General features: G+C 42.3%; 2 protein-coding genes across 3 annotated transcripts; both read left to right on the top strand.

Moving 5' to 3' along the window:
- Nucleotides 1-1393: 1393 nt before the first annotated feature.
- Nucleotides 1394-5077, top strand: LOC120904900 (uncharacterized protein K02A2.6-like). Of its 2 annotated transcripts, XM_040315373.1 has the most exons (3): nucleotides 1394-1606; nucleotides 2436-4087; nucleotides 4226-5077. In XM_040315373.1, the coding sequence occupies exons 1-3, from the start codon at nucleotides 1594-1596 to the stop codon at nucleotides 4799-4801; spliced, it is 2241 nt and encodes a 746-aa protein (XP_040171307.1). In that variant the 5' UTR covers nucleotides 1394-1593; the 3' UTR covers nucleotides 4802-5077. The 2 variants fall into 2 exon arrangements, with proteins under 2 accessions (XP_040171307.1, XP_040171306.1); XM_040315372.1 differs by having other exon boundaries at nucleotides 1394-4087.
- Nucleotides 5078-49155: 44078 nt separating this feature from the next.
- LOC120901044 lies at nucleotides 49156-49824 on the top strand. Its single transcript, XM_040308750.1, has one exon. The coding sequence runs from the start codon at nucleotides 49156-49158 to the stop codon at nucleotides 49822-49824; it is 669 nt and encodes a 222-aa protein (XP_040164684.1).
- Nucleotides 49825-72089: the final 22265 nt, after the last annotated feature.

Raw genomic sequence — 72089 nt, 5'->3', positions numbered from 1 at the left:
CCGATCGCGTTTAATTGGTGGCATGTAGAAATCATTTTGTTCGCATACTGTTCCATGGATCCACAGCTCTCCAAGTCGGTTCTAATTAGCTTGTAAAGCAGACCAACTTCTCGTGCTAAGCCCGTTTCTTCAAACGCGTCACACAGCTTCTTCCAAGCTTCTTGAGCCGTTCGTGTATCTTTCACATGATAATAATTATGCGGTTCTAACAGCAATATGATTCTACCTCGCGCTTTCTTATCCTTTACGGGATTCACGGCCTCTACTGTTCCGTCGGCTTTCACAATAGGCTCGACGGCGTCCCACAGGTCTTCGACTTCTAAAAACGTCTGCACAGCGAATTTCCATGTCGACCAGTTCTCTCGTCCTACCAGTCGTTCGATTCCGGTATTTTTCACGATTTCGGACATTTTTGTGGATCTGGGCCCATAACCTGTTAAATAGTTGTCGATTCAAAGAGGATTCTTACGCACGTGTTGTCTGGTTGAAGGTTTTAGCAAAAGAGAGCGAGGTTTATTCAACATCTGACGTTCTTGCTTATTCGACGTCCCGCTTATCCTTTGTCGTCGTTTACATATGTGCGGATCGACTTCTTGCGCGTTGCACTTATTCAACAATTACTTTTGCTTTCTGGCACCCCAGACAAGCCTTAACCCAGTTTGCTACGACACTGTTCATCGCTGGCCAAAAATATCTCTCCGACATAATATTTCGCGACACTCTTATCCCTGGATGGGCAATGTTGTGAATGCCGTCGAAAATTTCCTTTCGTAACGACATGGGAACGTAGAGCCGGTTTTTTCCTGTCGAAAACTCGAATACCAAATCTGCTCCTCCAAGTTTTATTTTTTCAAGCGTGTATTTTGAGTCATGACATTTCTCGTTGTTTAATAAGTTTTGCAATTGCTCATCAGAGCGTTTATGGTCGGAGAAAACTTGATAGTTTAGGTCTTCTATGGCATCTGCTTCTCCTAAACGCAAGAGAGCATCAGCGACACTGTCTCCTCTTATGTACCGTATGTCACTTGAGAATTGAGAAATAAAATCAAGGTGTCGATTTTGTCGCGGTGACTTCTCAGCTTTCGAAGTCAATGCTGTCGTGAGTGGTTTATGGTCGGTGTAGATGACAAATGACCTTCCCTCTAAAAAATGTCTAAAATTTTTTATACTGAGGACTATTGCTAACAGCTCTCTGTCGAACGTGGAGTATCTTTGTTCTGTCGGAGATATTAGTTTGGAAAAGAATGCCAACGGTTGACACTTCCCTTGGTAATGTTGTTGTAGTACGGCTCCTACAGCGTAATTGGACGCGTCTGTAGTTAATGAGTATTGTGCGTCGGTTTTTGGGTGTGACAGTATCGTAGCGTGAACTAGATCAGACTTGACCTGTGTAGTATAGCAACCTTATAGATACGTTGTATATATAAACCTTGTTATGCTGCTTGACAGATGAAAGATGGATTAACAATAAAGAGCAATCGCATGTGGAACTACGAGGAGTCAAGACGTGTTTTATCACGATACTACATTTGGCGACGAGTAAAAAGAAATAAAGAGAACTAGCAGTGGAACAAAATCAGACGGCAAGATACAATGAATACGATTGGTAAGCTTACTTCGTTTTGTTACTTCGGAAATGTGAAAGAAGGAAAATGTGATTGAAAGTACATTTGTATTGCAATTTGCTTAAATGCAGTGAACCCCGATTCAATTCGGACTTGCGTAAAAGCTGATGAAAAATGAAGCCAATTGGAAATTTGCTTAAATGCAGGACTATCCAAGTGAAAAGTGTGGTTAAAAAAAAAAATGAACATTGCTCCCTTGTTAATTTGCTTTAATGCAGAATACGGTAAACGTGTTGAAACAAGTTTCGCTTAAACGCCGAATCTATGTGTAACAAAGAATGAGTATTGTTCCTTTGTTTGCTTGAATGCAGAACTCGGAAAACATGTCGGAACAGGAAATCCATATGTGAGTGTTTGGCACAAAGTCGAGTATTAATACATGCAAGGATGGCTTATGTATGAGTGCGCATCTTTGTCAAAATGGAGGATGAAACGCAGAAAAACGGAAAGACATGTGAATTATAAAAAAAGCAAATCAATCAAATGTGCGTGATGGGATTTTTCCTGAAAATTTCTTAAACGCTGAATAATAAAAATAAAAAAAATAATAAAAATAATAATAATAATAAAAATAATAATAATAATAATAAGATGATTGAAAGATCAAGTGTTCTACAATAAGTATTATGTTATTGCACCAGTGTTAGTGTGATGCAGTGTTGTCAAACTCTTAATGCATAATGCAGAGCTGCATGTTTGGATGTGTGAATAAACACAATCCTAATGTATTTTGACTATTTACATGAATTTCACAGACGCACACGTCTGATTTCTTCTGAATGACTAAATTCTGTTGTATTATTTTTACAGATCTATTTCGTTTCCCAGGGCTGACGCCTCAACCGTTTAATTATGAGGGTCACCGAGAAAACCTTGGAAATGAGTGGAAAAAATGGATTAAATCTTTCGAAATCATGCTTCGAACATCTCGAATTGATGATGAGGAGTGGAAGAAAGACCTACTATTGCATTTTGTGGGACCAAAGGTCCAACAAATTTATGAAACTCTGCCAGAACTACCAAGCATTGAGAAACGAGGACCTCTTTCAAATATTGAACAATATACCCCCAATATGAACAGCTACGAAGAGGCCGTAGCAAAATTAAATAATTTCTTCTTGCCGAGACAAAACCCCACCTATGAACGACACCTATTGCGGCAAATTAAACAACAACCAGGAGAGAATTTTGACACTTTTATAGTGAAATTACGCATACAAGCAGAAAGATGCGGCTATGGCGACAAGACAGAAGAAAATATTAGAGATCAGATTATTGAAAACTGTCAGTCAGCTGCATTGCGTAGAGAGTTATTGAGACTAGGCGACGCTAATCTCGATAAAATATTGAGTGTAGCAAAAATTCTTGAAACAGTTGCTCATCAAGAAAAATCGTTCATAGGAAGTCAGCATCAAGTTGACGATGTTAATAAAATTGATGGGTATTCTGTTCATAAAAAGAGAATTTTTGCTGAAACAAATCAAATGCAATGCCATCGTTGTGGCTATATGGGACATCTTGCCAAAGACGAGAAATGCCCAGCCAAAGGAAAAACTTGTAGTAAATGCGGCGGCATGAATCATTTCGCTAAGAGGTGTCGCACTAAAAACCCAGAACAAAGGACTTTCAAGGGTACCAAGAAATATCGACGAGAGGCAACAGAAGCTGGAAATAGAGAGTACAAACATGACACAGTGAAACATATTGATAACAATACCACGGAATACGTCTTCCATCTCACGCCATATGATAACAGCAGCGAAATGTGTTGTAAAATAGGTGGTATCCCTATAAACGCTATGATCGATTCGGGATCAAAATACAACTTAATCAGCCAAATTGTCTGGGAGCAACTAAAGTCCCAACATGTTGTTGTATCAAATCAACACCGTGATGCCACAATTACACTCAAGGCATATGGCGGACAGGTACTGCCGCTCGTAGGTGTGTTTACTGCTACAGTTACTTTAGGCTCAGCAGAAACTACTGCCGATTTCTATGTTGTGAAGGGTGATGGCAAAACTTTAATTGGGCGTGATACGGCTACTCTCATGGGAGCGTTGAAAATTACCGTTCCTGTAAATACGGTTGACAACGAAAACCATAAACTGTCGACCTTGAAGAATGTTGTGGTAGATATACCAATAAAATCAGGTTCAGTAGCTGTCGCTCAGCCATACCGTCGAATACCGGTTGCCTTGGAAAAACTAGTCGATAAAAAACTGGATGAACTACTGATTCAGGGAGTTATCGAGCAAGTAAATGAGCCATCTAAGCGGGTATCACCTGTAGTAGTTGTCCCTAAAGGAAACAACGATGTTCGCATATGTGTAGATATGCGGCGCGCTAACGAGGCGGTTGAGAGAGAAAATCATCCACTACCTACTTTTGAGGACTTCTTACCACATATGGCTAAGGCAAAGGTATTTTCCCGTCTGGACATTAAAAATGCTTTCCACCAGGTTAGTGCAAACGAAGGTTGATTAAGGATTGATTGCGATTTAAATTCTTTTGTTAACCTAATCTATTTGAATTACGTTGCTTATAACTCAATCGAAATATATTATACCAGAAACTAATCCTAATGAGTTTCATTTTAGGTAGAAATTTCAAAACAATCTCGGGGGATTACTACGTTCATCACACGTAGAGGGTTGTTCCGTTACACCAGACTTATGTTTGGGATAAACTGTGCACCAGAGCTGTTCCAGAAAACTATGGAACAAATTCTTACAGGCTGTGAAGGATGCTTGAATTACATCGATGACATTATTGTATACGGATCGCATAGAGATGAACATGACAAAAGACTGACAAAGGTTCTCCAAAGGCTCAAAGAGTGGAACGTGGTGCTAAATGCAGATAAATGCGTTTACGGGGTATCAGAAACGAGAATTTTAGGGCATGTTATATCTGCAGAAGGAGTAAAACCAGACAAAGATAAACTAAATGCGATACGAAACTTCAGGGCACCAAAATCAGCAGAAGAAGTTCGAAGTTTTTTAGGTTTAGTAAATTATGTAGGAAAATTTATTCCTGATATGGCAACCATTACACATCCATTACGACAGCTAACAGTTGAAAAGGAAAAATTTGTATGGAAATCAGAGCATCATTCAGCGTTCGAGAAACTCAAATCGTTTATGATAAGCCCATCAACACTAGGTTTTTTTTGATATTGGAGATAGAACACAGTTAATTGCTGACGCAAGTCCTGTTGGGTTAGGAGCGGTATTAATACAGATAAATTCAGAAGGAAATCCGAGAGTAATTGCATACGCAAGCAAAAGTCTATCTAATACAGAAAAACGCTATGCACAAATTGAAAAAGAGGCCCTAGCGCTTGTTTGGGCAGTAGAACGCTTCCATTTTTATCTATATGGTCGTCAATTTGAACTTATAACAGATCATAAACCATTAGAAAAAATATTTAGTACAAAATCGAAACCATGTGCCAGGATCTAGAGATGGGTAATACGGCTGCAATCTTACAAAGCATCTGTTATTTATAGACCAGGGAAATCCAATATTGCTGATCCACTTTCACGCCTCGCGATCACAGAGACCGTAGAAGGTAAACCATTTGATGAGTTTTCTGAACAGTATGTGGCATGGATTATTTCCAATGCATCACCAGTAGCGCTAAAGCTTACAGAGATAGAAAAAGCTTCAAAAGCCGATGGAACTATTCAAGCGGTTCGTCAGGGAATCGAAAAGAATGAATGGACCGAAGATACTTCGACATTCAAAATGTTTTCTACTGAACTATGCTTTGCTAACAATATACTGTTGCGAGGAAACAGAATAGTTATGCCTGCTTCATTAAGAGAAAGGACCTTACATCTAGCCCATGAAGGTCACCCAGGTATGAGCATTATGAAACAGCGATTAAGGGCCAAAGTATGGTGGCCAAAACTTGACTTACAAGTAGAACAATACGTCAGGAATTGCCGGGGATGTATGCTGGTCTCTGCAGCGCCCGCTCCAGAACCAATGAAGAGAAGAGAATTGCCATCAGCACCATGGCAACACGTGGCCATTGATTTTCTAGGACCTCTCCCATCAGGCCATTCGTTGTTAGTAGTAGTCGATTATTTCAGTCGCTACATAGAAGTAGAAATTATGAAAAAGACGGATTCTATACAGACTATAGGACGGTTAAATTCAATTTTTGCACGATTCGGACTACCTCTATCTATTACTGCAGATAATGGGCCGCAGTTCTCAAGCGAAGAGTTCCTACAGTTTTGCACCACCAATAACATTATATTGATCAGTACCACCCCATACTGGTCGCAACAAAATGGTGAAGTCGAAAGACAAAATCGATCCCTTCTTAAAACGACTTGTCATCAGTCAATCAATGAATGCAAATTGGATCGAAGAGCTTAACAAATACCTATTAATGTATCGATCTTCTCCTCATTCAGTCACTAAGAAAACACCGTCGGAGATGCTTTTTAATTATAACATAAGAGATAAATTACCATCTATATTTAATCCAATAGTTGAACATGAAGAAGTGGCAGACAGAGATAAGGAAGCTAAACACAATGGTAAAATGTATTCAGATAAACGAAGAAACGCAAAAGTTAGCTCAATATGCCCGGGTGACGAAGTTCTGGTCAAACGAATGCGTAAAACCAACAAACTATCATCTAACTTTGGGACAAAAGTTTTTAAGGTGGTTGAAAGGAAAGGAGGAGATGTATTAATAGCATCAAAAGAATCCGGTTTGAAATACCGGAGGCACGTATCTCATTTGCTTAAAGTTTCTACAGAAGAAGGTAACCCCCTTGCACCAGAATCAGTAGACAACGGAATGGTAGATCCAAATAACAAAGAAAAGAATGTTACTTGCAAAGATACCACAAGCAAATTAACTGATAGAAGTCTTAGCTATAAGCCAAGTAATGAGACCACAAGATCTAAAAGAACTATTCAAAAACCAAATTACTTAAACGACTATATTAGCAGTTAGAAATCCATTAGTTAGTAAGCAATACATTATCTATAAAAAAAGGAAAGTGAATGTAGTATAGCAACCTTATAGATACGTTGTATATATAAACCTTGTTATGCTGCTTGACAGATGAAAGATGGATTAACAATAAAGAGCAATCGCATGTGGAACTACGAGGAGTCAAGACGTGTTTTATCACGATACTACAACCTGACGAACTGCTTTGTCACACTCCTCCGACCACTCGAAGTTTTTTTTTATTTTTCTTACTACCATGTTCAGCAACAAGTTTGTGCAAGGGTCTGAGCGCATCGGAAAGCCCTGGCAGAAAACGGTGATAATAGTTTATCATTCCAACAAATCGTTGCAATTGTTTTAACGAATGCGGTGTTGGAAATGATTGTATCGCCTCTACCTTCTTTGAGCATGGGGTAATTCCTTTAACTGAGATTGTATGCTCTAGAAAATCGATAGTAGAAAGTCCTAGTTGGTTGGTTGGTTAGTTGGTTAGTTGGTTTGATTTTTATGTCGTATTCTGCTAGCCGATTGAATACACTTTGTAAGTGTTCAAGGTGAAGTTCCTTTGTAGGACTAGCGATTGAAATGTCGTCAATGTAGACGAAAACGAAATCAAAACCGTTGAATAGACTATTCATAAACCTTTGAAATGTTTGACCTGCATTTCTAAGGCCAAAAGGCATTCTTAAGAATTCGAACATTCCGAAAGGTGTTGTGATAGCTGTCTTGTGTACATCTTCCTCTGCTATTGGAATCATGTGATACGCCCTTATCAGGTCTAATTTTGAAAAATACTTGCACCCGTGTAAATTCATAGAGAAATCCTGTATATGAGGAATGGGGTATCTATCTGGCGTTGTGATTGCATTTAGCCGACGGTAGTCGTCGCATGGTCGCTAATCTTGGTCTCCTTTTGGTACCATATGCAAGGGGGAGGATCCTGGTGAGGAAGATGGACGACGACATATTCCAAGGTTTATCATTTGTTGGAATTCTGCTAAGGCAATTTTATGTTTCTCTGGATCAAGGCGACGTGGTTTTGCAAATGGCAGTGGCCCTTTTGTCTCTATGTAATGCAAAACATTATGGTTTGCCGGTTTCTTATAGTCTGGGGGCTCTACCAACGAAGGAAATTGGTGCAAAACCTTTCCAAACTCCCCAGCTTCTACCAAAAAATGTTTCGGAGATGGTGTATCTAGTGTTGTGCCAATGTGCCTTTGGTCGTTAATTGAGTGACCGAATCGAGTAACCTACGTCTTCTAAGATCCACCATTATATTATTTTTGAACAAAAAGTCCGCACCTATGATAGGTCGATTAACGGACGCAATTATAAAAACATGGCTGAAAAGTCTTTTTAAACCGAGACTTAACTGAAACAGCTTCGTACCATACGTCGCGATAGTACTACCATTGGCTGCTTGCAGTACCATGTCTGTTGGTTTGTATGCTTTTCCGACCAAACTAACTGGTATGACGGATACATCAGCTCCCGTGTCTATTAGGAATGTGAATGAAGTTACTTCATCATTTATAAATAGACGTGGAGGGAAACTGTTGTTTGCCCTTGGGAGATCCGCCACCTCCCGTGAGCCACTTAGTTTTTTTGTTCCGCGCTTCATTAGCTGCTTGCGACGCTGTAAAATTACAGGGTTCCAAGCATCTGTTGGCGGCATTTCCGAAACGGAAATGATTCCAACAAAAAGGGTGCTTCCTTACGTTAGATGGGGTTCTTTGTCGGATGCTCTGTTTTGTCCTGGAAGCACTCCGCCCGTGGTTGCGAGGTCCCTGGTTGGAATTGAATTCTTCACCATATCTTTTAGCTCGTTAACTTCACGACGAAGTATATTGGCCAGAGAATCCTGTGGCACTGAAGCTCTAGGGTGCACTTCGGATATTCCCTCACCGTGTGTACACTCCCACAATCTATCGGCAATCCGCATGTGGAAGCGATAACAAGACCTTTGTATAGCGTGGATTTGAAATTATATTTATTTTAATTGGTTCAAAATTATTCACACTTTTTTACAATTTGGGTCTTCACACATTGATTAATAAATCGCTTCTGTTGCGCATGCCCTTATTTGGTCAATATTTCTCGCGCGCTCTGCCGATTCCCGATCCTCGACCGTTGACCTAGCACACGAACCCTGACCGCTTAGAACGATTGTTCTCTCTCTCTCTCTCTCTCGCCCGATCATCTATCCTGCTCGCGTTTTATAGCAGTGGTGATCGATTGCGCTCAGATCGATTAACGCACCTCTGTTTATCCCAACCTTTGTACTGTTTATATTTTGGCGTGTCAACATTCCCCCCCACGTGAATCCATGCGGTTTGGATTCACCAGTTGATAAAGACGCGACAATCAACCTACTGTGTTTTGCCGTTCCCACTATCAGCCTTTGCATCATCAATTTCTTCCTCTCTATCAACTTCTGCATCGATCCTCGCTAGTTTTACGACCGGGCGTTTTAACATTTTCCCGTGCGCTGTACTCACCATCGCCTGCCTGACTCTACCGTCACATCTAGGAAACACTTTTTCTACAACAGCTCGTGGCCATTCCTTTCGAGCTCCTTCCGTCACGAAGACCAACGCGCCCACTTTCAACTGTTCGCCTTCTTTTTGCCACTTGGCTCGCCCATGAAGAGTCGGGACGTATTCTTTGAGCCATCTGTCCCAAAAGTGGCTGGTGAGTTCTGTAGCTCGGCAATAGCTGTTCCTTAGAGCTTCCGCCGGGTGTGGTACAATGGTTACCATCTCCTTTCTTCCTACCGACGATCCTAAAAGGAAGTGGTTTGGTGTTAATGCTTCCGAGTCGGAGAGCGTTTGTGGCATGTATGTGAGGGGGCGCGAATTAATCAGGCTCTCTGAGTCTGCAAGAACTGTGAGTAGAATTTCGTCATTTAATTTTCCCCTATCGTCAAACGCATTCAATGCTTCTTTGACACTCCTCACCATTCGCTTCCATACTCCGCCCATGTGTGGTGCTGAAGGTGGATTGAATCGCCACGTAGTGTGTGCGTCGGTAAAGGTGTCGGCTAGGGAGTACTTATTGTCTGCTATTTGTTTTTGTAGCTCGTTGTTAGCGCCGACGAAATTCGTGCCGTTATCGGAAAATATTTCGGTAGGAGGACCCCTTCGACTCACAAACCGACGAATTGCCATGATGCACGCTACTGTAGACAAGCTATGTGCGACTTCTAAGTGCAATGCTCGTGTAACGAGGCAAGTAAACACAGCTACGTATCGTTTTTCTCGCCGTCTTGCATTGACCACCTCTATTGGCCCCAGGTAGTCGATGCCTACTGCAGTAAACGGACGAATGTGGGAGGTAAGTCTCGCTTCTAGGAGTGGTGCCATTCTAGGTATGCTCGGCTGACATTTTCTTATTTTGCAGCGTTGACAGTTTTTCATTGTCCTGGAGACACACGAACGCAGATGTTGTATGTAGTACCGCTGCCTAATCTCATTCACAACCGTTTCGCTATTGGCATGCCCGAACCTGCGGTGATAATCGTTAATGATCAGTTCCGTCACGGCGTGATTTTTCGGGAGTATGATCGGATAACGTGCGTTGAGATCTATCTGCTTTGCTTTGCATATTCGGCTATTCACGCGTAGAACTCCGTGTGCGTCTTTAAAAGGCGTGAGCGAGAACAGGGGGTTGTTTTTCTCCAGTTCGGTTACGGCATCCTGTTTTAGGTCTGGCTGGCTGATCTCTAGCTTTTGCATTTCCGCATGATATGCGTCTTCTTGAGTAAGCTTCCATATCACTATCTCAGCCTTCTCAAACTCTTCGGAGCTCAGGGGTAAGTTTTCGTACGAAAAAGATTTTAGAATATGAGCTTGCTGTTTTTTAGTGGCCTTTAACGTTAACACCGGAAGACCTACACGTTTTCGTCTACAATTTGATATAAACCGGTACAGAATCGCTACTGTCCGCACAAACACGCTCCATTTAGAAAATCGTTCAGGTTTTAGGCTAAAACTCTCTATTTCTGTGTGCATCATTACATGTCCGCGACGCTTTTCCGTTGTGTTATCGATAGGTTTCTGTGGTGGCCAAGCCTTTTCTGGTTTGTGCAAGAACGATGGTCCAAGTAACCACATTCCGTTTGGCTGAATGTCTGTTTCTTTGCACCATTTAGTTAAGCAGTCTGCCGGATTTTCTTTCGTGGGAACATGCCTCCAGTTGTGCAGTTCGGTTAGCGTCAGTATTTCGCCAACTCGGCAAGCTACAAATTGTTTAAACTCCCGCGTGGGAGAACGGATCCAGGACAAGACAACTTCAGAGTCAGTATGTATGAATTTGTGACGAATGTGTAACTCCAAATTTTCGCTCACTGCTTGCATTAGTCTTGCCCCTAGCAATGCTGCTTCGAGCTCCATGCGCGGTATAGACAAATGTTTTAATGGTGCTACGCGACTTCTCGCCATCACCAAACAGCAATTAATCTCGCTAGCCGTTGCCATGCGGAGGTAGGCTGCACATCCATACCCAAGTTCACTCGCATCGGTGAACACATGAAGTTGAATGCTATTGTAGTCAACCACCGATGTTTTCGAGAAGTACCATCGAGGAATTTCCAGCCTTTCGATACCCGGTAGTAGGTTAACCCATCGTTGCCATTTAAGATGTTCTGAGTCGCTCAACTCAGCATCCCAGTCCAGTCCGGACCGCCATAAGTCTTGCATTAGGATTCGGCCATGGATCAGTGCTGGGGCTAGAAGGCCTAGAGGATCGAATAAGCTCATCACAATGCGCAGTACAATTCGCTTTGTCGGCCTCTTTTCTCCTACCGCATAAGGTTTCAGAGCATCTTGCCAATTTGCAGCAAATCTTATTACGTCGGTTGACGTGTCCCAGGTGAGACCTAGAACTCTCGGAAATTGTTCTTTTTGTTCCAGTTCTATCGCCTTGTGTTGGATTCTTTTAGCTTTTTCCAAACCTACAAGGGCTGTTGACTCGTTACTCATCCAATTGCGCATATTAAAACCGGCTTTGCTATGTATAAAGTGGACTTGTCGTGCTCTCGCATTTGCTTCTTCTACGGTGTCGCAGCTATCAAAGTAATCATCCATGTAGGTTTTCTGCTTGATTGCAGCAGCAGCTTCTGGGTGCGTCTCTTTGTATTGGTCAGCATTCACGTGCATAACGTACTGAGCAGAACACGGTGAGCAAGTTGCGCCAAACGTAGCGATGTATGTTTTGGGACTTTCGCTCGGATCGAATCGGAAAAGAAATCGTTGAGAGTGTGTGTCGGGCTTTCTTATCCGTATTTGATGGAACATCTTTTCAATATCACCTCCAAAGGCGACACGTCTCTGTCTGAATTTGCACAGCACTCCAGGAAGCTGAATTAGTAAGTCTGGGCCTTTCAGCAGCTTTGAATTCAAACCCCGTTTACTTTAGCAGCTGCATCCCACACTAGTCTTTTCTTCTCCGGTTTGCGAGGGTGGCCAACGACGTTTATTGGTAAGTACCATGCACGACCAGGAGGGGCTTCAAGCACCTCCTCGTTAGATGCTTCATGCGCAAATCTCTCGGCTGAACTATCTTCCGCAACTGCTGCGATGTTCTGCGCGATGTTCACTTCAAGTAGCCCTTGTCGGTCCATGCTGTTCGGATGTTGCACAGTTTCATCTACACTCGATATTCTTTCGTGACGGTGGACCGGGAATGGCGTTGCTGCTGTCGATCCGTCGATGCTTTTTGGACCATAAATCGACCAGCCTAGTGACCAGCCCAATCAGCAGTTGAGGTACTGCGTTACGATACTGTATCGCCGGAAGTTCCTGTGAACCGTAAATTAGAACCACACTATCTAAACCACAAATAATTAGCACTTAAATTTACCGCACTCAAAACGAACCAAGAAAACCACTTATACAGCTAGAACAATTACACACTTTATTTCCTAACGCAGCTAGCCTTGTACCCTATTCAATCTAAACCGCACACGCTTTGTCCTACAGCTAATCTACGAATAATCGAAAGCATCTGTGCTTTGGATCTCTCGCACCTCGCACCCCGCACTCACTCTCTCATCTGTTCGCCTCTTCGTCGTTGCTCTTAATCCGCACTCACTCTCGCATCTTTTCGCCTCTTCGTCGTTGCTCTTATCCGCACGGCTACTCACTCTTCCTTATCTCCTCAATTTGCTATGGTAGCCGGCCGAGATCTCCGCAGTCGATCTCGTGGCATCTACTGTGGTACAGTCGAGGTCGCTACATGTCTTTTCCCTTTTTTTTTTTTTTTTTTTTTCGTTCGTTGCCCCTATCGGTTCACCTCTGCCTTATTGACGATATCGCTATCAACGCATGAGCTAATAACGCTTCCACGCAACTTCTGCGACATTACGTTACTTTGACGATACGATGGCCAATTCATGTCTTTCCGTGTACATGATTCAAGGTAACGCCTAACCTTCTTAACACATCTAAACAGGCCAACCCTTCGTCTAGCTGAATCGTGCACCAACATGTTAACAGCGCCCCTTTGCAATGCTCCTGTCTCCTCCCCATTCCTGACATTTCATTGTGGTGTAAATGTACGTATCTGTATGCGCCGTAATCTCATCGCGTTACGCATTCACATAAATTTCGCCAAGTTTTCGAGCCGCAGATAGAGATTTTTGCCTTCCAAGATTCACCGAATCACCGAATCACCGATTTCCGAGTTGTACCGGTCATGCCGCTTCTTTCTTTGCGCAGTCGCTCTACCGGCCTCATCCGCCATTGCGCAGCCTCTCTACCGGCCTCATCCGTCATTGTCACCTCGAGCCTAATTCTTTTTAGCAGCCGCTCACCAGTATGTCATGTGTTTCCGCGCTTTCAGTCCGTGCCGTGTTGTGCTTCTGCGATAGCGTGTGAAGTAAGATTGAAAAGGTTTATTAGAGTAGTGTGTAATTGTGTAATCGTTCTTTTTTTTTTTTTTTTTTTTTTTTTTTTTTTTTTTTTTGAAAACGTTATAATATATATGTAACCTACCCTAGAACTAATCCCTACGTTGCCCTACCTACCCTACCTAATTTCAAAATGGGTTGTAGCAGCCGAAGATTAATCTATACCTATCCTATCCTATCATAACATATACATTCCGAAGCATCAGTCACGCTCCGCTCTTACCGCTGCTCTTTCGTTTCACTCTTACTATTCGTTAAACTTCTTCAGTCGGTTGTTATGTACCTTCTCCAACCTTTTGCCATTTTTTAGTACGCATGTCTGGTCACTGGGAATGTCGACCACTTCGTACGGGCCCCTCCATAAGCTTTGTAGTTTTTGACCTACTCCTGTGGGGTTGTTTCTTACCAGGACTAATTCTCCCCACATTGGTTGCCACTGCCTAGCATCTTTATCATATCTCAGTTTCCGTTTTTCCTTCGAGTCTACCAGATTTTCCTTCGCTACCAAGTGCATTTCGCTGAATTTGTTTTTTAAATCTTCGCAAAAATCTTCGTAAAGTATTTTCCCGCTATTCGGGTTAAACACTGACGTAGGTAGCCTAGCTTTCCGTCCGAAGACTAATTCATAAGGAGAAAATCCTGTTGATGAATTCGTACTGGTATTATATTCGAATGAAAAGTATGGCAACAACTGATCCCAAGTTTCCTGATTTCCTTGCACAAATGACCTCAGATAAATCTTAAGTTCTCTGTTTGCGCGCTCCACCAAATTGGCCTGAGGGTGATAAGCCGATGTATTTATCTTTTTTATCTTTAATATTCTGCACGTGTCCTTCATAACCTTACTCATAAAATTGGTACCCTGATCTGTAACGAGTTGAACCGGTGACCCTACTACACACACAACACCTTCTACAAAGGTTCTGGCCACCGTTTCCGATTCCTGGTTCTTCATAGGCAGTGCCAATAAATAGCGCGAAAGATCGTCTTGGATTACTAAAGCATATTTGTGACCTTGACTAGATTCGGGGAGTACTACTATATCCATAAACATTTTCTCGAATGGCCTCGATGAGGTAGTGGATATTTGCATGGGTATCTTGTTATAGCGGCCTATTTTGTTAATTTGGCAAGACCGGCAATTTCTGACATAGCGCTCAATATCACTATTCATATTCTTCCAATAAAACAATTCTTTAATACGTTTTTTCATCCGTCGTACCCCCACGTGACCTCCTAGGGGATCATCGTGAAATTCGTTTAATACTGTATTGATCTCCTCGTTTTTGATTTCTATTCTCTCTGAATCCGACGAATAATTTTTAAATTTCGTTATATCTATGCTTTGAACTTGGTTTTTTCGTTTCTTGCGCAATTCTTCCTGTTCTGGAGATGTATACTCTATTCCCATATTGCATAAGTCCTTCCAATGATTTTCGACGTCCTCTTTACTCCTGTTTAAATCCACCGTCGCCATCTCCTCACTATTAGGAAAGTCTCCGACTTGTTCTAATAACGGAGTCTTTCGTTCTTTCCCAATGGCATTAGTTTGCTCTTTTACTTTCTGTTGTCGAGTAACGACTGCCAGTGTACCTACTTTTTATCCTCTTCTTTGACCTCGCTCGTTTTCACTTCGGGAAGGCGAGAAAGAAAATCTGCTACAACATTTTCTTTTCCCTTTTTAAATCTTATCTCGCAATTCATCCCTTGTAATCTTAGTCGTAACCTCGTCAAAACGGCAGAGTTTTCTTTAAGTCGCCAAATGGAAACCAAAGGCCTATGATCTGAATATATGATGAACCTCTGTCCATATATGTAATGTTTAAAATATTCTGTCGCCCAAACAATTGCTAATAACTCCTTTTCGATAGGATGGTAACGCCGCTCAGGCATGGACAAGGATCTACTAGCGTAGGCGATTGGCTTTCCTATGGTGCTTTCGTTTGATAAAACGGCACCAAGTGCGTAGTCACTGGCGTCCGTTGTTATAACGAAAACATCTTCAAAATTCGGGCGAACCAGTAGAGGCTCAGAAATAAGAGTTTGTTTTAGCGTTTCAAATGCTTCATCACAATTGCTATCCCAAATAAATGGTACATCCTTTTTTAAAAGGTCATGTAACGGTTTTCGAATATCTGATACGTTACGTATAAATTTACCATAAAAATTAATAGTGCCCAGGAACGAACGCAGTTGTTTTATCGTCTTAGGTTTTGGCATATTCACAATGGCTTCAATGTTAGCTGAAGTAGGTTTGATCCCTTTCTCATTGATCGTATGTCCAAGGTAGGTTATTTCGCTTTGTAATAATTTGCATTTTTTTGGTTCGATCTTTAAATTGTGTTGTTTCAAGGCATTGAATATTTTAAGCAGGTTTGCATTATGCTCTTCTTCCGTCTCCCCAAAAATAATAATATCGTCTAAGTAAACTAAGGCCTTTACTGGTTGAACGGTATAGAGCACAGCGTTCATCAACTTTTGGAAAGTAGACGGACTATTTTTCAGGCCCATAGGCATCCTTGTGAACTCATAATGCCCTCGTAAGGTAGAAAAAGCAGTCTTCTGTGCATCGTTAGGTTCTATGGGAATTTGAAAGAATCCCGATTTTAAATCAATAGTGGAAAATATTTTACTATTGCTAATACTACTCAATATATCCTCGATTCTAGGTATTGGGTACACGAACGGTTTTGTAATAACATTAAGTGCTCGGAAATCAACTACAATACGATACATTTTTTTGCCATTTTCCTCCTGTTTCTTCGGAACGCACAATACCGGGGCATTCCACGGGCTTTTGCTCGGTTTAATGATGCCTTGCTTAAGCATTTCTTCAATATTTTCCTCTATGATATTATTTAAGGATCCTGGGAATCTATATTGCCTCTTATATATTGGAATGTTTGAACTTGTTTCGATCTCGTGAGTCGCTGCTTCCGTAAAACTTAATGTATCCCCTGGTAAGAAGAAAATCTCATTAAACGATTCTAGAATGCTTTCCATTGTGTTTTTGCTTGTAGTATTTAGGTGCTCTAAATTAATTGCTGTCATTATTTCCCTTAGCCGCTCACTTCCAGTTATCATTTTGCTATTACGCAACTGTAGTAAATCGAAATCAACGTTTTTATCCTCAATACTTACTAGCAGCTCTTGACTTTCCTGTCTTACATTCATATTTTTTAATTCAAATGAAATGTCTTCGCTGTTGGTTTCGCCAACGCCCGGGTGTAAATTATCAACAAAATTTGTACAACTGTCTTGGCCAGAGCTGATGGCTTGTGGGTAGTTCTTTTTTAGGAAAATGGTTTTAAAGTTTTCTCCTACCGCTCCCAGATGCGTTCTTAAAAATTCAGCGCCAATTATTCCCGGAAAGTCTAGGGTTTCCAAAACATAAAACTTTACAATGTAGCATGAGTTCCCCACATGTAAATCAAGAGAAATGGAACCTATAGCTTTTGATAAAGTTCCATTGAACGCTGAAAATGTTTTTTGGTCCGCATAATCAATATTTTGTTCCCCATACTGCCTGGCTGATTCCCAACTTAAAGCGTTAGCGCATGCTCCAGAATCTATCATGTATTCTATATTTTGACACAATTTGTAAACTGAAGGTATTTCCACAGTAAATTTTCCTCCATCAGTGACCTTTAACTCAAGTGATTCGTATCTAGAGGCAACAGTATCACCATTAACGTTATCTAGATTATTTTGCTCGACTAAAGTTTGAAAGTTATAAAAATTGTTGTTATCTAATGAAGAGCTAGTGTTTCCATCGCTATCATCTAGTTCTTCAGCTATTCGTTTTTTGAAAAATTATTTGGTTGTCGCGGTTGTCTAGAAAAATTATTTTGATTGTACGATTGCGTTAAATTCCCTTGGCCATTATTGGAGCTATTAAAATTAGTTGTGCTGTTCTGCTGTGGTGAGCCACAACCATTGATGCTGGCATTTGACATATTAAACTGATTATTTCCTCTCAGTGCATATGTCCTTGAGGAATGCGGGCCATCGATTCTTGAGGCAGTTCTTTCCCAACTATTTCCTTGGTTTCCTGAATAGGTGTTATAACGTGTGTTTCCATCATTCATACTAGAAGCTTCAGTTTTCCTTAATCTTTCCTCTATCATGTGAATGTGCTCCAGCTGAATAACTTCTTCTTCAAGGTATTCTAAAAGGTGATCAAAATCTAAATGTTTGTTGGTTCGTGCTAAGGTTTGCAATTCCGGATTCTTCAATCCTGCTAAAAAATGAATTTTTAAATTTTTAATTGCATAGGAATCTTCCGAATTTTTTGTGTCATTACTCATAATATGTTCCTTTAACATCAAAACCCTTTCTTTATAGGAACTATATGGCTCATGAAACCCCTGTCGTAGAGTTTCTACTTCATGGAAAATGGCTTCCAAATGAAAACGCTCTCCAAAAACATTCACGAGGTTATTCCTAATCTCATCCCATGTATCAGCCACTATTCTTTTAAAATATCCTGCAGCGTTACCCCTCAATTTTAACATTACTATGCGAATTAATTCCTCTTCCGAATGTCCATCAGGAATCTGTTTAGCAAAATAATCGATCTGATAGAGGAATCCATCTAATTCCTTCGGCGCACCATTATAATCAGGGATAAACTTCATGGCGTTTTCAATGGGGAACTCGTAAGCCATATTGGCGTTGGTGCCGTTTAATAACCTGTCCAGCTCAAAACTTTGGTTAAGTAATTCCCGCTTCAACCTGCGGATTCGTTCTTTGTGATTGCAACTGGCCTCACTTATCGTTGTTGAATTTAGTTTGTTGGATTCGATATAATTTATATTATTTAAGCTACCAGTTGCTACCTGGATTGCTCTACTCCTAAGTGCCAAAACTCGTTCGGTCATGCCAAAGTCAATGACCCTGCCCAACTAATATGTCACTAATACTATGTCACTGAAAATCTATATCACTTATAATCTATATCTCTAATAATCTATATCTCTAATAATCTATCACTAATAATCTATATCACTATTTTACTTTACCTCTATCTCTACTACATACAATTAACCAATACAAAACTTAAGTAAACTATTAAACGACGATTCGAATGACCTAAAAAGTAGACAATAAATTAGTAAAATTCAACAATAATTGTTATCAATTAATAAAATGAATAAATACAAAAAATCAATTAAATAAATATAAAAATTGTGATAACATTTGGCAAACAACCACACTGACGATACACCACACCCTACTTTTAGTGACTCTCTCGATCATTCACTGCCGCCATTGCAACGATGATGCTAGCTCCTTTATCACTGCTACTTCTATGAAGAGAAGGAAAAAGTTACGTACTTATCTACTTCTATGTATTCGTTTTTGTGTAGTCTAAATAAAAAAATTAAAAGTAAACGTTACGCTATGTTTAACACTAATAGCTAGGTAATAGCACCGTTCACCAGTCAGAAAAGACGCACCACACAGGCTAAATAACGCACTGCTTTCCGCTGTCACCACATGAACCGTAAATTAGAACCACACTATCTAAACCACAAATAATTAGCACTTAAATTTACCGCACTCAAAACGAACCAAGAAAACCACTTATACAGCTAGAACAATTACACACTTTATTTCCTAACGCAGCTAGCCTTGTACCCTATTCAATCTAAACCGCACACGCTTTGTCCTACAGCTAATCTACGAATAATCGAAAGCATCTGTGCTTTGGATCTCTCGCACCTCGCACCCCGCACTCACTCTCTCATCTGTTCGCCTCTTCGTCGTTGCTCTTAATCCGCACTCACTCTCGCATCTTTTCGCCTCTTCGTCGTTGCTCTTATCCGCACGGCTACTCACTCTTCCTTATCTCCTCAATTTGCTATGGTAGCCGGCCGAGATCTCCGCAGTCGATCTCGTGGCATCTACTGTGGTACAGTCGAGGTCGCTACACCTGGAAGTAATTCAAAATCAATATCAGTGAAGTGTCAATTGACTGAGTCGGTAAACTTAGCTGATTTATGGTGTGAGCGGCCGCTATAGAGTAGCGCCGCTCACCGCCCCTGGCCGATATCTCCAGCTGCACACGTTGCGATGATTCCTCTCTCCTGCAGTAATTGCCAGTCCAGCACAGCTCTAGAGGATCACGAGCACCTTCAAGTCCTAACTGTTGGGCTAGCGACGTTTCCACCAGTGTCAGAGAAGATCCTTCATCCAAGAAAGCATACGTGTCGATACTGCGTTGGCCATGATAAACAGTCACCGGAACTATTCGAAATAGCGTCGTCGTCGATTTCTCTACGTGAGCATAACACTGCGCACTTGACGTGGAAGCGGATGGTTCTTGATGGAGCAGTGTATGATGCCGAATACCGCATCCCACCACTCTATAGACGAACGTAGATTTGCATGGTCTCGTTCCATGACTGCCCAGGCAAAGTTGCAACCTACTGACTGTAGCATGACGATCTGTAACCGTCATGGCTCTGAAGACTCCACATTGACGGACGCGATGCATTGGATCTTCACATACATAGCACTTCACACTCGTTCGCGATGGTGTACCTTGCGCATGATGAGAATTTTGGCCGTTCGTGTTTACTCTACTTGCGGATTCAACCGCATTGGACACGTGCAGGAAGGAATGACCTCGAATGTTTCTTGGTGGCGCACGAAGAGCTTCTACATTAGCAGGCACTGTTAATTCACAACAGTCTTCAGTCAGCTCTTCCATGAAAGCGCAGAATTCCCTTAGCGTTGGTTTAACGAAGTTCCGTTTGAATCGCACCCACTCCAAGGCTCTGTTGGCCGGCAGTTTTCTTACCAGTTCTTCCAGCAGTTCCGGATTAGAGAAATGATCTTCCATTTCGTTGGCCGTCAAATGATCGCATACTGCTGTTTATGGACTGCTATACCAAAAGATATCAATTGGTCCAAGCGCTCTGGTTTCGGGTTCTCGATTTGCCGTGCCAGCTCGAACAATTCTTTTACTAAAAGTCCTGGTCGTCCATACAACTGCTTCAGCAACTTCATGACCTGGGGAGCTGCATTTGGAGAGGTGAACTTGGATTCCACCACTTCTCTTGCTGGTCCGGTAAGCGCTTCTTCAAGCCGGATGATGTTTTCGACCGAAGTAAAACCACACGCCTCGGTTGACCGATTGTAGTAGCTATAGAACACAGGCCACTGTTTTATCGAACCGGAAAACGCTGGTAGCTTTCTACCCCACAATCGCCTCGCACTCTCACGTTCTTCCGCGGTACTTGTGCAGGGGTTAGGAAGTACTTTTCGCTCATGGTCACTGGTTAACCAATCAACGACTTGTGATGTTTCACTAACGCTGCGACCACTTCTCTTGCTAACACTGCCATCCTCTATCTGTTGCTTCATCGCTTCGTAATCCGAATTCAATTTCGCGATTCTTTTACTCATTTCAGTTTGAAGCGCTTCGACTTCCAACCTTCGCTCTTTAGCTAAACGTTCTAGCTTCAGTGTCGTTGCCACAGAGCTTTTACTTCTGCGAGAAACGTGCGATGCACTATCCTTTTGGTTGGGGTTTATTTTGCATCGAGAGCTAGAACCTTCGATCAGACTGGGCGCCATTCTGTTCTTTTCCACATGCTCCGTATTTGTCAGCGCAGTACCCGTTTCGCTCCTAACGCTTCGCTGAGCCATAACTATGTCCGGAGTTGCGACTAAGGACACTTTTGATAAGGCTAACTCTTGGTCCGCTGGTTTCTGCTGCAAAGGTACTTCTACGGGTTTCTCTAAACGGGTTTTGGATGTATCGCCATCCTGAGATTGGGCCTTCCCACGAGTAGCCCTACTAGGTTTGCCACTCATCTCGTGGCCTTTCACCTTGGCTGCCTCGTCCTTTTCGCCGCTTTCACACCGTTCACACACCCACTTCACGTACTTCACCTCCTTGGAAACACCAGCGCAATCGAAGTGCCACCACTTAGAGCACGCGTCACATAGCACCATATCCGATACCGCGTTTTCGCGTTCACAACCGACACAGTCGAACTTTGGCTTCGGCATTTTTCTGCGTTGAACACTTTCACGAACTTTTAATTTGGTTGATATTAAAAGAAAAACTTTTAAATTGTAAAAAAGCTTGTGGAAGCGATAACAAGACCTTTGTATAGCGTGGATTTGAAATTATATTTATTTTAATTGGTTCAAAATTATTCACACTTTTTTACAATTTGGGTCTTCACACTTTGATTAATAAATCGCTTCTGTTGTGCATGCCCTTATTTGGTCAATATTTCTCGCGCGCTCTGCCGATTCCCGATCCTCGACCGTTGACCTAGCACACGAACCCTGACCGCTTAGAACGATTGTTCTCTCTCTCTCTCGCCCGATCATCTATCCTGCTCGCGTTTTATAGCAGTGGTGATCGATTGCGCTCAGATCGATTAACGCACCTCTGTTTATCCCAACCTTTGTACTGTTTATATTTTGGCGTGTCAACACCGCATTTGTTCGATGTGGTCTTTGCTATCAACTGCATGCAACATCGATAGATTTGGGCAACCTCGACTTCCACAGCTTTTTTACAAGTGCCATGGATAGATCTGTCGAATTTCCCGCGAGTTGAATCATATGGCGATAGAACTCCGATGGAGTTCGATCCCCAATTTCAACATGGTATAGGAGCTTTGATAAACGAGTCTCCTCGCTGCTTGTCAACCTACTCAACAATTGCTCCTTTAAATTGGAATATGGTTTCATCGGATCTGGATTTTTTATTATATCGAGAACCTTCCCCAACACCTCTTTAGAGAGTGCCGCAATAAGGTATGAATATTGCGTACGCTCCCGAGTGTTTTTCGAAAGCTCAAATTCCGCTTCCGCTTGAGCGAACCAAACCTCTGGAACCTCCTCCTAAAATTGCGGTAGTTTTGTTGAAATGCGCTCCACCACCGGAGGAGAGTCTGGTGACGACCCCCGAAACACCAGCTTCAGCAAGATTTTTTCTCCAACTGGCAACATTACTACCTGCCTACTAAAATTCCTATTGAAAATATCTCTAATTTATACAATCTTTCACGTTACGTATTCTTAAACGCTACCAAATGTGTTCTTGTAAAAAGTAATTTGTAAAATATGAATAGATAAATATACGAAATGAAAAAAAAAGCAAAATGAAACAATACGTGTATATAAAGGTGTATAATGTGTATGTGATGGTAATAAATGCGTGTAATATTTCAAAAATGTTTTTGTGTGAATATAATGGTAATGTTCTGAATGAAAATATGTATAGAATATATGTGTTGATGTACAATATTATATCGCCTACTCCTTCGCCAGCTGAACGGTTGTATTTATAATTATACAAATTTAAAAAAAAATAATAATAAAAATGTTTTGGAACGAGCTCACCGCTGATGGTTGACGCCCCCTGGCGAAACGTTGCTCGGGATGCTGTGCGCACCGTGTACGGTGCGCAGTCTCTACTCGTTGTCCTCTTTCCGCGGAACGGTGCACTACGATGTCTTTCACTGCTGATGGTTTTCACGATTGGCACACTGCGATGATCCTCGTCTCTGGATGTTCGATTGCGTACCGATGCCCGTGAAAAACGTGTCACGGAAAGTGATCATGATGAAGGGAATGTTACTCCTCTGGGATGATGCACGTGCCGCGATGGCTTCGATGAGGCTGCGATGAAAATGTACCGCGATGGCGGTGACCAAACTTCGATGAGGTGTACCGCGATGGCGATGGTACACGTGGTTTCCTGCGATGGAGTGTACCGCGATGGCGGTGGTACACGTGGTTTCTTGCACTGATCCAGCGCTTGCACGCCGGCTGTCGTTTATCCGCGATACGACGGAATGCACACGCCTGGGTCCGAAATGGGATACGGGCGAATACGTCTTATATGCCGCTATCGATGATATTTGCCCTGTGCTGGAGCAACGAGTGCAAGAGTTGGCGTTTCTTCACTGTTGCTGCGTGCTGCTGAGGGGCCGTGCGGGCGTTGAACCACACTTCTCTTCTCTACTGCTGCGGCCGGAGTTCGTCGGATTGGTGGTTGACGAATAAAGCGACACGGTTACAACGCTGCTGTTGCGCGCTGCGCTGTAGTGATGTTTGGTCGACAAGGCAAGGCCTCCGACGCAGCACTATCATATGCACGGTCACAATTCAGCTGATTACGCTGTTGCGGAACACCGGACCAAATGCACTTCTCACGGTGATCGTGGTGTATAGTGCACTCGTGTGGATGCTGCTTGACGATGTGTGACGACGTCAGCAAGGTTTGCGGTGCCGCACTTTCCAGAACTTCTTCGTGCTGTTGCTTGACCGCGTGGTCAATTTAGCGATGGCGAACGGGTGTTCGTTACGAGTACGGTGCTGTGCGTTGCGTTAGGGGATGCCCATTTAGGTTAAAAAAAAACCTTCTGCGCTTCTGCAGTCACTATTTCGGGGCGATTTCCACTTATCACTGCACTTCGTACTTACACTTTTATCACGCGAGATCACGTCGGGGTCACCAATGTAATATTCCGGTGTCGATATATACGGAGGAAATTACTATTATTTTATTGTGATCCTCGCGTCCGTTCAGCCTGGCGGTCTAGCACAAAGAGAGCGATCCCTTTCTCCTGACTTTCTTAACTAGCCTAACTCGCTTGTCTAGGCTCTCATTCCTTGACACTCATATTACACCTACACATGTACTAACTTACGCCTGCGCTAATCTCTCGCTAACCTTACGGCTCTCATCCCCTAATTACATTCCCTCATTACACCTAACTTACACCTGCACTAACTTACGCCTGCGCTAACCTAAAGCTCTCAACCTAAAGCTAAACTCTAAAGCTCTGATGCATGGTGTTTCACATGTAGGTGGCGCTGATCACCACAAGTCAATATAGTTCAGAAATAGGAGGACTGTTGCGTACGACCTCATTATGAAGTAAAGCATATATGCGGACGTAGCGAAGTAAAACACCTCAAGTTAAAACACTTCAAGTTAAAACAAAGTTCAAGCAAAACACGGCTCAAGCAATAGCGCGCGCTTCAGAAACGCAACAAACATAAACAAGTAGTCAACCGTTCTCACGGTTTAAACGAGGAAGTAACTTAACGCAATTAATAAACCACAGGTACATGTCGCATTAAGTATAAATAAAACTTGTCATAGTTACAGTATCGGACATTAAGATAGAACCCTGGTGTATTCAACGCACCGTGCACTTGTTTTGCCACGTTACTTGTGTTTGTGTGTGTGTGTGTGTGTGTGTGTGTGTATGTGTGTGTGTGTGTGTGAGTATGACCATTCCCTCACAGGTGTTTCTTCAGTGCACGCCATTGAAAGGCCTGCGTGCATCTCTGCGTTGAACGTTGTGTGCGCATGGGAAACTTTGTGTGTGCATTGAGCAAGCGCGCAGGTGTTCTTTTCAATGGGTGTTTTGTTTCATGTAGATGCTCGCTCGCTTACTCATTGATTGTTTTTATCCATACGCTTTTTTTGCTGCTCGACAACGATGTGATTCATCGCGTATAAAAGCAGAATGCAGGCAGAGCACGGCATCAGTCGTGTCCAAGTTTTTAACCAGTGTGTTCTTGACGGTCTTAGCAAGCAATTTTTATTACAATGGGTCGAGGTAAACATTGTACCGATTATCAGCGCCATATCATTAAGCGAATGGCGGCTGCTGGCATTAAGCGCAGAACGATCGAGTTCGTGATGGAACGATCGCGCACTTTTGTGGCAAACGCGCTTCGGACAACCGAAACGCGCAAGTCACCCGGACGTCCTCGGAAGACCACGGCGGAGGAAGACCGTAAGATCGTAAACATATCGAAGAAACATCCGTTTAGCTCGGCACCAGAGATCCGAGGCAGACTGAAATTGGCGGTGACGCCAAGAACAGTTCAGCGAAGATTGGTCAGTGCCGGGCTACTCGCGCGAGTGCCACGCAAAGTGCCCAATTTAACACCTGCGCATAAAAACGCACGGGTGTTATTTGCAATTGAGCACATGTTCTTCGATGAGGAGGATTGGCGCAGGGTTTTGTGGTCAGACGAGTCGAAATTCAATCGACAGGGGTCGAACGGACGCAGGTTGGTTCGGCGCCCTGTTAATTGTGCTCTTGATCCGAAGTACTGCTTCAAAACTTTCAAGCATGGCGGTGGTAGTCTCATGGTGTGGGGATGCTTCTCCTACTATGGGATGGGTCCGTTGGTTCGAATCCACGGTAATTTAAATCGTTTTGGCTATCGAGACATTCTTGATACTCATTTGCTATCGCATGCTAGGAGAAACCTTCCTCGGTCTTGGATGTTTATGCAAGACAACGATTCTAAGCATACTTCTGGGACTGTCCAAACTTGGCTTGCTGACAACAATGTCAAAACAATGAAGTGGCCTGCCCTTAGCCCGGATCTCAATCCCATTGAGAACCTCTGGGCAATATTCAAGAAGAGGCTGGGTAAAGATCTGGATCACCTCTTCGATCACATGCAAAAGGTGTGGAGAAAAAGTCCACCAAAAACGATCCAGAAACTGGTGATGTCGATGCGTCAACGCATGATTAATGTCATTGTTGGCGACGGCAATAAGATCAAGAACTGAGCTTATTGCATTTTTGAATAGGGATCACTGCTCGCAAGGGCGGTGGTCCTGCAAATTACACCAAAAAGCTAACCCAAAGCACAAACAAGCCACTAACAAATCTATCCGAAACGACATACTTGTGAAACAAACACACACACCAATACACATGCAAACACACACACACACACACACACACACACACACACACACACACACACACACACACACACACACACACACACACACACACACACACACACACACACATACAAATCACACATAAACCTGGCCCAACGGGTGCATGGTGCGTTTAAAACACCAGGGTTCTATCTTTCTGTCCGATACTGTATGAGTTGCGTAAGTAGACATCAAACAATCTGAGCGTTCTCTCCGGCTTAAGCACCGAGCATATCGGCACACATTCATCGCTGCATTTCGGTGATCGTGCGTGCTAAGATGCTGATGCAGGAGCTATGGCTTCTGAAATCGGGCTGGGATGAACCTGTTCCTAATCACATCTGCAAAAAATGGAAGGCGATTCAGAGCGACTGGAAAACATTATCCGACTATAGTACTAACCGTTACGTTCTCTTACCAGATGCAACAGTAGAATTTCAAACGTTTACCGATGCTTCGGAGGCCGCCTACGGAGCATGTGTTTACGCACGTTGTGAAAACGCGGCTGGAGAAGTCCGCATCAGCCTATTAGCTTCTCGAGTCTCGAGTGGCACCACTGAAGCGCGTTATGTTGCCGAGACTTGAATTAAGCGCAGCTGTCCTGGGCGCTCATCTGCATCATCGCGTCAAAGAGGCAATGCAGATCGTGTGCGCCGAATCGTTTTTCTGGTCCGACTCAACAGTGACGCTAAAATGGATTGCGTCACCTCCCAGCTCCTGGAAGACGTTCGTGTCAAATCGAGTAGCTGAGGTGCAACATTACTCTCATCCAAGGCAATGGAGGCACGTTCCTGGCGCATCCAATCCTGCTGACTTGGTTTCCCGAGGTATGACGACAGCAGACTTCACGCAGAATCAGCAATTTCTTATAACGGCTTCGGTAATTATTAGCAGCAAAAATCCAAGAAAGAAAAGGAAACTTCATCCGAAAACTATTCGCGACGAAACACCCTCTTCACGTAAAACTCGTCACATGCTTGTGGACAAGCTACCAGATGCCAAAGAAGCACATGTAAATCAGCAACTTTGTTGGACCAGAATCTGGGCTAATATTAAAAGTTTTGCCTTACAGGGTTTCCCACTTTATCTCAAGACCACGGGACCCCTTCCCGAATCTGTCTTAGCCAATGCTAAGACTGCGGTATGATGCTTGAAAACGTTGATGATACCTGAATTCATCGGATGCAATGCTGAATCTGCGGCACATTTCTCGAAACACACTGGTCCGCGCCGAGGACATGCGGTCGAATAATTTTTTACACGGATAACCTTTGTGTACATCAGTGTACTGAAAACACCCCATTTTTTTTTGTTTTTTTACCAAAAAAGAGTATTTAAACAGTTAAAACTACTTTATTAACACTTTTAAAATATTTTAATTAAACAAATACGCATTCACTCATTTTATTAAATTGTCTTTTTTGGTAAAAACACGAAAAGGATAATTGGGTGTTTCTAATACACTGATGTACACAAAAGTTATACGTGTTTAGGGGGTCGATTAGTTCGGATTTATCTTTTCCCTAATTTTATGTCGCGAACGCGTTGGGTTTCGTGAGTATGTAAAAATGAATTTTTATTCTACACTATATTCGGAAAGGTTGCTCACGTTCGTTTGAGAGGGGTTCGCGTTGAGGATTTTTACGATCGAGGAGCGAAGGAAGAGGTCTGTTCGTCTTCGAGGTCGGTTTGCAAGAGAGAGGATGTGCTCGCTGACAGCAGGAAGTGTAGCGCTGGACACACGGCGCACGTCACTTTGACACATTCGTGTGCCTGGTGAGTGCGCTCCACGGAGATCCGTGTTTTTGTCCCTGGATGTCACGATCGCTCACGATTTGAACGCCAGGTGGCGGTCTGGTCGCTACACGTGCAAAAAAATATTCGACCGCATGACCTCGGCTCGGAACAATGTGTTCGAGAAATGTGCCGCAGATTCAGCATTGCATCCGATGAATTTAGGTATCATCAACGTTTTCAAGCATCATACCGCAGTCTTGGCATTGGTTTGGGATGGGGTCCCGCGGTCTTGAGATAAAGTGTGAAACCCTGTATCAGCACAACAACGAGCTACTCTGTACATGCTAGCAAATGGTAAAATCTCACATGGAGAGCTCTTGTTTCGGATGGGAGGAAGGGCTTCCAATCAATGTTCGTTTTGTTCTCAAATATAAAGTCTGGAATACAAATTTACTTGCTGTAGTAGAGTAGCGGTGGCTCGGGCACTGCTGCAGCAAGAAATTGTTTCAATGGCTCCAGGAGGCTCCTATCCGTTCAATAGTCTGCTATTTCCAGAACTAGCAGGAGTTAGTCTGGGAATAAGTATATGTATTCTTAGTGTTGGAAAACGTTGGCTTCCCGTGTAAAAAAGTGAGAGAATTGAATTCTTTAGGTTACTTCAACGCAGTGCCAAAAAATTAGTGTTTTTTTATTCTCTCTTATAATCGTTTGTACACTTGTTCGCTTTTTGTCGTTAAGGGCCGATTCTGCGATTTTTCTCCTTTTTTATATGTTTTGAACCGGATCAAAACATCGCCTAGTCTGACAAATGTTGGAACCTTACAAATGATCCAACATTGTCCTCCCGCGTGTGAAGCTATCGCTGACGCACTCTTGCATATCTGTCAGACTATGGTTCCGTTGCTTTGTTTACTTCCGCGCTACAATGAAATGTGCATACACGCGGTTCTACCCGGCCGACGTTTCTAAAGGTAAGTTCATACGCCGTTCAGTGAATTATCTCGCTAAATCTTTTCTGCTGGTGGTTTAGTAATTCGCTTCGACCTTTCCGAATCTATTCTACCTAATGGAGTGAAATTTCGATGCGTGTAACAATATTCTATCAACCGAACCATATTCATCAAATCCGCATTGTTATCAGCGCTCTCGTGTTTATCTTGTATACCGTCTTCTTCGGCCGTCTCCATTGGCAAGTGAGTATAGTGTTTTCTACTACATCCTGGTGACCCGTCTATAACAATAATCATGCCTTTCCTCAGATATGTACAACGCGGCGAAGTAGCAAATACCGTGTTTTCTACGAAACGCATTACACGGTACCGCTGTCATTCGAATTGGTTCCCGACCTTTTTACGCTCTGCACCTTTGACGTCAATGATTCGCGGCAAAGATCGTGCATTTAACTTAACGGCCACGAGATCGACGGAACTCTCGCGTACCCGTGTGTGGAAAGGACAGGGCCCATACGCTATCCATCATAGGCGAGTTTTTGAGACGATCGGCTGCCTTCATTTCCCTTCAACGCATTTTAACGAACACCCAAGAATGCAAGTGTCTATCCCTATGAGGATGCGTGGTGCTGAATCCGCATACGACGGCAGCTGAAGTCCCCGTAGGTGCTGATATTTAGCCGCGAGCTGGGAAGTGTTGACCGATTGTCTCGGGAGAGCAAATTCCTTCGCGATATGAACATCGGTCCCTTTCCTCTCTCGTAACGTCACCGGTCAAATGAAGCTGGATAGGGTGGAGCGTGCCTTCAAGACCCAGTTCATCCATCATGGTCGATAAACGTTGACGTTGAGCCATCGTCAATGAAAGCGAAGGTTTCCACCTTTCCTCGTGGCCCGTACAGCATAACTGGTACGTACTTTAACAGCACGCTCTCGTTCACTCCTGAATGTGTATTAAATAATTATTATTTGCTTTATTAGACATACCGGAGTTACCATGGGTGCCTTCCTGGTGCAGCAGTGAATTATGCAAAATATTACACCCATCTACGCCACACGGAGTTGTGATGTTGCATCTTCCGTTATGGTAGCCGAGACATCTGCGACACAGTTTGCGAAGAAGGTACACCGCTGCTGGACTCATCCTGAAGTACCACGGCGTTGCAGTAAGCTGGAGTAGTACGTACATATGGAGCGGTACGGTGAGACTGCATTGCCGTGGGTCGATGTGGCGCATGTCGTTGCACATTATGATGCACGGGTGGAGCGCTCCTCTCAGCTTGCTCCGTGCTGGCTTGAAATTTACTTGTGTTTTCAACGTCGCATCGCGTCGTTGCCTGTTCTTCGGACTAAAAGGCTGTTCCATATCATCATTTCGTCTTGGCGAATTGTTTTGTTGCACCAAAACTGTACTTTACCGCTGTTATTCCGGCTTATTAGTGTAGTGATTACACGTTGTGATTTTCGAGATGGCGACTATTTACTTCTTGCATAATGAATTGCTTGAGCCCACCAGCTGCATCATCAGCTGTGCATACTGTGGCGCTCCATTCGACCGTGGCTGTTGCAAATTCCCCCCCCCCCCCCCTCGGGCTGATTCACGCGGTATTGCCCAATATCGACCTGCATTGGAGCTGAAATTGGCTGCACTAACATTCTCAAAAATCCGTGCTGTCTTTCGATAAAAGAAATAGACGCGCATGTCGGCTTCCAAGCCGCCCTCACCTCAGCCGTAGCGATCGGAAAGCTCGTTGAGCCTATTGCCGCCGAAGTTCGCAGTGGTTTCACCCTCCTTCAAACTGCATCCACGCCTCACACTCGGAATTCTGATCATTGACCCGCTACTGGCAGAAAGCGGATGCGCGTAATCGAGGATTTAGCATCTCCTAGTGCCAACAGAATTGTAAACAATCGCGGTAACATCCTTTGCCGCGTCATCGCCAAACGCATACACCAACACTACGATTGCCGTCCAGCCGGCACCTATACTACCGCATAAACTTGGGAATGTCGTGGAAACCGATCCATTATCATCACCGCTTCAAGCTGCACCTCGTGAGCCATTCACAGATAGGATCTGGATCCGCTTATCCCGCTTATAAACAGCCGTCACTGTGTAATAAGTGGTCTCTTCTGTAAAGCGTCGTTAAGCCACCGGGGAAGTTATAGCATATAGCCTGCTGAGAAGAGGGGTTAGTGTGGACAGCATGAATTGGCTTTCATTCAAAGTGGGGGTCCCGGCTATCCTTCGAGATGCGGCACTCACACCATCCACCTGGCCCGTCGGTATCGGTGTACGTGAGTTTTTTCAATCCCGTCAACACGACCACCAAACCTCATCTCCTATAGCCACCCGAAACCGCTTTACAACACGCACACCAGCAACTAGTACTTATCACCGCTTCACCACAAACACATCAACAACGACTCACCGTTTAGCCACACGCATGTGTACTCCACCTGATCCTGGACCAACATTATCACAATAGTAGCTGGCATCGCGAAAGAAATGGTTTAAAATTAACAGTCGCTAAAAACTAACCAGAGTCATTAAAAATTGCTAGAATTTGACATCGCGAACGCATTGAGTTCATTTGTTAATTTTAACGACTGATCCTATGTCGTCGTTAAACAAACGACTGTCAAGAGCGTATGCGATACAAATTAACAGTCGTTTAATTATACTACTCGAATTTTTCCCCCGTGTTTGCTTATATGCGATATCGAGCAGTCGTTAACTGTTTTGACGATCGTTTATTTTAACAGGAATGAACAACAAATGAACTCGGTTAAACCAAAATGAACTTTAAACGACTGTTAAAATGTGTTCATTTATTCGCGATGCCGGCTAGTATCACCCCCTGGTGAATAATAACTTGGAAGCACCGAACTCAACTCAACACTTGCTGTGATCGCTCTCTCAGCGGCTTTCGCTCTCGCGGTGGTGGTGTTTTGCTAGCCATTAGAATTACCTTCCCGTGATTGGTCTCTCGAGTATATTTGTGTGCGCGTAACAACGCTCATCTGTACGTTATCTGTACGCTCATCCCCGCAATTTAGCTCGGAGTTATCGACGCTTCGCTCTCTACATGATTGTATCAGCGGCTTTACTCTCACATTGAAGCCTTCGAATCTGCTGGTCCACAGCTGATCCTTCGTCCTCGCCAGCATACTCATCATTCATGTATTATGAACCTATGCACTATGCACTATGGATGGAGTTAAGCTTAATGGATTAGTATAACTAAACCACATCGAAAACTCATATGGACGCATGATTAACCTGCTCTTTGCAAACAATAGCGCAGCTAATTCGTGCTAATCAGTCTTTCCAAATGTTGTTCCCTACCTCTTGACCTCTACCATCCAGCGATTGACTTCAATTTACGTATTAACTCGCCGACTCGACGTAACACGATGACTCGACGTACCTCGACGACAACCGCATTTTATATTTATAACTTTGCTAAAGCCAGCTATGTGAATCTGAACGACATGATATCTGTTGCGAACGCGACAATCCAGATTTTTTATGTTACTTTCAACTCATAAAAAAGAATAAAATATGATAGTTCAAACGTACTCAAGAACAGACGTACCCATCAAAGAGACACACATATTGCAATCCTAAACCCTTCAAGTAGGGCCATCTGGTTTTTTAACTTGCATGTTTTAGCAGTCAATTATTTTATTTCATTTTAAACCCATAACGGTTAACTTAGGATTACAGCATGCACGTGTGTCTAGCTAGACCAATTCCGAGAAGCGTAGGAAAATTCTACATCCATGGTTCCCACGGCAATAAAATTGTTAAACCTAAAAATCACTCAAACGCAGATGCGTCAATGACATTAACCAGATAATGAATTCAAAAAGAAATAAGTTCAAGTATTTTTCAATGATGCAATCCATTCGGAACAGTTACAGGTACAGTTACGCCAAAAAGGAAAACCACCACGCCTGCAATCAATGCAACAATGTTTGTCCTCACCAGAGAAAGCAACAAAAAAGGATCACATTTCCATCTATAACGCTTGACATAAAACAGCACACCAGAACCAGAAAACCTCCCAGAAGAATGCGTAGGCGTGGCGAAAAGGGAAAAGGCTAGCGACACGAACATATGCGTAAAAGGAAAAGCAAATAACCTTCCCACAATAGAACTTAAAGAAAATAGTACATAATAATTCATTTTGAGTTGAAATAAACACTTACAATTCTGACGCCTAACTGTGCACCCGTGTACAGAGTTTTTCTTAAACACTCAACTAACTTTTTGCGACTTCATAAACGGAATTAATAATATCAATATTTAACAATAGCTTTCATTGTTTCAACTTTGTTTTACTTGACGACGCAGTATGTTCTTTCTCGTCCTTTATGCTGCAGTTGTGGGCAGCCGTGCCGACCCCTGGACTTGCCGTGGTAGTTGCGCTACCACTGGTCTATGTCCAGGGGACGACAGTGTGTAACGCACACTGTCATACGCACACTAAGCGCGGCCCGTGTCTGGCGCGCGGCCGAGTATTTTAATGTGTAATTGTGCTTGTTAGTTATATTTATTATTGTGTACTGTTTATATTCGTGTTAAATAAAAGTACCTGAGTGGCAAGCAACAAAGACACAACAGCTGCAATCCTTTATTGTACGCGTCCCCGTTCAGCGTTCTAAACCTAACCCCCAATGGGCGGACCACATACTCAAACGACTCAAACGTATAAAAAGAACTTGTTGACAAGCATCAACGGTCCGTTCATCGTGATGCTAGTTTGAGCAGATGAACATAGAGGGCGTTGACTTCGTAGGGAGGATGGCATCGATGCCTCGATCGTAGGGCGAAATATTTCAACATGACTCAGCCATACTTGCAACAGTTAACACGAAGATTAACAGAAGAACCACCGAAGGGAAAGGGCATCGACCGTAGCGCCGAGCGGGAACCAGCGAAAGGGTATTTAAGGAACGACGGCTGAAGAAGCGCCCTTTTCTCGCGTATTAAAGTCCCGGAAGAAAGAGTATTTTTTTAACCTTTCCGTTTGAAAAAGTGTTAAAAGAACTTTTTGCGTTTACTATTCGTGGACTTTTTCGAGTTGTGAAACTTCTGTTGCTCGAGGCAACAAGAACTGCTTATCATCATTACTGAACGCGCGGCTGCCAAAGATCTCGCTCGCTCTACTTCGACATATGGCACATATTTGAGTAATATTCAACGTAACCTCTGCAGGTGGCCTGACTCGTTTTGGCGCTTCTACAACAGCAAAACAAAATCCACGCATACACCGAAATCCATTACGTACAAAGGAGCAACAAGTGCCAACACTAATGAAATGTGCAATCTCTTCGCGGATCGCTTCGCAGATTGCTTTTCACCGGCCATGAATGATACCGATACCATTGATGCTGCTCTCGTCAACACTCCGGCTGGCGCAATTAACATGAGCACTCCTTTCATCGACAGTGAGATCGTTTTATCTGCCCTAGCGCAACTAAAGCCTTCCTTCGCTCCTGGACCCGACGGAATTCCTTCTACCGTGCTGAAACGCTGTCAAACGACAGTAGCACCTATCCTTGCAAAAATGTTCAATGCATCGCTAGCCAATGGCTACTTTCCCAAATCATGGAAGAAATCTTGGATGGTTCCTATTTACAAAAAGGGCGACAGGATAGATGCCATCAACTACCGGGGTATTACATCTTTGTAATTGCCATTGCCAAGGTGTTCGAACTAGTGATATACAAATATCTGTTATATGCATGCCGCAGCTACCTAAGCCCGTATCAACATGGATTCGTGCAAAAAAAGTCGACTACTACGAATCTGGTTGAATTTGTAACCTATTGCACTAGCCAAATTGATGCCGGAGCTCAAGTCGATGCAATTTATACACATCTGAAAGCAGCATTCGACTCTCTTCTGCACGCAATTCTTCTCGCTAAACTCGATAAGCTAGCTTCTCTGCTCGCTCGTACAGTGGCTTAAGTCTTACCTAATCGCTCATACGTCATGAAAATGGATAAGCACAAGTCCAAAGAAATAGTCAGCAGCTCGGATGTGCCAAAAGCAAGCAATATTGGCCAGCTTCTCTTCACCTTGTTCATATACGATATTACCCTCGCTTTATCCCGAAAGTTGTTTCGTAATCTCCCTTTCGTGGTGCAAACGGAATGGACTGACTATCTGCATCGAGAAATGCTTCTGTGTGTCTCTTAGTCGATGCAGGTGCCCAATCACTGGCATCTGGCACTGTAGTTTATCGACAAAATCATGCCAAAGACCTGGGCGTTCTTCTGGATTCAAGTTTGAACTTTAAACAGCATATCGCTGACGTTGTACCCAGAGGAAACCAACTAGGGTAAGTGTACCAATTATGGCTATAATATGTCATCAAGATACCGATTTTACGCTTGTAAAAATAAGTATTGGATAAAATTCCAAACTTCTTTATGTTTTTATGTAGCCTACAATGTGTAGAAAACGAGAGTATTAATTATTATTATCGGTCGTTAATAATAATTAATTCGATCGCAAGGTGTTGTTCCCAGTAATTATCGATAGAGGGCGACACGGCCCGCGTTTAGTGTGGTCAACGTTCAACGCTGATCGGGCCGAGTATTCCCGAACGCTTACGATCGGAGCTGCAGGAGAGAACAAAGTTCATTCTTTCTCCTAACCCCGAGACAAGCGACGGATTTTTAGCTTCGCAAATAAAAATATCGATGCTTAAAAAACGCTTGATTTGATAAAAACAATTTACTTGGGATGAAAGAAAGAATCCTGTTGCAGTTCGCAACAGAGAGTATTTTTTATTTTGACTAAATGTTTAGCGAAACAAAAGAAAATTCCGATTAAAAATTGCATCTCAAGTTACCAATTATGGCTATAGTGTTCCTAGCAATTCGCCATTGCTGTACCAATTGTGGTTGTAAGCCAAAACTCGTGGAAATTTACACCAAAAATTACTTTGTGACATTGTTTTAACTGAAATCAAGTAATAGTAAGTTCACTGCACCAATATAAGTATGTCACCACCATACCAATACGTAAAATTAACATTTTAAAATATCCATTTTCTGTCATTGGTCACAAATAATCGCACAATTGATGAGGCTAATCCTAAAAAAAATATTTTCGTACACCTTTCTGATGACACCGTACTAGGACACACACCTGACAATCCTTCATATCACCTGGAAGCTATACCGACGCCAGCTACCGTTTCAGCGCGATACGAAGAGGAGCACAAATCAGGGAGTCTGTTTGAATTTGTTTAAATGAAGAATCGTTTCTAAATCGTTGTTTAAATAGCTATAGTTCAACTATCTTCTGACCAAGATACTTCTAGCCAAGACTAGCACTAACTATCGATCAGGGAAGAACAAGAGCACATTTGACAATAAGGCAACACGAGCGGCTTCAGATTTCACTTTCTTCGTATGAAAGTCATTCAAGGCTGTATTATTTTGGTGAAAATGATTCGATTTCATTCTACTGACTATTACACTTATTTGGTACACCGAAGGATAATTGTACCAATTATGGACGTACAGAAAAAAGGCATATTTTCGATAAAATTTTGATAGATTTTGGTGTGTATTCGTTAAATACTTAATATTTTGCACCAAAATGATGATTTTGAGATAAAATTATGGTAAGGTGCTTGAAAATCGCTAATATTCTTCAGTGCTGCTCTTAGCAAAATGGTAAGAGATACCAAAAATCTTGGCAACACATTTTAAAAGGGTGATATTTAACAAACGTAAGTGACCAGCATGGAACTAATGAAGCACAAATTTGTTAAAATGTCTATAATTGAAATGAAAAATCCTTCCGTGGTTTTAGAATGCAAATAGACTGTTTTAGAACGAAAATAGTGTTCGTTATAGCCATAATTGGTGCTATAGCCACAATTGGTACACTTACCCTACTTGGCGAGGTTATGTTTGCTTTAAGATACGATTGCCATGTAATGTGATGATGGTCACAACTGGACGTCGCGGTAGGTCATTTTTTAGGTGGAACGAACTGTTCTTAGCAAAATGATTGAACCCGGCAAATGATCGTCCAAACGGTCATGGAAACCGGGAAGTGGTTTTTCTTTCTGGAATCGATGGAGTTTACAAGTCTTACTTTGGGTAGGGGGACATAACTAAACTTTTGAAATAAGTTGGAAGGCGAAGTTTTAGGATGCGTAACGTCCTATCTTGGCAGGATGTTTGAATTTCTATTTATGTATTATATTTGAATTATATTTTATTATGGCATGAATTATGGGATTATGGTAACGGGATTAGGAACAGACAACACTTGAAGGCTAGAATATAAACAAGGAAATAGATGCGGATTAAATGAACTACGTAATGAATTATAGCATGTACAAATGAACTCATACGGACAAGTGAATACACATTAGCAAAGTGAAAGTTCAACCGCCTACACGTTATTTTTCATAGTTTTCCTCTCATTTCACACCCGGTGTAATTTACTAGATTTGGTCCTTCGAACCGGATTGTGAAAGGAAGCACTACGTGCAGTGAAAATTTGTGTGCGGACACTACGTGGCCTTAATTTTGGGAAAACGGCACTTCGTGACCGTTGGTGTGAACCAAAGTGTGGACTTATTCGTTTGCTATCCGTTGTGTTGCGCAAATCACAACGTGGGTTGCCGCGCTATCACGGGCAAATCAGATTTTAGTGTGCTGTGATTTTTGTTTCGTTTTTTCCGTGTTGATAAAAACATTTCGTGCGTGTGTATTCTAGTTCTTAAGAAAAGTGACGCCGACCGTTGGAACCATTGTGAAAACCGCCATCCTTGTAAGCAACCATTAGCGCATCAAGCTCGCGCCAATCGTGATCGTCTTCTTCTTCTTCTTCTTCTTCTCTTTTTGAGGTTATACCCCGGTCCGGTATACGGAGTCCAGCTTCAGCCCTCCGCTACTAGTCCGTGGTTGCGTTTTACTGCGAACCTCTTTAGTTTAGGACCAGCTACTGAGGCTATATGTCCTTCTTTTCTTTTTTTTCCTTTTGTCGTTTGATTTGTTATATCGATTCGTTATTTTTGTCTCTGTGTTCCTTTTTGTGAACCTTGTGTTGTTTTTTCTGACTGTTGCTCTGTTTATGAGTTGTTGCGTTTATGAGTTCGGGTAGGATTCTAAGGTAGTTCATATTTGATTATTTGAAAAAAAAACGTTATTTTAGAACGTTATCTTATTGTCTTTGATGAATTCTGTGACTATTTTCAAAATTTTAATGTTTTTGGTTTTCCATGCCTTTATGAAGTTTTCCTCATTGAGTTTTTCTTGTCTGTTTCTCTCTACTCATATTTCTGGCAGTCAAACACTCTATGTGATCCTGTATCATCTTTGTTGCAAATCGAACATGTTCCATGGTCGACTAATTTCATCTTATGAAGCCAGTAATTTCCATAATCATGACCAGCGATTAGCCTATTGATTATTTTGATTTCTTTTGGGGGGAGTTTCAGGTTATGGTGCCACATTTTTTTGGGAATCGATTTCTGATATTTTGCGAATTTCTTTCCTTTAGTAAGGCATGTTTGGGAATACCAAGTGTTGGCTTCCGTCCTAGCTCTGTTAGTGAAGAAGGTTATGGCATCTGATAATCTTAGTTTGTTTTGTATTGTTTGAATTGTGGTACCCATTCTTGCTAGCCTATCTGCAATTTCATTCCCCGGGATACCCACATGGCTGGGGATCCATTGAATATGGCATTGTGTTCTATCACAATTGTGCAAGATTTTGCTGATTAGTTCATTAATATGCATTTCTTGCTGCGCTGCCAGCAGTATGTAGCATGCTGCTAGACTGTCTGTATAAAAGGTACAATTTTTTATGTTTTCTTTGCTGGCGGTTTCTAAAGCATGGTCTATGGCATATAGTTCAGTTGTGCAAATGGAAGTCGGATGGTAGAGTCCTTCTGATAATTTGATTTCTTTGTTGGTCATCATTATGTAAACTCCGATGCCACATTTATCATCTATTATGCTTCCATCAGTGTATATTTTTACTCCTGGTTGATTGTTTATGATTTCTAAGCTTTTTTGTCTTAGAACAGTTATGTTGTAGTTGTTTTTGCTTTTGTCTATATCAGGGATGGAGGTGTTGATATTGGTGAGGAAGTGACTATTTTTGGAGTGATTGAACTCATGTCGGGCTATGTTATCATATATACTTTTGTTGGCTATATATGTTTGTTCTTAAGCTGATAATTTACGAGGGGGTGTGTTTCTATGGATGTTGAGGTATTGGGGATTAAAAAGTGAATGGGCTATTGCTTTTGCGAGTTGTTTTTCTACTAGTAATGAGCTTCTTATATTGAACGGTATTTCTGCTGAAATTGCGAGGAGCGTGTTGATGGGAGTGGTTTTACAGCAGCCTGTTACTTTACGTAAGGCTGGTATTGGTATTCTTGTTGGCATTTTTGCTGAGAGATATCCCGTACTCTAAAGTGCCTCTCACTAGAGATTGGTGAAGTTGTATGGTTTTACCAGGGTTTATATTGTTTTTATTGTTGCAGACTATTTGAATGAAATTTATTTTCTTCTTCGCTTTCGTTATTTGATTTTTTATGTCGGAGTGGAATTTCAGTTTGTCATCTATTTCTATTCCCAGAAAGCGGTGTGATTTGACCCTCTCGATCGGGACTCCGTTCATTTTCATTTTAATATAATTATTATCTTTCGTGAACGTTATTACTTTGGTTTTTTCTATGTTGATATTCAGTTTTAGTGTAGCAAGCATGTTAGCTAGTTGTTTCAGGGACCGTTGTAGTTTGGTTTTTAGTTGTTGTAGGGAAATTCCGTTTTCTATCAATGCAAAATCGTCTGCATACTGTATTAGCTTGATGTTATTTGCATTTAAAGCATGGCAGTCGCTGGTGTATAGGTTGAATAATAAAGGAGATAACACATCACCTTGTGGGAGACCGTTGGATATCCTTCTTCTAATTGTTTGGCCATCTGAATCTATTTCAACCCATCGGTTGATCAAGAAGTTTTTTACCCATCTGATATCTTCGGGAGATATCATATTTCTTGTCATAGTTTCAGCTAAAATATTTACATCTACACTGTTATACGCATTTTGTACATCAATAACAACAACAGCTGTCAAATCGGCATAGTCAGACGTGTTTACGTATAGCTCCGTGATTTATTTTCCGTATTTCGGTTATTTTAACAAACAATCAGTTTTCTCTAAGTAAAAAAGTTGTGTAGTGAGCTTGCCCACAACGTATTATACATACTTTTAGCAATTGTGCTAGTTCTTCTTCAATTGCTCGTCGGTCGCATCACCCGCGTAGTGCGTCTATTAACCGGTCAAGGCATCGACCTGTGAATTCCTTTTCAAAATGGAGCACACTTGCAACTCTTGCGCAACCGAGATCACCGAAGACCTGATTAGCTGTTATATTTGCAACTCACCGTTCCACATCCGCTGTTCGCGCATTCCTGAGAATGCATTGAAGCTAACCAACGAATACCAACAACTCCACTGGTGCTGCCTAGCGTGCAACAATGTGATTATTAATCCTCGCACTAAATACATCAAACAAGCTTTGGCCCAGTCGAGCATACAAACAACAATGGATGCCGTCGCCAATAGTCTCAAATCTGCACTTGAACCTCTAGCAAAAGAAATTCGTACTGGTCTATCGCAGCTTAATGAATCGCAGAAGAGAACACCACTGAGCAGTCACCCTCCTGCCAAATTGCGCAGAGTTTTACCAGCGAAGAGATTATTCTCCGAGTTGGTTAGTGCTACAAACACTTCACCTGCTATCTCGCTTGTCGCCAAAAGAACAACAAACATCAATAATAACAATATCAACAATAACATAGCCGTACCGTCACTTGCTGAGCACAACAATATTAACATCACAAATAACATCACTTCTCGCCAGCCAATTGCTATTTATGGCACGGATAACGATTCTCCAAACCTTCCAACCGTTCAAAACCGCTTTGTACCCAAAATGTGGCTTCATTTAGCTAACATTGCTCCTAGCACTTCCTGTGAACAAGTCGTGGAATCTGTGAAACGACGGCTGGCCACAACCGACGTCATTGCATTTAGCTTGATGGGCAAAAATTTCGACACCACTTTGGCTAGACCGATGTCGTTTAAGGTTCGCATCCCGGCTCACCTTCGTGAAACTGCGTTATCGTCCTCGGTTTGGCCTTCTAATCTACGTGTACGTGAATTTATACTACGTGATAACCGTCCGTCATCCCATCCTTTGGCTTGTCTCAGACCGATGAATGCACATGAAACCCCACTTCAAAGCATCAATGCAGTGCCTATCGATAATATTCCGAAACCGGCAGAGCAAACCATCAATGAAAAGCCAAACAGTTCATCACCTAGTAATGTACAACCAATAATGCACGATATGGAGCATTCACCTATCCCAGCTGATCGTACGGCTCAAAACAATGACGTTCATCACGAACACAGCTCATGAAGCTTACGCACACAAGAAGCATCAGCCAGTCGCTATTCGCACACTAACACTTCATGTAATGACCACGCACGCACTAACACAGCAACTCACTTGAAAATGTTTTCAGTTCGCGATATTAAAAACATTTCACATGCCAAACCGACTGACACTGCTTTGAAACCATGTGATATACATTTTCACTACCAAAATGTTAGAGGACTACGTACCAAACTCACAGAATTCGGATTGAACACATTGGACGCTAAATATCAGATAATAATACTCACCGAAACCTGGCTTGACAATTCAATTCCATCATCGCTACTGTTTGACCCGGGCTATTCGGTGTATAGATGTGATCGTAGCTTGTCTAATAGTATGCATACTCGTGGTGGTGGCGCACTGATCGCATGCTCATCCTTATTGAACACCCGTGAACTCACTCTACCACGTAACTCACTTGAGCAAGTGTGGGTTACAGTTCGCCTATCATCTTGCACGATATTCATCGGGACTGTTTACATTCCTCCTAATCGAGCTAACGACACAGATACTCTTACATCTGTGATTGAAAGTGTAAGTGCAATAGTAAACCATGCAAAAACGAATGATCTAATTTTTTTGTTTGGAGATTTTAATTTTTCGGCAGTATCGTGGTCACTATCACAACAAACATTTGGTCACTCATCAACGTTCGCGCACTATGTGGCAAATTCATCATCTTCGGTCAGATCCCGGTTTTTGGATGAAATTAACGCTAGCGATCTTTATCAAATAAGCTGTATCAAAAACTCGCTTAACCGGCAGCTCGACTTAGTATTCGCAAATTTTATTGCCGCAACTTACTGCATCGATTTGCACCCCTGCCCAACACCACTAGTCTCTCCTGACCTGTACCATCCAGCCATCGATTTAACGGTTCGAATTCCAAGCACAATGCCTAATCCTACACTGACTCAAGCAAGTAGACCTAGGATGAATTTTTATAAAACCAATTTTACTTGGCTTGATGAGCTCATAACTAATTTTAATAGCCAGTTCAGAATTAGCCAGTTTAATTCTGTTGATGAAGCTTTATCGATATTTATAGGCTTTCTTTTATCCTCGTTTGATTCGTGTGTACCAATTATCACACCAAAGAGCGGCCCTGCTTGGTCTGACCGCCACCTAAAAAAACTTAAAAGAGCTAAGGAAGCTGCATTAAAAAAATATACGAAGTACCGATCACCTGTTAATAAAAGCATATTAAATGAAACAATTCGCTTGTACCGTAGTTACAATAAAATACGCTACGGTGGCTACTTGTCTCGGTTGGAGAAGAATTTCATCAAAAGGCCCAAAGCTCTCTGGAGTTTTCGTAAGAAACACAATAGTACAAATGTGACACCTAAATCGATTTACCACAATGACCGAGCTGGTTCAACTGCTTCAGATATTTGTGATATATTTGCGTGTAGATTCGAGGAGGCATACACAATCTCAACTACTGACGACAATATTATCACCAACGCTTTAATTAATACTCCTAATGATGTCATCGACCTTAATTTAACTAATATATCGCAAGAATCTGTTCTAAATGTGCTCAAAGCAGTCAAGCCCAAAGCTAGTCCTGGCCCAGATGGTATTCCTGCCATCATTCTCAGCCGATGCTGTGAGTCCATTGCGCCGATCTTCACCAAAATTTTTAATTTTTCGCTGCAACAAGGAGAATTCCCCTCTATTTGGAAGAGTTCATGGATTGTCCCCAAATTTAAAAAAAGGTGACAAGGAAGATGCAGCTAACTATAGAGGCATAACATCACTCAGTGCTGGAGCCAAAGTTTTTGAGAAAGTGATCCAAACAAGTTTACTCACGGCTTCATATCACTATATTAGCCCTCAACAACACGGTTTCGTTCCAAAGCGGTCGACGATTACTAACCTTGTTGACTTTACATCACAATGTCTCCGTAACATGGATAGCAGGATGCAAACAGATGCAGTTTATATGGATTTAAAGGCTGCTTTTGATAGCATCGATCACAACATCCTTTTAGCCAAGATGAATAAGTTGGGACTTGGGCGAAATTTAATATGCTGGTTAGAATCGTACCTTGTCAATCGATCGTATGCTGTATCTTTCTCACGGTGCCATTCAAGGTCTTTCATTGCATCATCTGGTGTGCCACAAAGTAGCAACCTGGGTCCACTACTGTTTGTACTGTTCATCAACGACCTATCGTATGTAGTACCAGCAGCGAATCATTTAATGTATGCAGATGACATTAAAATCTACATGACGATAAAAAATGACACAGACCACTCCGAGCTACAACAATTCCTTCTCGATTTTCACCAATGGTGCAATCGAAACCGCTTGAGCCTCTGCATTGAAAAATGCCGAGTCATTTCATTCACACGAGCACGAGAAATTAAGAACACCAGCTACACAGTTAACGGTTTACCAATAGAACGCACTAATGCTATGAAGGATCTCGGAGTCATACTTGATTCAAAGCTGCCATTTGACCAGCAAGCAGAGGAGGTGATTACCCGAGGTAATCAATTGCTTAGCATGTTGTTTCGGATAACAAGAGATTTCAAAGACCCAGTCTGCATCAAAGCGTTATACTGTGGTATTATCCGCCCGGTACTCGAATACGCCTGTGTCGTCTGGAAGCCCTCAACCCAAAGACTTTCTGAGAGAATGGAATCGATACAGCGTCGCTTATCCCGATACGCAACACGCTTGTTACCTTGGCCACCTGGCAGTCAGTTACCACCTTATGAAACGCGACTTCTGCTCCTTGGACTGCAACCGCTCCACATCCGACGCCGTACCGCACAACAACTATTTGTGGCTGGTTTACTGCAAAGTAACATCGACTGTCCTTCCCTACTCCAGCAGTTAAACTTTTACGCGCCTGCTGTTCAGCTTCGCTCTCGTTCGTTACTTGCCCTGAACCGTAGTCGAACTGGATATGGATCTAGAGACCCCCTCAACTCCATGATTAGGGTGTTTAACGAAGTTCGTCATTTGTTTGATTTTGGAACCTCAGTGCAATCCTTTAAAAACTGCCTTAGAAGCGAATTATTAAGATGATCTTACTACTTATTTTAATCTAATATTAGACTTAAGAACATTCACACGGATCCATTGTTATCCATTGAACGAGTAATAAACAAATTAAACAAATAAAAATGACGGCAGTGTGTTTGTTATTCCGGTTATTTTTTTTAAAATTATTAGTCAGAAAATCGACTGCTGATGTTGTTGCTCGATTTTTCCGGAAGCCAAATGATGTTGAAGGTAGAAGTTGGTATTTTTCCGTTATGAGCTGAATATTTTCTAGTATAGCTGTATTTGTGACCTTTGTTATAGTTGGCAACAAGGCAATTGGTCTATAATTTGCCAAATTGTTAGCATCTTTTCCTGGCTTATTGATAGCAACAATTTTGATTCTTCTTAGCTTTTTATCTATTTTTCCCGTTTTGTACATTGTGTTAATGTATTTTATTATGGCATGTGTGTTATCTCTGTTCAGTAGCTTTAGTATGTTGTAACTTATTTGTCTACACCAGGGGAAGAGTTTCGTTTAGATCTTATGATTCTATCCCATTTCTGCTCGTCTAAGATATTTACATCACTTATGAATCTTGGAGAAGGGGATCTTATTTTATTATCGTTGCTATTGAAGTTTATTTTTAAAAATTCTTTGGCTTTTTCGGTGTCTTTGGCAATTATGTTTGATTTTGGTGGCTTTCCCTGAATGGTCCGCATTAGCCTCCAGAGTTTTTCAGATGATGTTTGAGAGTCCACCTCTTTTATTTTTTTTTTTCGATGCTGCTTGCTTTACCTCTTTTCATTAGGAACCGAAATTTTGCCAGCTTATTCTTATAATTACCCGAGGTAATCAATTGCTTAGCATGTTGTTTCGGATAACAAGAGATTTCAAAGACCCAGTCTGCATCAAAGCGTTATACTGTGGTATTATCCGCCCGGTACTCGAATACGCCTGTGTCGTATGGAAGCCCTCAACCCAAAGACTTTCTGAGAGAATGGAATCGATACAGCGTCGCTTATCCCGATACGCAACACGCTTGTTACCTTGGCCACCTGGCAGTCAGTTACCACCTTATGAAACGCGACTTCTGCTCCTTGGACTGCAACCGCTCCACATCCGACGCCGTACCGCACAACAACTATTTGTGGCTGGTTTACTGCAAAGTAACATCGACTGTCCTTCCCTACTCCAGCAGTTAAACTTTTACGCGCCTGCTGTTCAGCTTCGCTCTCGTTCGTTACTTGCCCTGAACCGTAGTCGAACTGGATATGGATCTAGAGACCCCCTCAACTCCATGATTAGGGTGTTTAACGAAGTTCGTCATTTGTTTGATTTTGGAACCTCAGTGCAATCCTTTAAAAACTGCCTTAGAAGCGAATTATTAAGATGATCTTACTACTTATTTTAATCTAATATTAGACTTAAGAACATTCACACGGATCCATTGTTATCCATTGAACGAGTAATAAACAAATTAAACAAATAAAAATGACGGCAGTGTGTTTGTTATTCCGGTTATTTTTTTTTAAATTATTAGTCAGAAAATCGACTGCTGATGTTGTTGCTCGATTTTTCCGGAAGCCAAATGATGTTGAAGGTAGAAGTTGGTATTTTTCCGTTATGAGCTGAATAATTTCTAGTATAGCTGTATTTGTGACCTTTGTTATAGTTGGCAACAAGGCAATTGGTCTATAATTTGCCAAATTGTTAGCATCTTTTCCTGGCTTATTGATAGCAACAATTTTGATTCTTCTTAGCTTTTTATCTATTTTTCCCGTTTTGTACATTGTGTTAATGTATTTTATTATGGCATGTGTGTTATCTCTGTTCAGTAGCTTTAGTATGTTGTAACTTATTTTGTCTACACCAGGGGAAGAGTTTCGTTTAGATCTTATGATTCTATCCCATTTCTGCTCGTCTAAGATATTTACATCACTTATGAATCTTGGAGAAGGGGATCTTATTTTATTATCGTTGCTATTGAAGTTTATTTTTAAAAATTCTTTGGCTTTTTCGGTGTCTTTGGCAATTATGTTTGATTTTGGTGGCTTTCCCTGAATGGTCCGCATTAGCCTCCAGAGTTTTTCAGATGATGTTTGAGAGTCCACCTCTTTTATTTTTTTTTTTTCGATGCTGCTTGCTTTACCTCTTTTCATTAGGAACCGAAATTTTGCCAGCTTTCTCTTATATTCTATGTGGTTATCTATAGTTTGATTGTTATTGTAAAGTTTCCTAGCTACATTTTTATTGTTCCATGCCTCCCGAACGTCGTCTGTCCACCATGATTTGGGGATGAACGTGGATTTGGACATGTTGCTCTTGATAATTTTGTTGATGTCAGTAGTTATAGTGTCGATGCTGGTGTTTTGTTTAAATGGTAAAACTCTTACTAGACTATCTTTTTTTTTGTTATTATAAATTACTCTTTGGTTTGGGGGAGATGGAGTCTCATCTAGCGAGGATATTATTACCCGATGACCACTGTTACCTACATGCATGTCGGTAACCTTTCTCTGTGTAACCGTTGAAAGATGTCTCGATGTTATTGTGAGATCAATGGCCGAATTTCGTTTATTGGGGTCTGGATTCATGAAGGTGAATTCCTTATTATGTATAATTTTCATGTTAGATTTTATGATTGTGTCTAGAAGTGACTTTCCTTTGCCATTTGAGTAATGATTTCCCCATTCTGTGCTGTGTGCGTTAAAGTCGCCTACTATAATTGTTCGGTTGCTTTTTTTTAGTCTAGAAAAAATTCTATTACATAGCGAATTGAACTGCTGAGCAGGTGTATTCGGTTTCACGTATATCGAAGCGATGACTAAACCCGAACGTTTAATTTTTATTGCCGCAACTTGTATGTATGTGTTAGGATCGATGATGTCAATTTGTTCGTAGTTGAGTGTGTTGCGAATAAGCACTAGGCTTCCTCCATACCCGTCCTCTCTGTTTTGAGCAATGGCGTGAAATTGAGGTATCTTTATTGAGTTGAATGTGTTGGTGTTCAACCACGTTTCTTGTAGGCATGCTACATCTATTTTTTCTTTGAGGAGTAATTCTCTTATCTCGTCTTTATTATTCTTCCATCCTTGTATATTGGCTTGTAATATATTGAAATCCTTTCATTATATTGTTAGATGTAGAGGATTTGAATTATTATTATTATTATTTTTTTTTTGGCATATGAAACTTTCTAGTTAAAAATTTCGAATTTTTCGTTGTCTGAATTTGGTTCGTGCATGTCTGTGTCTGTTATTTTGGTGTCGGTTGTTTTTGTGCATTTGTTGGTCGTAGGAGTATTGTTAATCTCTTCAACGTAAATGGAGTCCTTTGATCCTATAGAGGTATCGGATAGGGCATCCAGATCGTAAATGATTTCTGTGACTTTAGTGGTATTTGTATTTATATTGTTCTGTGGAGTGGTGAGGGTGTTAGTGATGTGTTTTTTTTCTGTAGGTAGGTTATTTATTTCTGTGTTTGTGTTTTGATTGTTTTCTGAAGTTTTGGTATCGCTGTTTCTGCTAGTGGATGGTTTTGGTGATGGAGCATTTGTCTTTGTTTTGGTCTTCTGTGCGTATGAGTGTTCGGTTGTGTAATTTTTTGGGATGCGTTTGGCTTCTCCGTACGTAATTCTGTTCTCTGTCTTTATTTTATTTATTTCAACTTCGTCCAAAAAAACAGGACAGTTTTTGTCCAGCGTGTTGTGGGCCTCCCCGCATGACACGCATTTTGTTTCCTTGCAAGAAGTTTCATGAACCGGTAAGCTGCAATTAGCGCATGTTTTCTCGTTCTTGCACCATTTTTTTGTGTGTCCTAGTCTCATTCAAGTTATGCACCTCATTGGCCGAGGGATGTACAGTTCAACCTTTACAGGGTACAGTCCAAAGTCCACCATGCGAGGTATTTTGCCTGAGTTGAATGTGATGATTGCCGTTCGTGTGTTTTTCAATTCGTTATCTATTTTTCTTTTGAGGATATTGACCTCTACGACACGTTGCTCGCTCAGTCCCTCCATTATTTCATCCTCGGTCATAAATTCTATGTCGGGGCATCGGATTACTCCTTTGCTTGTATTGAGGGTTGGATGTTCTTTTGTTAGCACATTCACCTCGCCTCGACCGTCCGTTAGTTTTTTTAGTTCTTTTAGTTTGTTTGCCTGTTTCTTGTTGGCTACTTTAATTAGTAACTTGCCCTCTCTCAGCCGAGATACTTTAAGGGCTTTAGTGCCAATTGCATTTTCTATTTTTTTTATACCAAAAATGGGTTCACTTTATTCAAATCTCTGTTTGAATTTATTGCTTCCATTACTAAAAAGACCTCTTCTTCCGAACACTCGTTCCCAATAGCTAGCCTTTTAATATTTTTTCCCATTTTTCTTTTGGGCTCAATTTGCCCCTCCAACAGCTCGTAATAATTCCCGAGGGGAATGCCCCCTTCCGGGTCCTGGACCCCCATGTCTCCTACCTTGTGACCACCTCTTGTGGTTTTTGTCGCTTTTCCCTTATGTGATTTTTTTTTAAAACAGCTCCAAACCTGAGGTGAACAACACTTTTTTTTGGGCTTTCGCACACTTGTTTTAACCGTCACTTATTTTGAACACGTCTATATTCTTCAGCTGCCAACTGTCGAATGAATCGTGATCGTCGTTGCGTACAACTTTTGTGCAAGCTGTGCGAAGTCAGTGAACTTTCGCGCCAATTTTTAAAATAAAAATGGAGAAGAAGTTGAAATCGGTTCAACTGAAAAGGCATCAAGCGGTCGAATTGGTGAAAAGTATCGAACAGTTTACGATCGGCTACATCGAGGAAAATGCCAGTGAAACACCAGTGTGCTTGGAACAACTAGAAAGGTGTTATGAGGACTTCCTACATGCAAATGCGAAAGTGATGGAACTCGATGAGGAGGCCACAGATGCGAGTGTAAGTGAGCGGTCTGATATGGATGCACGGTATCGTCGCGTTAAGGGCTTTCTTCTACGAAAGCAACCACCTCCTACGGCCGCGCAAAATATGTCGAATGAGTCGATGCTATTAGCGCGCTCGACACTCAATATTTCGGGACGATCAGGTGCAGTGAATTTGCGGCTTCCAAAAATCGAATTGTCTACGTTCGATGGCGATTTCACCAAGTGGTTAACGTTCCGCGACCGATTTGTGGCAATGATCGACAGTGCCAGTGAGATACCGAATATAATGAAGCTGCAGTATCTGCTGTCCTCCTTGAAGGACGAGGTTGGTTTGCTTTTCGAGCACACCACGTTGACAGCAGACAATTACGAGGTGACGTGGGCTGCCTTGCTGAAGCGGTACGACAATCCGCGTACGCTGATCCGGGAGTACTATCGGAAGATTCAGCTCGGACCTGCCGGCAGTGAGCTGTGACAACGTGGACGATTTGGCGCTGCTCGTCGATGAATTCACGCGGCATGTGAACGGGCTGAAGAAGCTCGACGAACCGGTGGACACCTGGGACACGCCGCTCGCCAACCTGCTTCTGATGAAGCTGGATTCGTCGACCATTCTGGCATGGGAGAACCACTCAGCGCAACATAAAAAAGATAAGTACAAGGAATTAGTAGACTTTTTACAAGATCGTGTACGAATACTAAAATCATCGCGCAAGTTTTCCAATAACGGTGACGGCAGTTTGAGAATGGTGGCCGGCAACAGAAGGGTATCCGACCATAGGCCGCGAATTGTGGGCAATGCTGCAACTGCAAGGAGAGCTTCGCCGAATTTTTCAGCTCAACAGTGTGTTTTGGGTTGTGCAGAGCTTCACAATCTGCGCAATTGTCCTCCATTCTTGCGAAAGGACGTACAGCAACGCCGTGAAGTAGCCACCCGTGAGCGACTGTGTTGGAACTGCCTCAATCGCAGTCACCATGTGAGGGATTGTCGTTGCGCGTTTAAATGCACTACGTGCAACGCACGCCATCACTCCTTGCTGCACGTAACGCCAATTGTCACAATGGCTGCGCAGTCGGATGATGAAGTGGTTTTGCTGGAAACAGTCCGACTACAACTGCACATACAGCACGAGCACTATTAGATTCCGGATCGATGTGCAACTTTATCACCGAATCTATGGCCCATCAACTCCGCTGTCCAAAGTAAGCATTGCTGTATCGGGTATAGGGCAAATCAAACAGCACGTGAAGGGTTCCATCACAGCGACCGTTCGATCGCTAGGAGAAGACTTCCATTCGTCAATTGAATTTCTAGTGCTCAAGACTCCGTCAGCTGAAATTCCAACCATTCCCTTAAACATTGCGAAATGGAACATCCCAAACGTACAGTTGGCAGACTCGTCTTTCCACGTTCCTGGAAAAATCGATGTTGTAATCGGTGGAAACACGTTCTGGGAGATTCACACTGGAAGGAAACAGTCATTGGGTAACGGAAGGCCATGGCTGATAGAAACTGCGTTTGGATGGGCGGTCTCGGGGAATACTTCCCAACTTGCTGGCCCCAATCTACGATTGTGTCACACGGCCGCCAACGAAGGTGCCATCGAACGCTTGCTCCAGCGGTTTTGGGAGGCTGAAAGTATTATGGAGGGTCCTGCCTTGTCAATCGAGGAGGACATGTGCAAAAAAACATTACGTAGCTACCACGAGCCGTAATGCACAAGGTCGCTACATTGTGTCCTTGCCGCGAAGCCCCAAACCAGAAAGAACGCTGGGTTTGTCAAGAGAGATAGCAGATCGTCGTTTACTGGGTGTAGAACGTCGACTGAAGGCCAATCCTGAAATGGAAAGGGAATATATTAAATTTATGAGAGAGTATGAGTCGTTGGGACACATGGGCAAACTCATGGAACTTGTTGATGACAACAAACCATATTGCTACATTCCTCATCACGCGGTAGTCAAAGAGAGCAGTACAACAACCAAGGTGCGTGTTGTTTTTGATACATCCTGCAAAACAACATCTGGCTACTCGCTAAACGATATTCTGCTGATTGGTCCAACAGTGCAGGATGATCTGCTTACAATCATCCTACGCTTTCGAAAACACGCTGTCTCAATAGTGGCAGACGTAGAGAAAATGTACCGACAGATTCGTCATTGTGAAAACGATCGAAAACTATTGCGCATACGTTACCGTGAATGTCTTTCGGATTCCATTTCCACGTATGAGTTGCAAACGGTGACCTACGGTACCGCAACAGCACCATTTCTAGCCACTCGAACGCTACAACAAATTGCGCACGATCACAAACAAGAATACCCTTTGGCAGTCGACCCAGTGCTACATGATTTTTACGTAGATGATTTGTTGACTGAAGCAGACGATGTAGTAGAGGCCGTTGGAATGCGAACGCAAAATTCGCAAATGCTTGAATCGGCAGGTTTCCTCTTGAAGAAGTGGGCATCTAACGTCTCCGAAGCGCTCGAAGGAGTTCCGAGCGACGATCTAGCGATCAAATCAGTTCTAGATTGGCATCTGGCCAAGATCAAGCGATTTCAACATTGGGCTTGGTTTGGGAACCGTGTAACGACATACTACGGTTAAGAGTCGAAGTTTGGTCTTGTCTTACACGGCCAGAATCTTCGATCCCCTTCGAATCTTCGAAAGCTGCACAATACATTGTACTCGCTACGCGAATTATGAGTGCCTCGGTTTGTTTCACAATCCGACACAGATGACCTGCAGCTACATGTATTCGCTGATGCTTCACAAGGAGCATATGGGGCATGCTGCTATGTAAGAGCAGTATCCGCAAGAGGCATCCAGGTCAGATTACTAGCTGCCAAGTCCAAGGTGGGAGCGTTAGCAAACACAAACTCAATCGCCCGGTTGGAGTTGTGTGCTGCACGGCTAACAGTACACCTTTTTCAGAAGGTGGTTTCTGCACTCAAGGTGTCTGCTACGGCTATCTGTTGGACAGCTTCGATGACAGTAATGCACTGGCTGAACTCATGAAGGCGATGAAGGAAGGCGAGGCTGACATCGAAGAGCGACTGGCAGTCTCACACATTCGGGGCGACTATGGGCTTCGAACGACGATATCCGTTCGCCGTGGTTGTCAGAAGGCGCTCACTTGGCGCTCAGTTTTAAAATAACGTACCATTGAGAGACCGTAAGAAGCGCGTGAAAGAATGTGTTCTAAATGCCGTGGTCGAACGTTCCCGTTTGTATGGGGAGAAATCTGCGAGGTTTTGCGCTGCGGATTTGGAACGAATGTTGTTTTCAATGTAACGTTGTGCTTTAAATTTTGCTTTAAATGATTGAAGTGAATTGAACTAAGAGGTATGTAACATTTTGAAAATGTTTTGTTAACAGGTTGGCTGATAAGTCCCCGGTCTAAAGGCCGGGCTACATTGATCGTACTCGCAAGTGTAATTTTGATTTTCACTAGCGCATCTGGCGGCGGCTGGTGGAAGCTTTTTGGTCATCGAGGGAATGGTCGTGCCGGATCTCAAAATTAAGTAGTTTTTCTATCGTTTTTTGCCATGAAAATGGATGCAATGCGTGCAAGACATGTGCATCTACCTTTTACAAAACTTTTCTCGTCCAAATTAAGTTAAAAACATGGAAAAAATACATATTTTCTGAAGCGGCTCCAAATTGTTTGGAAAAATGCTTCGGTCAGCCGCCGCCAGGTGCGCTAGTGAAAATCAAAATTACACCAGAGAGTACGATCAATGTAGCCCGGCCTTAACAAAGAAAAACACATTTTTTTGTCAAAATTCGTTTTAATTATTCAACATAGTTCCCTTCAAGAGCGATACAACGATTATAACGACCTTCCAATACCATTTTGGTAGTACTCCTTCGATTTTGCCTCAAAATAGGCCTCAGTTTCGGCGACCACCTCTTCATTGCAGCCAAATTTTTTCCTTGCGAGCATCCTTTTGAGGTCTGAGAACAAGAAAAAGTTGTTGGGGCCAGATCTGGAGAATACGGTGGGTGGGGAAGCAATTCGAAGCCCAATTCGAATTTAAAGTTCGAATTTTTGCCATCGTTCTCAATGACTTGTGGCACGGTGCGTTGTCTTGGTGGAACAACACTTTTTTCTTCTTCATATGGGGCCGTTTTGCCGCGATTTCGACCTTGAAACGCTCCAATAACGCCATATAATAGTCACTGTTGATGATTTTTCCCTTTTCAAGATAATTGATAAAAATTATTCCATGCGCATCCCAAAAAACAGAGGCCATTACTTTGCCAGCGGACTTTTGAGTCTTTCCACGATTCGGAGCCGGTTCACCGGTCGCTGTCCACTGAGCCGACTGTCGATTGGACTCAGGAGTGTAGTGATGGAGCCATGTTTCATCCATTGTCACATATCGACGCTAAAACTCGGGTGTATTACGAGTTAACAGCTGCAAACATCGCTCAGAATCTTCAACACGTTGGTGTTTTTGGTCAAATGTGAGCTCGCGCGGCACCCATTTTGCACAGAGCTTCCGCATATCCAAATATAGATGAATGATATGACCAACACGTTCCTTTGATATCTTTAAGGCCTCTGCTATCTCGATCAACTTCTTTTTACGGTCATTCAAAATCATTTTGTGGATTTTTTTGATGTTTTCGTCGGTAACCACCTCTTTCGGGCGTCCACTGCGTTCACCGTCCTCCGCCCTACTAGCAAAGTGAATGTAAAAGTGTGCGTCTTTCAGGCGAGGGGCATGTAGAAGCAGGGGGAGACGGTTGGAAATACGCGGAATTACGCGGCGGCGAGAACCTACTAGCAATGAGAATGTAAAAGTGTGCGTCTTTCATGCGAGGGGCATGTAGAAGCAGGGGGAGACGGTTGGAAATACGCGGAATTACGCGGCGGCGAGAGCGTGTTTTGCTTTATACACAGTTTTTGCACTCACACAATCACACATGTGTGAATGTGTGCGTTCACTTTCAGCCTGCGCGCTCAGTTTTGTTCTCGCAGCGGCTTGCTGGTGTCGGTGTCTCGCTCGCACTAGTGAAGCGAGTGTTCCTCGTGCGTTCCCTTTCTTGCTACCACACAAAATCGTCAGTACAACTCAAGCCTTCGCAGTGTGAGGCCGCGCGCGTTTTAGCCGGGGGTCCCGGGCGCTCGATGTAATTTGAAGTGAAGTTTTGAAGTGTTATTGATTTCAATTCACACTATTACGGCCTCGGCCGTATTTTCAATTGATGAAGTGTTGTGCGCATTGAAATAAAGCTGCGATAATCTTTCATAATTCAACATTAATATGTGAATTATGCTGCTTTATTTCAATGCTTTTTTACAGTATTCAACATAAACAACATACAGGCAGTAAATCGGGTGCTTGAAGTGACGATTTTATTTTATTATTTATAATAAAAAATGTGTGGCTTTGTGGCAAGATTGTGGTTAGCGATGTGTGGAACTGTGTCTTAAGTTTCAATAAAGTGTTAAAATATCAAACGAGTTTGATGTGTTTAAGTTTTATTTTAATGCATGCGATTTTATTACGCTGCAAATCAAAGTGAACGAAAGCGCACAGGCACAACGCGCAACGAAAGAACGAACGTTTTGTCGTGATTTTTTGGTATCTTATTATCGCGATAGACTTAGAACATACGTGGCGCGGGCGAGTGGTGTTTTATTAACCATGTGCATATGATTACAAGCAGTAGTCGGTTCTGCTAGCTGGTTAAATGATCCCGCATCCTACAGATATTGCCAGACTCAGTTTGCTGATCCAAACGTTTATGTATGAACTCTCGTAAGCAGTGCACATGCAATGATGCGGCGAGCGTTGCCTTTCTGTGAAAAATTCACAAACCCGCGACAATCACGGTTGCCTCTGATTTAGTTCTAAAACTGAGAAGTTGTTTTAGAACAAAGAGCTCGCAAAAAATTGTCGCGGAAGATTTTGTGGGTCGTCTAGAAGCAGTGTGACAGAAAGTAGCCCAATTTTGCAAACAGAGCTACTTGCCTCGCGCAATAGTTCTGCTGCACCAAATAGAATCAAATTATCCAGTTTGTTTACCAGCCAGATTAATGTCAAACTAAAAGAAAAATAAAATTGAGCACAATTCAACTTTTTTTTATTGTTTTTTTAACAAAAAACAAGCAGGTTGACTGGGTAAACTGAGCTACTTTGATCTACTCGGTGTCAAATTTATCAATGCAATTCATCAAAAACGAGAGCGAAATTGTCGCAAAAAACGTTGTCGCTTTAAGTCTATTTAAACTGTTGTATCTTTGTAATTAAGGAACAGTTATTTATCGTAGTTCACTGTATTATTTATTCTGCCTCGTAATTGCTTCCTAGCTCGTAGGCTTCCCTTTTTGTTCTCACTCTGACAGTTCTTCTTCCGGAACCCTCCTTTTTTCCAAGGTTTCCACACTGTAAGGTAAACATATACCTTGCCCGTGAAGTGTCACATTCTTATCCCCGTTGTACACAACACTTCTCCCCTTCGTAATTGAAAAAAAATTCGTTCCATTTACAAATTCAATCTTTGGGGAGGTTTTCTAGCACGAGTAGAACGGCGTAGGACCGACTCTTCTTCCAAGTTGATCGGTCGGATAGGCGCTGGTGTCAGATCCCGTTCCATGCCCGGATCGTTATTCCGTTCTACAGGTCTATCGGCATCTCGATCAGAAGACCCTGGTGTATTTTCCACGGTTATCTCACTGTCGCTGGTAGTAACCGCCGTATTCGCATTCGAAGTGGAAGGAAGTACCTCTTCAAAGTACGTTGTATCGCCTTGTTCCCGTAAATCGTTCTCCTGGTTGACTGCCGAAGTACCTCGTAGATCAGCACCCACTTCCGCAATGTGATCGATGTGACGTTCCCAGACACGACCGTCATCTAGTTTCACTTCGTATCGCAGCTTTCCCACTCGCGCAGAAATTTTTCCAAATTTCCATTTATCGTGGGACAGGAAATCTCGTACTCGCACTCTTGCTCCGATCTGGAAACTACGTACTGGTATCTCTGCCTTCCTTAATGACTCTTGCGTAGGAATCAATAGGTCTAATCGAGATCGAATTTGCCTCCCGAAAACAAGCATGGATGCTGATTTTCCCGTCGCTGGGTGTACTGTTTTTCGGTAGGTAAGTAAAATGTTGCACAATTCCAGATTGATCTTCGATGTGGAGCATTTTAATGCTTTCAGCTTGTTCTTAATTGTTTGCACATATCGCTCCGCCTGGCCATTCGTAGCAGGGTGATAAGGGCACCCATCTTATGCACCACGCCATTCATTTTAAGAAATTGTTGGAACAGCGTAGAAGTAAATTGTACGCCATGGTCGCTTACCAGTACTGATGGAATTCCGAATGTGCTAAACAACTCGCGACACATGTTTACGGTTTGTTCTGCCGTTATTGATTTGCAAACCTTTACCATCGGCCATTTGCTGTAAGCATCGACGAAGATGAAAAAATATAAGTCCTTATATGGACCGGCGAAATCAACGTGTACTCGTTGAAATGGAGCACTTGGTGTCTCCCAACAATGTAACTTCATTTTAGCTGGTTCCGCTCGAATCAATTGGCATTCAGTACAGTTTGCTACCATTCGTTCTATATCCTGGTCCATTCCCGGCCACCAACAGTAACCTCTTGCAAGCGATTTAGTTCGAGTAATTCCAAAATGTGCTGAATGTAATTCGTCCAACACTTTTCTGCGTAAGGTTTCTGGCACATAGACTCGGATACCCCGTAGCAAACATCCTTTTGAATGGCAAATTCTTGCTGATCAACTCCAAAACGATCTTTCGCTTCTACTACCCGGCCATGTTTGATTCCTTGAATCAGTTTTTGAACCTTTTGATCTTTAGCAACCGCTTGCTCTAATTCAACAGCTGTCAACGGTAACGTTTCAATTTGACTTAGCTCAATCGAATCCGATTCTTCAATCTCGTTATCCGGATCAGTAATATGTAACGGAATGCGTGACATGGCATCGGCGTTTGCATGGTCGGTAGACTTCCTAAATCGGATCTTGTAATCGAAACTCTGCAAGTACGTAGCGTAATGTTGCATCCGTAATGCAGACATCACCGGCAACCCTTTGTGCTCTCCAAATATTTTCGATATAGCTTGGTTGTCCGTAAGTAAAGTGAATGTGCGCCCGTAAAGGTATTGGAAAAATTTCCTAACACCAAAGACGATGGCATAGGCCTCCTTGTCAACTTGCATGTATTTCTGCTGTACTCGATTTAATGTTTGTGAAGCAAACTGTATGGGACGCCCGGAACCATCGGGGTAAATGTGACTCAGTACTGCTCCGACCCCGTAGGGAGAAGCATCAGTGGCCAGTAGCAACGGTAGCTCCGTAGAGTAGTGTACTAAGCAATTATCTGACTGCATTTGTTCCTTTACCTTCTTGAAGGAATCTTCACATTGTTTATTCCATTGAAATGGCACGTCGGTTTTGAGTAGATTGTTCAATGGATAAAGTATGGTACTCAGATTCTGCAAGAATCTACCATAATAATTTACTAACCCGACAAACGAGCGTACCTCGTCCTTGTTTCGTGGTTTCGGCATTTCTTGTATGGCGTCGACTTTTTTCTGAATTTTATGTATGCCCTTCGCATCAATTACGTAGCCACAGTACTCTATTTGATCAACGAAGAATTCGCACTTTTCTTTGTTGACGCGTATTTCCCGTTCATTGAGTCGACGTAGCACTTCTTCGAGTCTAAAAAGGTGTATTTCATCGGTTTCCCCTGTGATTTTGATGTCATCTAGAAAGACACTGACTCCTTCAATACCTTGTAAAATTGATTCGATTTGTCTTTGCCAGATTGCCGGAGCTGATGCAATGCCATACATCAATCTATTAGGTCGATACAGACCACGATGTGTAGATAATGTCAGTATTTCCCGATCTGCCGGTGCCACTTCCAGCTGTAAATATGCTTGTACCAGATCAATCTTACTAAATTTCTTTCCTCCTGCAAGTGATGCAAAAAGTTCATCTACTGACGGTAGGGGGTGTCTGTCTACAACCAAATTCGGATTAACGGTCTGTTTATAATCGCCACAAATTCTCACCCGATTCTGTGATTTCTTTATCGGTACGATTGGTGTTGCCCAATCACTTGAATCTACCTTTACCAGTACACCTTCCTGAACCAACTTGTCCAATTCATTTTCTACCACTTTTATCATGTTAAATGGCAGTTTCCGTGCCTTGATGAAAACTGGTCGTGCATTTTCCTTTAGTCGCAAGTTAGCCTGCACATTGGAGATGCGACCGATTGAAGCTTCAAAAACTCTTGGATATCGCTCAAGCAATGCGTTGCAATCTGCGACACTGCACATAGAATCCGATTCAATCTTGTTAACCGATTTCGAATCCGCCACAACCTTGTTCCAGTCTAGTGGTATTTCTGACAACCATTCACGGCCTACCAAGGGATGTTTCGTAGTTTTCGCTACATACAGCGGTAGCTTTAATGTATGTCTTGCTAACTGTACATCTACGTCAAGTATGCCACATACGTCGATCGGAGTGTTACAATAGCTTACAAGGTTGGTTGTGCACGCACGTAGCTGTGCGTCAGGAAAAAGCCTTTTTTGATCTTCTTCACTAATGATCGTAACTGGTGAACCTGTATCTATTTCGAATTTAATTGTCTTTTTGTTCACCTTCATATTTAACCACAGTTTCTTGCAATGTGTAGATGAACCAACTGTACACACATCTCGTATGTTTGTGCTTTCTATTGTTGCGTCATTGCCTTGCTGTTCCACGTAATTTGTTTGAGCCGCCGCGCTGCCTGTCGAATGTGCTTCATTTTTCTTCTTTTTAAGACACACTTTCGCCAAGTGTTCCTTTGTTTTACAAAACGAACAAATTATGTTTTTGTACTTACATGCATTTGCCAAATGTGATTTGTCTCCGCAACGGTAGCAATTAGATTTCTCCGTACTCGTGCTGGGTTTGTCCACACCCTTATTTGGCTTCCAACCTTTACCTTTAGACTGGTACACCGCATGCATTTCTTGTTTCGCTGAGCAACCTTCGATCTCGGTTCTACCTTTCCGGGACAATTCCATGCTGACTGCAATGTCCCGAGCCTCCTGCAACGTCTACGTTCGCTTTTCTAGAAGTCAATCGCGAATGTCTCCTCTTTTTATCCCGAAAACCAGCTGGTTACGCAACGCCTTCTCTAAGTAATCACCGAAGTTACAAGATGCGGCCAACCTGCGTAGCGCTACCAAATATTCATCTACCGACTCATCGGCTGTAACTGCATCCTTGTCATCCTGGCGGCGACTGTTAAACTTGTAGTTTTCTGCAATTTCTAAGGGTTGCGGACTGAAATAATCTTTCAGCGTATCCACAATTTGCTGGAAGGTACAATCACGAGGTGCAGCCGGGGCAACCTAGTCGCAAATGACGTCGTATGTTTCGGTTCCCATGTAATGTAGCAAGTAGTTCTTCTTATCCCGCTCTTCGGTCACTCTGTAGATGTCGAAGGCAGTTTCCAGTCGATCCACCCACCGCATCCATTTTGATTTGCGTTTGTCAAATGGTTCCATAGCAAAATTCGGAGGTGGAACTGTACCAGCAGCGGCAGCTGCGTTCGGTATAATTGAAGAACTCGTAGATGGCACGTTGCCCGCGTTACTTGCTTGATCAACCATCCTCGTCGCCAAAATAAACGGTTACGGGTTTCAACCACCGACACTTCGAACAAAATGAGCTTCAAAAGTTGTCTCCTTATTTCAAATGAAAATACGTTAAACACTAGCGCCATCTTTATAATGATTCGCTTACTACACTGACACAGAGAAGAAACTGCTAAATCCCCTTTTTGTTTTTCTTCGCAAATTCCAATGCGTATTGTTTTATGTACTTCTCACATCTTTTACATTGATTTGGAAACTTATAAAATGATTTTCCTGGGTGTTTTATCCAATAATTCTCACAAAATCTTGCTTCACACATCCTTCGCAATTTGTATTTAGAAAAGTTGTTTACATCGAAGCAGCAGTGAACAGCGCTTACTTTGACTGAAGTGATCGCCTCACTGGTAAATGACAGTACTTTCGTGTGGGACACTTTTGTAACGCCAGTGTCACGTCGGTTTGTCGGTGTTTCAACCATAATATGCCATTCTATTAAGTCACTAATATTAAGATGTGTCGTACAAATTTGGAAATTAAAAAACAGGCTATGAGCAGCCTGGTCTGCATACACCTTGAGCTTGGATGATGTGTGTTTAATATTTACATTTCAAGAGGCATAGCAAGCGGAAAACGGTTTGGTTTGTTATTCGAAACTAGGAGATAAAATTGCAAACGGTTCATGTTTCATACCATTTAACATATCATCAAGTCGAAGCACACGTAGAATGGGATCGAAGTAACGGCTTCATATTTTGGAACCATGCACCAGCGTTGGATGCTGGTGTCATACTTAGCACTCATACTTAATTCATGGTAAGTTTTGCTTTTTTCTTTCACTCGATTGGTTGATAAACATTATTATTTGCTATTTTTAGGAATGGTTTATAATGTAATAAGCTCGAGCGAAGTTTTTCCAGCTTAGTTAGATTGCGTCTCAACAGCTTCTACTGTGTGATGTAGCTGTTTCTCCGAGTGTTGCCGGTTTCAAAGGATACCCGCTCGCTGTCGGTTACTAACTGTGCTAGTTAGTTAGCTGTGTACTGTGAATCCATTGGATTCGATATCGCGTATAATGAACCCAAAACATTACCGACGCTGAGCGTTATAACATTTACCGTGGCGTGCAGCGGAGAACTACAGGACGCTCCAGGAAATAATTTCCATCCTGACAATGAATGAGCTGTTCGTAATGTTGCACATAGTGCATTGTGCTAGCAATTTTCGCTCAGTTTGGTCTACGAGAACGGTGCGCTTTTTGTGCTCTTGACGTGCTATGCGCTTTGAGTTTTTGAGCCCTGTCCGCTCTTTGAGCACTTGAGGTTTGGTCTCCATTTTTTCCACGTCCACGTAAAACTTTCCGCACAGTCGCGTACTTTAAGCGATGTGTTGTAATGCGCGCATAATATGATGTGCTGTGCGCATAATATGATGTGCTGCGCGCATGATGCGCCGTTTCCAGCGTTTCGAATTGCAGGCGTTTCAGGTCACAGAAGTGCACCTGGTGTGGGCTATGCCGGCAAGCTGGTGAACAAAGAGAACATTATCAAGGTTTACACCATGCTCATGAACGGCAAACTCGACCAACTGACGGAGATTGCCTTTTGGTCATGGTCGGTACGATCGAGAATTTTGGCAAAACGAAGTAAAGCGTCTGGCCAAGGAACCGGTCTAAGAATTCGGTCGACTCAAAAAGATAAAGTAGGCAGTTTTCCAGTACTTGCGTCGGCGTTCAATTTCGGTTGGAAAACGATCAAGCAGAGCTCCTCGGATGTGAACTCACTTCAGCGGCAACTCCTCATTCACTGTGCTGTTAGTGTAATAATTTTAATCGAATCAATGATATTCTTAGCATACGAGGCGTGTAATTTGTTAGTTTCTCCATAGTGCAAATATAAAAAGATGTTTTGTAGATGGATGAAAAGGTAGATAGTTTTTGTTTTACATCCTGGTTTTATTATTTTCATATCCGAAAGCACTAACTCTAGACAAAGCCACCAAATTCCTGCACCTTTCATAATCCGCCTTTGGCCCAATTGACACCGCGCACGGGTACGGATTTTCTAACGGGCACGGCATGCTGACACCTAGCGTCTATCCACTGCCACCAACAACAGCCCGTGTATCCGCCCCCGGAGATCATCATTAACATAGGATTCCCGTTACCATCGAACAGCGTAAAATTGGTCATCTGGACAAGAAACTTAGGTAATGTCCGCTAAAAGTCGTATTGACTCTTCCTTCCCTTCTTCCAAATCGCCTGAAATTTCAGTGCCGGCAGTTTGTGGGTCTAAGTGTTTTTTCTAGAGTAATTAATAAATACATTATGAAGCGGTAATCCTTGCATGTGCACTGCTTACGAGAGTTCATACATAAACGTTTGGATCAGAAAAATGAGTCTGGCAATATCTGTAGGATGCGGGATCATTTAACCAGCTAGCAGAACCGACTACTGCTTGTAATCATATGCACATGGTTAATAAAACACCACTCGCCCGCGCCACGTATATTCTAAGTCTATCGCGATAATAAGATACCAAAAAATCACGACAAACTGATTGACCAGGAGTTGGTTACCAAAATATCACCAATCAGATCAGACGTCACAACGATCATGTGCGTCTTACCTCTGATCATCGCACATGTGTACGTGAACCGAAATGAATTTCATTTCAATCACGAGTGCTGGTGATAGAACCAGTGACATTTCGAAATTGATCACAGACAAACAAAGTCACGTCAAAGTGACCGACCAAGAGGTGGTTGCTGCAATGTCACCAATCTGGTCACACGTCACAACGACTATGTTCATCTTGCGTCTGATCATCGCACTTGTGTACGTGAGCTGATTTGAGGTTCGATTCAGTCAAGAGCGTTGGTGAATGAAACAGTGATATTTTACAGTGCTGCTCCTGGTCCAGAAAATTTCATAACAGTGATTGACTAAAAGTTTATTCCCAAATTGTCACCAATCATATCACTCGTTACAACCACTTGAGAATTTCACCTGTGATAATCGCAATTGAGTACGTGACGCTGACAAGGTTTTTGATTCACTCAGTTTTTTTTTGTGATATTGATGGTGACATTTTGCAGCACTGATTACATGCCTCTCGTACGTGTAATAAGGCAAGAGCATTGTTCTGTCACCTTTCACATTTATTGTTTAATTTATTAATTTTCTTGGCTTTATCCGAAAGAATCATTCGTTGTCACCCTTTTTTGTTGTTTGTATTCATCATTATCAAGAAATTCAATACGCTCTACCGACATTGACAGTAAAAATCTACTCTCGAGCAAATCGTAATTGTGCATGCCGAATTCCGATTTTCCGAAAATCGAATGACAGTATTTTCCTTCGTCTAATAAGGCCTTTAAACATCCTTGGGGCGAAGCATCAACTAATCACAATACAATTACCGGCTATTTTGACAGACAATTGTGGACAAGAAATCTAAAATGGTGACCCTCTTAAGCGCTTTGTGGTAACCGCTATAGAGTCTAATAACCTTGCAATTTTCCATCATCTGAAGCATTGCTTTGTTTGTTTTGAGGCCTTCTACGGCGGTCTTTCGCTTCTGACCCCTTCTGAATGTTTTTGGGAGAACAGCACTTTCACCGATCTGTGAGGGCATTGGCTCCAAATGATCTTGACTATCTCCATCGTTGTTTGATTGCTCCTTGTGGTTATTAATATTGTGGTTGTGGTTGGTGGTGCTCTGGTTGTTATTAATGTTTGACGTTTGACGTTTAACTGTTCGGCCGCACTTACGTCGCGCTCCGTGATTTTTAAATAATTTTCAATTAATTAAATTAATTTTTAATTTTAATTTAATTTTTTTTTTGAAGTAATTTTCTTGTGTTTTCTGCGTCGCATCGCATTGTTGCCTATTCTACGGACTATTAAACTGCTTCACATCATCGTTGCGTGTTGGCGAATTGTTTAGTTGCACCGCAACTGTGGTTTCCTGCTGTTTTTTCCTGCTCCGCTTAGCAGTGTTGTGCTGTGATTACGCGTGATTTCGCGATGGCGGCTATTTGCTTCTCGTGTGCTGAACCGCTAGAGGCCACCGGCTGCATCATCAGTTGTGCATATTGTGACGCTACGTTCCACCGCGGCTGTTGCAAATTGCCCCCCCGAGCTGATTGAGGCAGTATTGTCCAATATCGACCTGCATTGGAGCTGAAATTGGCTGCACTAACATTCTAAAAAATCCGTGCTGGCTTTCGATAAAAGAAATAGACGCGCATGTCGGCTTCCAAGCCGCCCTCACCTCAGCCGTAGCGATCGGAAAGCTCGTTGAGCCTATTGCCGCCGAAGTTCGCAGTGGTTTCACCCTCCTTCAAACTGCATCCACGCCTCACACTCGGAATCCTGATCCTCGACCGGCTACTGGTAGAAAGCGGAGGCGCGTAATCGAGGATTCGGCATCTCCTGGTGTAAACAGAATTGTAAACAGTCGCGGTAACATCCTTTGTGCCGCGTCATCGCCAAACGCATACACCAACACCACGATTGCCGTCCAGCCGGCACCTACACAACCGCATGAACTGGTGCGAACCGATCCGTTATCATCACCGCTTCAAGCTGCACCTCGTGAGCCATTCACAGATATGATCTGGATCCGCCTATCCCGCTTATCAACGGCCGTCACTGTGGAACAAGTGGTCGCTTCTGTAAAGCGTCGCTTAGCCACCGATGACGTTATAGCGTATTGCCTGCTGAGAAGAGGGGTTAGTGTGGACAGCATGAATTGGCTTTCATTCAAAGTGAGAGTCCCGGCTATCCTTCGAGACGCGGCACTCACACCATCCACTTGGCCCGTCGGTATCGGTGTACGTGAGTTTTTTTCCATCCCGTCAACACGACCACCAAACCTCATCTCCTATAGCCACCTGAAACCGTTTTACAACACGCACACCAGCTACTAGTACTGATCACCGCTACACCACACGCACACCAACAACGACTCACCGTTTAGCCGCACGCACGTCTACTCCACCTGATCCTGAAACAACATCATCACAACAGTGTCACCCCCCGGTGAATGATACCTTGGAAGCACCCAACTCAACACTTGTTTCTGGACCGCCCCAAAACCACCACGCTTCATCTCCGCACCTGCACCAGTCTACAATCGATCGCTTTTTTCTCAACTAGACGAAGTACCGCTCATTGTACGCAACAAACACGCCAAGCCTCATGCTCTGACAACGCAGCTCAATAGACTTACCGTATACCCGCTTTATCCAACCGCCACAATGACAACGCTACCTAGCTGTATCGGAGGCTGACTTCGACCTCATCGCCCTCACGGAAACTTGGCTTGTTGACAACATTCCATCTGCTCTTCTCTTCAACAACAACTTCTCTGTTTACCGCTGTGATCGCTCTCTCAGCGGCTCTAGCTCTCGCGGTGGTGGTGTTTTGCTAGCCGTTTCTAACGCATACGAGTCGATAGAATTACCTTCCCGTGATCGTTCTCTCGAGTATATTTGTGTGCGCGTCACCTGCAATAACGCACATCTGTACGTCATGGTAGTATACATTCCACCGCAGCTTAGCTCCGAGATATCGACTCTTCGCTCTCTACATGTTTGTATCAGCGGCTTCACTCTCACACTAAAGCCTTCGGATCTGCTGTTTGTTATTGGCGATTTCAATCAGCCTAGCATAAGCTGGTCCACAGCTGATCCTTCGTCCTCGCCTGCATACTCATCAATCACGCACTATAAACCAACTGCGCGCTCACTGGCCAACAACACCTTTGTGGATGGATTTAAATTTAACGGATTAGTGCAACTTAATCACATCAATAATTCGCACGGACGCATGCTTGACCTGCTCTACGCTAACAATGCTGCAGCTAAATTGTGTTCGCCTGTCTTTCCAAGTGTTGTTCCGCTTGTACCTCTTGACTCCTACCATCCGGGGTTTGACTTCAATATACGTATTAACTCGTCGACCCGACGCAATTCGACGACTCGACAAAACTCGACGACAACCGCATTTTATCGTTATAACTTTGCTAAAGCTGACTATGTGAAACTGAACGACATGATATCAATGTTTAACAATAGCTTTCATTGTTCCATTTTTATTTCACTTGACGAAGCAGTATGTTCATTCTCGTCCTTCATGCTGCAAGCCTTTGTTGTATGCGTCCCAGTTCAGCGTCCTAAACCTAACCCCCCTGGGACCGCACACTCAAACGACTCAAACGTGTAAAAAGAGCTGCTTATCGTCACTACCAAACGCGCCGCTGCCAAAGATCTCGCTCGATCTACTTTGTCACGCACTCTTTATACTGCAGCTATAACAGGTTTCGATATCGCAGATATTTGAGTAAAATTCAACGTAACCTCTGCAGGTGGCCTGACTCGTTTTGGCGCTTCTACAACAGCAAAACAAAATCCACGCATACACCGAAATCCATTACGTACAAAGGAGCAACAAGTGCCAACACTAATGAAATGTGCAATCTCTTCGCGGATCGCTTCGCAGATTGCTTTTCACCGGCCATGAATGATACCGATACCATTGATGCTGCTCTCGTCAACACTCCGGCTGGCGCAATTAACATGAGCACTCCTTTCATCGACAGTGAGATCGTTTTATCTGCCCTAGCGCAACTAAAGCCTTCCTTCGCTCCTGGACCCGACGGAATTCCTTCTACCGTGCTGAAACGCTGTCAAACGACAGTAGCACCTATCCTTGCAAAAATGTTCAATGCATCGCTAGCCAATGGCTACTTTCCCAAATCATGGAAGAAATCTTGGATGGTTCCTATTTACAAAAAGGGCGACAGGATAGATGCCATCAACTACCGGGGTATTACATCTTTGTAATTGCCATTGCCAAGGTGTTCGAACTAGTGATATACAAATATCTGTTATATGCATGCCGCAGCTACCTAAGCCCGTATCAACATGGATTCGTGCCAAAAAAGTCGACTACCACGAATCTGGTTGAATTTGTAACCTATTGCACTAGCCAAATTGATGCCGGCTTTAAACAGATCAAGTCGATGCAATTTATACAGATCTGAAAGCAGCATTCGACTCTCTTCCGCACGCAATTCTTCTCGCTAAACTCGATAAGCTAGGAGTTCCCAGCCCGCTCGTACAGTGGCTTAAGTCTTACCTAGTTAATCGCACATACATCGTCAAAATCGATAAGCACATGTCCAAAGAAATAGCCAGCAGCTCGGGTGTGCCACAAGGAAGCAATATTGGCCCGCTTCTCTTCATATTGTTTATCAACGATGTTACCCTCGCTTTACCTCCCGACAGTATCAGTTTGTTTGCCGACGACGCAAAAATTTTTGCGCCTATTCACAACACAGGTGATTGTACATTCCTGCAAGACTGCATCGAAATTTTCTGTTCGTGGTGCAAGCGTAATGGACTGACTATCTGCATCGAGAAATGCTACTGTGTGTCTTTTAGTCGATGCAGGAGCCCAGTGACTGGGACCTACTTCATGGACGGCACTGCAGTTAATCGACATAATCATGCCAAAAACCTGGGCGTTCTGCTTGACTCTAGTTTGAACTTTAAACAGCATATTGATGACGTTGTAGCTAGAGGAAATCAATTACTTGGCGTGGTTATCCGGACAACTAATGAATTCCGCAACCCCATGTGCATCAAAGCTGTGTACAACTGTATCGTTCGTTCGGTTCTGGAATATTCGTGCGTAGTCTGGAGCCCAACTACCGCTTCTTCAATTGCTCGACTTGAGGCGATTCAACGTAAGCTCACGAGTTATGCCCTACGCCTACTTCCCTGGCAGGATCGCAATAATCTTCCTCCGTATGCTGCGCGGTGCCGTCTTCTAGGCCTTGAACCTCTTTCGGTTAGAAGACGCAATGCACAGTGCTCTTTCATCGCTGGATTGCTAAATGGCTCTATCGACTCATCGCCTTTGTTGCATCGAGTCGATATCTATGCACCATCCCGAACACTTAGGTCTAGAGAAACTCTACGGCTCGCTCAACCCCGTTCCAGTGCTGGTCGGTCAGACCCTATGTTCCGCATGTCGGCTGTCTTCAACACTGTCTCGGATTGCTTCGACTTCGACATCTCAAATCAGTGCTTCAAGGAACGTCTCCGGCTTTTGCCGTGGCCGCAGTGAATTGCGATGCAAATCTTGTTTTTGCTATGTATTTTTTTTATTGAACTTTTACATCTTAATTAGGCCATACGGCCCGTTGAAGATTAATTAAAAATAATAATAATAATAATAATAATTTCTGTTGGCGGTGGATGGTAACCAAGTGATTTGCGCGTATTGCCCACTATTGTTGAACTTAAGTTGGTGAGGTTTGAAACTCTCGTTTACAACTCATTTAGACGCTTAAGGTGGCACGGTCCACAACCAGTTGGATGAATGGAATTGTTGTTAACCCGCATTTTTTCTTCACAGCGCACTTGTAGTCAAACCAAACACGTTTCCATGTAGCAGGGGTCTAATTGGCCGCCCTAGAGCATTTAGATTTTCCGCCAAGTCAGTCCAGAATCGGGTTTGATCGTCTTAAAACAATGCTCTGGCGATGCCTGGAGCAGTTTCCATCATATCGATCATTTTTTCTCAAGTAGTGCGTCCTTCAGCGTTTCCCTGAAAATCTAATATTAAATATTGCTTAAAAATGTATTATGTCTGTAATGCACAAGCTTTTTTTCATTTGTTTTGTTTTATACTTACATTTCATGCGATTTTATTTCTAGTGGTGGTAGTAATTTCCGTAGCAATCAAATGACGGAAAGTCGCTTGAATAATGTTTTCTTCCGTTTGGCACAGGTAATGCAAATTTTTGAAATTCCGTTTCACTACAAGCCTACATTGATTTTTAAACGTCTTTCTGAGCCAAGCGGAAAATCAAACGCAATGTCATAATACTCAATGCAACTTTGTGTGACGTTTGAAAAAATATTTGATTATAAGGCTTTATAACTAAATTTAATTCTTTTATTTCTTCCGTTTCCACGTTTAGAGCCTTTTAAAGATTGCATTGAAGATCATTTTGGTCTCTTCCCCTAACAATTATTACAAAAACGTCAGCGTATTGGATTAATCAAAATTATTGTTAAAGAGAGTTGGAGATAGAACATGGGGATAAACCCTGGAGTGGACCGTCGGCGACTAGCATTTTTATTGTTTTTTTTTTTACTTTCTATTTCAAGTGTTCTGTTCTTTAGAAATGTAGTTACCTATGCCGTTATTTGGTTTGGGGTCTTTGCCTCTACAGTCATTATTCGATATACGCTATCGTACGGGACCGAGCACAATAGAGTATCTCGAATTTTCGCGTACTGCGGATTCCTTTGGAAAAATAGTTTACACTACCGGTTCGAGGGTTGAAAAATATCGCCCCAGAGTTTTGCATTTAAGTTTTTTGTTATAAAACAGGTATCTTTTTCAAAAATTTTATGTAAAATGCATTAAGAACTTTACAGAAATTCAAAAAGAGCATAAAATAGTTCAAAGGATTAAAGTATTTGCAAAAAACACATGGAGCTGTCAAATTTAGAGGAATGCGAATTCGCGTATATCGAGTATCGCGTACTGCGGATAATTGCTGTATTTGTTTTTGTACTAGTGTTTTGGTGTTTTTTTGTTTTATGCTCTTTCTAAATCTAGTAATACTGGCCCAGTTATTTTCTTTCATCTTTTATTTTGATGTACCTGGTTAGTTAAGAAATTTATGCACCCTTTTATTATTCTGTGTTTCCTAAAACCGAAAGAGTTTTCTGGTAGTATTTTCTCTACTTCTATGAGTCTGTTTAATTTAAGTAATACTGCCGAATTTATGATTTTTGTTGTGGTTGGTGTTGTTTATCAACAGCGGCTCTAACTTAACAGCTGCGTTGTGGTGAAGTGAGAGACAGGTAGCACAGGCAATGTAAACGCGGGCGAAATAGCGAGAGTAGGAAAGGCTCACGCCGAAGGAGCTTCGCGTGCAATGGATGAACCTGCGCAAGTTAAGTGGAGTGATCGCAATCGGGTTTGCCCGAGGTTTTAAAACGAACTCTTTAAACAGCTTAAGTACAGTGAATTTTTAATACAGTTTGAATTGTATTAAGAAAACTGAAGTTTTCACCTTTTTACTGCACGAAAGAAAGAGCTTTGTTGCTGAACGCAACAGTTGTAAAGAGTGCAATTGACCTATAATTATTTATGTTGTTTATGTCTTTGTCTGGTTTGAGGATAGCATTTGTTTTTATTTGTTTGAATTGTTTGTTTATTTTCTATTTCCTCCACATTTTTTGGCGCGTTTTTATAATAAATGCATGGCCGTTTTTGGTTATTTTATTTTTACAGCTCTGAATTTAGATTTTTTTGTTTTGCTCGAAGTTTAAAGTAAGGAATTTTTCAACTTTTTTCATCCTTGTGAATGATGTTTGCTTCTTTGGGTTAGTTAATAATGTTGTGTAAATTGTGAACTAGGTCTCATAATTCTCTGATATTTGTTTTATTGTTTATGCTAACTATTGCGTTATGGAATTATGCTGTTTTAAATTTTTTGGTTTTTTTATAAATAAAGCTGTTTTTTGTATTCTACTCAGAGGCGGATTTTCCTATAAGCGGACTGAGCGGCCGCTGGGGGCCTGGCGTAAAGAGGGCCCCGAGCTAAACCTTCACATGTTAGTTCACTTTTAAAAGCGATTGATTTTTTTTATTAATGAACGGAAAACTAAATCTTTCTCAAAGGATTACATTTTTACAAGTAAGTGTGTGGAAAGTGTTGATAACGTTTATCGAAATCAAAAGATGTTACGAACTTTGGAGATAATTGTTGAAGGCCTAGACAAACTCAATACATTAGCATTAGCATTAGCAATAAATCCTCTCATGACAATAAATTATAAAGAAGCTCCTAGGACGTCTACAAATACGCAAGATAATCATTGTCGGGCACTTGTATTTCAGGCAATTTTTATAAATCTGTAAAACAGCAAATCATACAAACTTTGTGTAATAGCTTTCACACCTCATTTACATGATAGAGCTAACAAATGAATTGCAAACTCTGCTCTAAAACTACAAAAGTACAAATGAGTAAAATTCAGTATTGTTGTTAAACTTTCCAAATATGCCTTTTAGATGTACTAGACCAATTGTCAGGCAGTAGTAATTAAATTGGTTAGGGTCAGGGCAACTGAATCAAGGTAGATCAACTACATCAGTACTGAAATTTGGAAAGTCTGGGGTATTAATAACGACAGTTGATCATTTAATTAATATGTTTAATATGTTTATTGATTAATCCATCGGGATCTTGAAGATCCTACATGAATCTACTTAAACTAGTGCTTATAGACTATGTAAGGTACATAAATCGATAGGGGAGAGCAGGTGCACAAGATTAGAAAATGTATTTTGAAAATAAAATTATTGCGTAAGTTGTGCCCTGAGTCTATTTCTTAAAACATTCTGTGGTATGTTGAAATCAAATAAATCAAAGTTATTTATGAAAGTTCGACACATAGCTGACATAGGATCATACTGGCCGAAACGAGTTCTACTTTAGACTTTAGACGTACGAAATTTGATGAATTAACAATAGCGCTAACTCAAACCAATTGGGAATTATTAAAGTCTAACCACGATATCAACGATAGCGTATTAAGCTTCACAAATCATCTAAAAGGATTATTCGAACAGTTTGTTCTCTGCTTTAATACTCCATCGAAACCACCGTGGGCTAATAATGCACTACGCGTCGCCAAACGCCGGAGATCTAATGCCCAACAAAAACTGCGCAGTCTTCGAAACAGCACCAACCAAGCAAACTTTGCTCGCACTGCTCGGATTTACAAACAGTTAAACCGTTTTGCGTATGCTGACTACGTTAGAAAGATCGAATTCAAATTCAAAAAGGATCCACTAGCATTCTGGAAATTCATACGAAATAAGAAATTCTGCGACCGTCTTCTAGCTGTAATGAACTTCAAGGGAAACATCATTTCGGGTGAAGATGACCTCTGCAAAGGTTTTGCAGAACATTTTGCTTCCGTGTACACCTGCAATTCTTCGAAACCTCTCAACCTATCTTCAGCACTTTCCGCAATCAACGACGCAGTTGACTTATCC

This window comes from Anopheles arabiensis, chromosome 3, assembly GCF_016920715.1.
Source record: "Anopheles arabiensis isolate DONGOLA chromosome 3, AaraD3, whole genome shotgun sequence".
NCBI lineage: Eukaryota > Metazoa > Arthropoda > Insecta > Diptera > Culicidae > Anopheles > Anopheles arabiensis.
Note: the sequence above shows the minus strand (reverse complement) of the source record. Positions and strands in the feature narration are given on the sequence as shown.

What these genes read in the sequence shown, in the direction of transcription:
- LOC120904900 (XM_040315372.1), top strand. Translation starts at nt 2,405, where the DNA reads ATGACTAAATTCTGTTGTATTATTTTTACAGATCTATTTCGTTTCCCA. An exon ending in TTAAAAATGCTTTCCACCAG is followed by an intron (nt 4,088 to 4,225) that starts GTTAGTGCAAAC and finishes GTTTCATTTTAG; the next exon opens with GTAGAAATTTCAAAACAATC.
- LOC120901044 (XM_040308750.1), top strand. Translation starts at nt 49,156, where the DNA reads ATGGAGAAGAAGTTGAAATCGGTTCAACTGAAAAGGCATCAAGCGGTC.